The sequence below is a fragment of the Dasypus novemcinctus genome, chromosome 16 (genome assembly GCF_030445035.2).
Source record: "Dasypus novemcinctus isolate mDasNov1 chromosome 16, mDasNov1.1.hap2, whole genome shotgun sequence".
Classification (NCBI taxonomy): Eukaryota; Metazoa; Chordata; class Mammalia; order Cingulata; family Dasypodidae; genus Dasypus; species Dasypus novemcinctus.
In genome coordinates, this window is record NC_080688.1 from 82830394 (window position 1) to 82902482 (window position 72089).

Below are 72089 nucleotides of genomic sequence, written 5' to 3' on the forward strand. Positions count from 1 at the left end.
CATAGGCTGGTATAGGGCTTATCTCTCTGATGCTTTAGCGGTTTGAACATTTTCCTTTCTGTCACATGAAAGGACTGAACTGACCAAGTTCTCTCCTCTTCTGTACCATCTTCTGTGTCTCTTCTTGAGTGACTATCCATTTATATAGCCTACTAAAGGGGTGGGGAATCAACCCTGAGTTACACCTTACTGATGTGGTTGAATAAAAGCCCTACTCTTAACAGAAGTTAATCAAATACATCTCAGCTGAATCTAGTACAATCCAAGGGTATCATGCCCAGAGAAACAGACCAGTTTACAAACATAATCCTTATCTTTTTGGGGGTTAATAAATAATCTCAAATAGCCACATGGGTTATTGCTAATGTTAAAGGGTTTCTTCTACCTTCTGGCTATTGTGAATAATGCTGCTAAGAACCTTAGTATACAAATACCTGTTTGAGTCTTTGCTTTTAATTCTTTTAATTTTTATTTCTATTGTTTTCCATTATATGAATATAAAGCAACTTATTTATTTGGATTATTTGTGTCTCTTATCCCCTCCAAATTTCATGAAGCTGAAGAGACTGTTCCTGTTGACTTGTCCTTGAGCCTAACATAGCACTTGGCATAGAGTAGGAAGCCTGGAATTTTTGTTAAGTGGTAGAATACTTATGTGTTATTGGTGTTGTTGCTAATCCTTTTATTTTTATTTTTAGCAATTTATTGAGATATATTCATATACCATACAATCCATCTGAAGTGAATATTCAATGGGCTGTGGTATAATCACAGAATTGATTGAATACTTGAATACAGAGTATTCATCACCACATTCAATATTAGAACATTTTCCTTAATCCAGAAAGAAACCCAGACAGCAGTTACCTTTCATTCTCTCTTTCCATCCCCTGCCATACCTATCTGCTACTCTAATACCATTTCCATAAATTTATTTATATATCATTTTACAGAAACAGTCAAACAATATGCAATTGTGTCTGGTTTCTGTCACTTGTGAGAATTCTCTTCCCCTTATTTTTACAATAGATGAAAATATTAATATATTACTATTCACTACCATAGTTAGGTACATTTTAGCTCAGATACCATCCTATTTATCAACATCTTACAATATGAACAGATATTTGTTCTCCTTCATTGTAGAACATTCTTAAATTTGTACTATTAACCACACTCATCATCTGCAACAGGGTTCACTATGCTGTATAGTCCCATGTTTCATCCTTTAGTTTTCCTTCTAGTGATATACACAACCCTAAACTTTCAACTATAACCATACCCCTATATCAGTGCTGCTAATTACATTCACCCTAATGTACTGTCATCACCTTTACCTAATTCTAAACATTTGCAATCAACCTATTACCTATTCTGCACCAGTTAAGCCACTGCTTTCCAATCTTCTGGACATAGAGCCAGAAATAGGTTTGCCAGAGAATATGGTGCTTTGAAGATATCACATTGAATGAAATAAATCAGACACAGAAGGACAAGTATCATATGACCTCACTTATATTAAATAACTAGAATTTATAAATTTATATAGACTGTACATTATAGTTTACCAGGAGGATGGGGAGTTGATGCTTAATGGGTACAGTGTTCCTGTTTGGGTTGATGGACAATTTTGTAATGAATTGTGGTGATGGAACATCACCGTGTATATAATTAAAACCACTGAATTGTGCACTTAAAAGTGGTTAAAATTGGAAAATTTATTTTGTGTGTGTATTACAACAATAACATTTAAAAATGAAATCATCATTTGGCAGAGATCAAATCTAGGATAATGCTAGGTCAATAATGAAAAGTTCAGTTAAGTACTAGAATTGATCTAAGACTCCGGAGTCAGCGTCCTTGCAAAGAGGAGGGTCCTTGGGTGGGCGTATTAATTTTGTTTTGTCCAAACTTCATTTCCTGATCATACAGCTATATTGAATATGCCCATTGTTTTTTTTTCCTCAAGCTAAAATTGAACATGAAAATATATTTTAAAAATCAGTATAAACCCATCCATCCCTTGGTATAATGTTTTAAAGTATAAGTCATGCTGATAACAAGTCCCTTTTCTCATCTCAGTGGATGAAGGAGGGCATTTGCATAAATGCATACAATTGCATTCGATTTCTGGTAGAGCTTAGAATTTTTGGAATTTGAACCTGAATTGCAAACACATTTTATTCTTGCTCATTTGGTAAAAGAAGCACAAGCTATGTGTAATTTTCTATGTTTATTTTTTTCCTCACTGTTCCATTTTTTGATGCTATTTCATATGATCTTTGCAGAGTTCTGATTTCCCATGGGGTAAAAATATCACTGAAATAGATTATTATTATTATTGTAGATTGGTGAATAAAATAAGATCCTTCTTTCTTTGAGAATGGAATGTGGTATAAGTATGTGTGTGTATGTGTTTGTGATTGAGCATGCAACATACATGTTAAATATAAAATAATTTTTAAGTCTAGGAAAAAAGTCCTGTTTTAAAATAAACATTAGGATAATAGAAAGTAAAAAAATTAATTCATGGCATTTTTCCCATATTGAACCCTAAGTATTAGCAGTTATAACTTAAGAATGTTGACCACTCTTGTAAAAATCAATTAACTTGAAGCATGTAAGGATAAATGAACAGTTCCCTACTGAATTTGATTTTTCTGTCTTCAATTAGCTATTTTATAAGCTTGCTGGCAATAATACAATTATACTGTTCCTTACTTTCATGGTTTGTAGACTTGGGCATAGAGGAAATTCCTTTATTATTTATTTCATACTTTCCAACTTTACAGATACTCTACATGTAATATTTTCATTTTTTTAAAAAGTACATGGTTTATTATTGAATTTCTTTTTCCCCCCTGCAGCCTGCCAATATCCCTTGCTTCTTCCCTTTCCTCTCTCAGTCTTTCCTTTTTTCCTATGAAAGTAGTAAAAATATTAAAAAATTTTAAAACAGTATAGCAGCATCTAATGTAAAAATGAACTCCCTACCACGTCACAGATAAAATAGTCAATTTTATGCTAAAGGCCTATAAAATCAAGCCATTAAAAAACTGGTTAAATTTTGTTTAGCTTGACTATGTGCTTCTTATTGACCACAGTTTCATGTGCTTCAGTAATTTCTAGTGTTTTATTGTGGGGCCACCTCCTTTGGAGACCACTCTTTGGCCAATATACCTTACATAAGCACAATTTATGTTACAGACATACATGAAACAAGTGTACAGCACACTGGATCTATCTCTCAAATAGTCATCTCTGCCCTTTTATTTGGGTTCAGATGACATTAACACAAGCTGCATGGGATGTTCTCACCCACTGTTGTTGAAACATTGACCCTTCTGTCACAGGCACAGAAAACTCAGCAATTTTATTAACAGCAGTAGCTTTAGCAAAGCTATTCTCCTGATTAGCACATCAATAGCTCTGTATTTTCCTCATTTAAGGACCACATCATTTGCTGTAGAGAGAGCCTAAGTACCTTAAGCATAGGTCCCAATCACTTTAAGTATCTGTTGCCCTATCATTTCCCATAGAGATTTCTTTTCTACCTTGAGAATTAAGATCCAGAATATATTCTCTTAAAAGTATGATAAAGTAGAAATGGGTCTGTCATGGGAAATATGATCAAAGATGTTCCTTTTGCATTGTAATGGTCATAAAAATTTATAATGCCTAGATGTAATTTGAATATGTGTTGGTAGTTCGAATTAGTTTTAGTATGCTATTTAAGCCATAATATTTCCTATTGCAAAACATATTTAAGCCATGAGCCTTGTCTAAATTTATTTTTGTTTTTCCCTCATTTAAATGGCACTTCTCAAAAATAACAGTCAACAGAAAAATAAAATGTATTTGCCATTTGGCTGATGTCTGTAGCAGCAAGACAACAAAGTAATTATGCTGCAGCCATAATTTTGAACAATTTGCAGTGTCTTCTATAATTATTCTGAGATTCAAGCACTATTTTACTTAGTCATGTATAAAGTGGAAGAATCTAGTTTATTGGAGATTAATATAAAGTCTCCGAGAACATTAAAAAGTTGCTGAACCCTTAAAAATAGATTATAGGTCAAAGTGTGATACTATTTATTTTGTTCGTACCTTAAGGAACAGGGAATAAAACATACTTACTAATAAATAAACCCTAGACTGAAATGTTACATGATACTTTAAAAATCATGTACTTTTTTTAAGAATAAGCAATTTATAGAGAGGCTGGTGACTTTCAATTCATATTTGAGTTAATATTACAAATATGTCTTAGTAATCAAGTCAGCATAGAATCTCCAAACAGGGATCATCTTGAGTATTGATTTTGCAGGCAGTAGCCTTTTAAAAGTCACTAAATGGAAAAAACTAACTAAAATCACTTATTTCCACATCTCTGTAGGAACCGATGGATACGTGTGTGCTCAGGGATGTTGACTATGGAATTGTCTTTGTTAAAGCAGTCAACAATTCTATATCTTTTAAGTCAGGAAGCACTAGATTGAGAGTAAACTAAATGTTGTTTATTATAATTGTTTATAGTTATTTACTTTGTTCCTATTCTTGCTGAAAATTGGTGACATCTGGTTGTATTTAAGTCCCTTGTGATCTTTATTCCTCTGGGAATAAATTTTCCATATTTTTCATATATTTTAGTCACTTCAATCTCTCTCCTTTCGACCATTCCCAAATTTTCTACATCTCTCCAAGAAAATCAAACAAATTTTGCACAAAAGAAGATTATCTCATCTTGCAAAATGTCCTTAACTTGGTTGCTGGACCTCTGACTCATGTTTAAGAGCTGGCCCACTCTGATTCCCAAATATATGCAGATGCATTTAGATCTAAGATGTTCTCCTTACCATGTGAATATGGAGGTTTGGAGCTATGTACTCTTCTTAAAAACATCTTCTTAAACATAACCCTTTCCTGTGAGTGTGAACCTATGTTATGTACACCTTTTTTTTGTTTAATATATATTTTTTATTTTTTTTAAAAGACACTGAGATTACATAAATGTTACATAAAAAATAGAGGAGATTCCAATATGTCCTGTTCCCTATACCTCCCACCCACATTTTCCCACATTAACGACTTCTTTCATTGGTGTGGTACATTCATTACAATTGATGAACTCATTTTGGAACATTGCCACTAAACATGGATTATAGTTGACCTTGTAGTTTACACTTTCTCCCATGCAATTTTGTAGGTTATGGCAAGATATATAATGGCCTGTATCTGTCATTGCAATGTCATTCAGGACAATTCTCAAGTAAGTAGGCCCTTTTGATGAGGTTATTTCAATTAAGATGTGGTCAACTCTATTAGCAAGAGTCTTAATCCTGTTACTGGAGTACTTTATAATTGGATTGAAATTCAGACAGATGGAGAGAAAGCCATGTGAAATATGAAGCTGAGGGTCAATAGAAAAGAAGGGCAAGGCCAGGAGAGGCTGCCCTGTGCATTGCTAGGTGACAGAAGAACCAGGGACCAAGGATCACTGGCAGCCAGCCTCAAAGTGCCAGTCTTCAGGAAGAAAGCATTGGCTTGATGATGACTTGAATTGGATTTCTCCTACTCTCAAAACCATGAGTCAATAAATTCCCATTGTTTAAGCTAACCCATTGCATGGTATTTGCTTCAGCAATGAGGAAACAGTTTTCTTCCTTAATGAAGTAATATACATCATATATATATATTTAAAAATTCCTTGCTTTTCATTTAAGAGGTAAATTAATACTCTAAGAGATTATATGGAAAATGGGCCAGTCTAGAAAAATCAGGGCCCACAATCTAGGATTACTGGTGGAACTGGATGGCATCAAGAAGTTTAAACATAGATGACTAATCTAAACATTCAACTTCTGTTTTTGAATATATGGAGAAAAGCACAAGAGTAAGGAAATATGGTATACAAACATCTTCAGAAAAAATGGGAAAGAGGGACATCAATATCACTGTAATTACGATTGGTAGAAATACTGACACACAGGCCCTGGACTGGCTGTTGCAACTATGTGGAAGAAGGAAATATCATTTTTTTTCAGCAGGAACCATTAATATGATATGTTCACAGATCCTTGTTTTTATAACTAGGCAAACTGTCAGAACCCAGCACTAAGAGGCTGGGACAGTGGATACAGACACGAACTTCATCGAGGTCAGTATGGGACTGTGCAATCAGTGGGTAGTTGGATTAGATGCACTTTAACACCCTTTCCAATGCCAAGATTTTGTTCTTCTAAATCCTGTTGTACAGACACCTGTACTTAAGGACCAGAACTTTTGTATGACCAAGGTCATGTACCTGGCTGGAAACTGAAAGGTAGAGGTTAGGGAGGTTTACTTGTTGTGATAAGAGACCCAGGTGACTTTGGTCAAGGTCTTTGGGGGAAATTAAAGAAGAAATGATGGTGAATACTGAGGGACAGATTGGTATTACTGGGAATGTTAGTTACAGGCAAATATGATGGAAGCAGATGGCATTTTTTTCTTACTGTTTTTTTATTTTCTGTGAAATAAACTAATTTTTTTTTTTGCTACATCCCACAAGGCTTTAGTTTAAATATCATTTGTAAGAAAATGTTATTTAAAAGAAGTTGTTGACATAATTTTTTAAAGGGCAGTAAGACCCTCACAACAACTTTCTTTTAACTTTGCTTCTGTGGGCTCTTGTGGAATATGACCTGAGAAAATCATTAGTACTATTTCCTCTAGGGAAATATATTTCTCTAAATCAAATTACATCAGCAATTATTTTTTGACCAGGGAACTTCTATATATGAATGGGCACATAAAGGTTCACCCTTCCCTGTGCCTCCCTTCATTAGTCCATCTACTGCTGTGTGATCCAACATCCTGCAAGTTACACTGGAAAGGGATATGCTGCTATTTGCATAAACCTCTTCATGCACAAAACCAAGTGACAACATTCCTCATTAGAATTATCTCACAACCACACAGATTTTAAAGGAGGTTGAGAGACTGTTTGGAGTTAGTCTAGTTAAATCCATCTGTCAGACTCCTTTTGATGGCTAGGAGTCTCCAGAGTAATCCAATTCCATCCTCACAGGTCATGGTGTTTATTTAAATATTGTGAAAGATATGTTAATTTGCCCATGATCTTGAAAACCTACAACAAACAAAACCACTAGTGGCTTATCATTTTGATGAGACTGGTTTTACTCAAGCTATTTATGCCTTCTCCTTGCTGCTGCAGGGTAATGGCTTGGCTTGGTAAAGGAGGAAATGCATTAAATAGGAGAGCAGCATCAAGGAAAATTTGAGTCTATCACACTGAGCTCATTTTTAACTACTACACTCTCCCTCTGCTTGAGTAAGTTACTTTTCACCTGAGGAACCCCCAAAGCCCACTTACTAATTGCCTTGACATATACACATTCCACCATTTACCTCTGCATGTGACCACTATCTCGAAACCAAAAGGAGCTATTTTGGACTGAAAGAAGTATGGGACCATTCCATCAAGAAGAATATAGCAAATTTTCTCCCTGTAAGAAAGGGGTTATTACTCCAGGCCTGCTTTTAGCAGCTGTGGCTGCAGACATTAGTTTCAAGAGAGTGCTTGGTTTCAGCTGGATGTGACCAAAGGAAAATGATTTTTAAATCAAATAACAACAGGGCATAGAAAATCTTGCTATCTGATAGGTCTTGAAGCACTGTAATTTTAGAACATAGTAACATCTTCAGTGCTGATGAGAATAGTCTCTTATAATTAAGTGCCAGACAGAATTTCATATACCAGGTTTAAAAATTTAAGAGGTCAATTAAAGTGTCACAGATATGAAGAGATACAAAATTTGTTCATCCAAGTTATTAGGAAATCTAATCAATTTAGATCATTCATGAATGATAATTTATCCTTAATTATTCATGGAGTAAGACTTAGAATTATGAGTAAACCCTGTTTTTCTTCCATCCTGCTGCTTGCCTTACTACATACCCAAATCCATGGATGGAATAATGAATGATGAAAAAAAATTATATATAGATTGGTTATTTTGCTTTATTAACAATTCTTGTCAATATGTATTTTTGATTGACTTTTGTGTCAGTGAAAACGACACTGAGCACTACAATATGTTAGGCTCATTGTCAGGTCTGTTTCACATCACTCTTATCTTAGGACACCAGTTAAAGTGAATTCCTTCTGGAATTTCTCTGCTTCATGGCCCTTATTCCCATGCAGTCTAAGCTCGTGTCCCATTGCTATCCTCATTCATTTATTGTTCATTTCACAAACAGAGTGTTGTAATTGCCCTGCAGATATTCATGAATGAGTTGATTCATAAATTAATCATCTCTATCCTAAGGGCAGTAAGGTTGCTTGTGCCATGTATCCTGATCACTGCATCCTCCCTCAGGAGATGGGGAGAATTGTTCCACTCAGGAGCCGGAAATGGGTCCACATTTCAGCCTCCTATGATATGCTGTTCCCCAATTTATAGTAACTCTTCCCACAACCAGGTCAGACCTAGCAGTGTCTTTATCAATTGAGCTCTATCACTACAGCAGTAAAGGCAAGAGAGGGATATGTGAAAAACGAATGCGACTGCAAATGTTAGTAACTCCTAACCCTTTATTTCAGTGCACATCAGATTCCTAATAAGTAGATACTATCTTTTCTCAGACAAGGGAAAAATGCAGAGGCAGAGGGTGTTAATACTGATCCCACTCTAAAATTCGTTAGTGGTTTTTAGACTTTTTATCTGCCAGTTAAACCACTGTATGAAAAGGTAGACATTTTCAAAGATTGCATCAGATAACATTGGATATATTTACACCACATATGCCAACATAAAATTGCATATTTAAATGGAAAAAAACATGAATTTTTTTCCCACTAAACTACCCGTCAGCTGAAGTTCTCAGATTATTTATAGTACATTTGGATGAGACAGCAGTAAAAGTAACCACAATATGTTACTTTTCTAGCTGTTTCTGTGATCATTAACTCTCAGTGAGTTAGGAAATGGGGTGATTCATCTGACCTATTAAGCTCTAATTGCAGCTGGTTTGTGGAGCTTTCATGACCCTCATCTTCTTAGACCTGCTTTCTGTCTCTTCTTTCTTTCAAGTGATTTAGAATGTAATCAGAACTAGTGAGCTGTGATAACAGATGCAATAGAAAATACTGAGTCTTATATAACAAATGTATATCCTGAGCTATTTCATACAATTTGACTGAACATGCATGGAGAATGGAGGCTGTGTGACACAAAGGATGGGCTGTGGTATCCTGAGCACTGAGCCTCTTAGAGGTCCTTCAGGAGAATTGGCTTCAGGGAGCAGAGGGGACTGACAGCCCCTGAGTATTCACACCAAGTTGAGATCATCTCCCTGGTCTGCTCCCAACCAATGACTGCATACTGCCTGGCCCACCAGTGCTGGCCCATTCTTGCAGGATGCAAGACTTTTAGAGGGAATTTTTGTTGTGGGTATTCCACATCAGCCTGGCAAAATTTTTCTTAGAATAGTGCTGAAGGCTGAGATTCTCCTGCCTCTTTCTTGCTCCCTCTCCTCCCACAAGCACTGACTGCATACTTGAGAAAGGTGCTCCAAGTCTGCCTCTGATCTCTTCCTCTTTACTCTTTGCACATGTTTTTCTCAGTAAATCTCCTGTATGCTTAATTCCATTTTGGCATCTGCTTATTAGAAGTCCAGAACTAACAGAGTACCTTTGACCTATACACCATCCTAGTTTGAGTCTTTATGCACCCCAGAAAATCCTCTTCTTAAAGTGAACCCACTCCTGTGCCTATAAACACATGATGAATGGGAGCTTTGGATTAGATTCAGTTAAGAGCCTTTTTGATTAGATCACTTCAGTTAAGAACCTTTGATTTGATTGTGGAACCCAGGTAGATCTTAATCCTTTATTGGAGTCTTATATAAATGGATGAGAGGGTCAAGGAAGAGCTGCCATTTTACCCTGCCATGTGATAGAGGACTTCAGCATTCATGCCACCACAGAAACACAGGGAAAAAAATCCTCAAAGGACAGAAGGAGAGGTCTTAGAAACTGGAATCAGTGGAGCACAGAGGCTTCAGATAGGGAATGAGGCCCCCTCTGGTGAGGCCCCCTCCTGGCCCATGGAGCAGCTTGAGGCTGAAGAGATGGGCCTGGAGGGGAGAGGGGAGAGGTTAAGGTGAGGAGTGGGCCAGCACTTTGCCCTGCCATGTGTCTGATTGCTTACAGCTCCAACTTGATGAGGCAGCCTCTCTTGATGATGTCTTGATTTGGACATTTTCACTGCCTTGGAACTATAAGCTTTTATCTTAATCAATCCCCATTATAAAAGCCAACCCATTTCTGGTATATTGCTCCCAGCAGCTTTTAGCAAACTAAAACAGTCACTAATAGCCTAAAACATTAAAAAAAAAAAAAAGCTTGCAACCCTCTGGCTCTCTGTTCTTCTATTGTAACTAAGAAGTCTAAGATTATGGATTGTACTTTTTTAGAGGACTTGAGGCCTTCAACATAGGTCTATGAGCAGCTATAGGGAGCTTCTCCTTTGTCAACCATGGTGGAGGCATCTGCTTCTCTTCCAAGTTTTGTTTCTTCAGCTTCTGACTGCTCTGTCTGTGGCTTCCTCTCTTCCAGTTTCCTCTCAGAGCTCCAGGGTTCCTTCTCTCTGTCTGTTTTTTTTTCCATGTGTCTCTGTTTTCAATCCTCCATTTATAAAGGATTCAGCAAGAGGACCAAGACCTATACTGGGTCATACCTTACTGATGCAAGCCAATTGAAGTCCCCAGCTGAATCCAATCCAATCAAAGGATCCACACCCACAGGAATGGAGTAGCTTCAATAACATGATCATTTCTGGGATCCACAAAAAAATTACAAACTGTTACAGTCTCATGTCAATTTGTCTCAGATTATTGAATAAAATGAGTCACTTGGCCATGACTAATTGCAAGAATACTTGTAAAGGTGGTGAGGAGGTGGAACATTTGGCGCATACCAGCCTCTCTTTTGGGAACTTGATATATTATGGAACTGATACTGTTGGAATAGAAAACCTTTTTCTTTACTTTTCTGCTGTTAATAAGACTTTCCTGATGGAAAATATGCTTAGCCACATGAATCACAGAAAGGGTAAAGTATATAAAAAATTTAATGAGAAAAATATTCAGTTAAATCTCAACATAGTAAACTAATATATATATATATATATATATATATATATATATATAAAATAGGATGTTATTTTGGAATTTATGACTGAGGCACTAAGAAATAAGTGATATCAGACAACAATGTGTGTGTAAAATAAGTTAAAGTACCCTGCAGAACTTGAAAAAGAAAATAAAATTAAATCTGGTCATGATTTCATATACTTCGCTTATTAATATATTAAGAGTAAAATGTTTGCAAGTAAATATCCTTAGAGATAGATATGCTGCAAATCTCAAAAGCCCCCCGTGTAGGGAGATGTCAGTTTGAAGGGGGTGTGTTTTCACTTCAACTCAAATGATGGGAAAAAATCTTCAGTCTGTAGAATTTACTATAATTTCTCTTTATTTATACAATTGGGTAGGTAGCTCCATGATTCATGACCAGTAATACAGAGAGTAAGAACTAAGTTTCTAACTGCTTGGCAATAGAGTGATATAAGCTAGATGCAGTAAGTGGATAGGAATTTAGATTCAATTCAGCTCTGAGGTGCCTGTAGTCTCTAAGTGGCCTATTTGGATGGCCAGAAGGGTAAACTACTTGTTGTTCTCCAATGTCATTCTCCCTTCTTTCTATAACATTAGATATTTCATCTAGGCACATCGCCACCCCAAATAAATAAAGACTATAGTTCCAAGCCCACTTTGTGGCTGGGCATGGCCATGTGACCATATTCTGGCCAATGGGATATAAGTAGAAGTATTACGTGGCAGCATCACAAAAACCTCCATGAAAGTGTGTATATAATCTTTGACATCTTTTCTTCCTATTCACCATCAGGTTGCTAGAGTAGTGAGAACAAGCATCAATTTTACATCAATAGTACCCTCTTTGTCTCTTATGCCTAATTATTGGTATGGAACCAGTAATTTAGATAGCTGTATGTTGTACCAAGGATAGCGAGCACTGAAGCATTCCTGAAGTTTTTCCCTGACTCTAAGTGTCATGGGTCAACATCTTCATTTTTCCATGACTCAATATGGGTACTGAAGTCAAGCGAATGAATCCACTGAGGAATGGCGTGGTGTGACAAGCACTTGCCATAGAAAAAGTGACATGTAAATAGAAGGAATGGAGAAACTTCATCAGCAATATATGACAATGACTGAAGACTAGGTGAGTGATATACTTCATAGTACTTGCCACTAAGTTGTGGAGGTAGCTCCTGCTCCAAAGCCTTGATGCTACACACACCTATAGGGATAAGGTAAAAGCAAACAAACAAACGTATTGATGAAAGGAGATTCTGAAGTTACTAAATATCATTAGAAACTGAGGCAAAACTAAGTTCTACAGCAGATAAATGAAATTCTTTTTTAAAATCTGACCCTTTGGTCCATGATTTTATTGGTTTTATCATTCTAGGAAAACTAGAATTGCCCATTGACAGAATAATCAAATTCAGGCTCCTGTTCAGATTGACCTCATATAGGAAATCTTTTCTTACAATAGCAAATATAAAATTGAAAAATGATCTTGATTAGATTGTGGATCTTTCAGTGAGTCACCAAAGTTACCTACATTTAAAGTTCAAGCAGAAAGCAGGAAACAACTTCTCATACAATGAAAAATGGTATGGGATTGGCTGTGATCTTCCAATATGTAAAAGTAATGTAGAAAGTGATATCTTTTTGTGAAGCACACAATAAATTGAACTTTTAAAGAAACCAAGTCAATGAACTTCTAATACTGTCTATTTTAAATATCCTTTTTTGGGGATGGGTATGTGTCTGGGGCTGTTCTTTTTGTAGGGAGACAAGATTTTTTTCAGGACGTTTTTACTTTCTGAATTATATTTATCCAGTAAGTCTTTTTTCTCTCCTAAATAATGACTGAGGTGACATATGCCCATGTATTGAATTTTTAAGCTTAACACCATGTTGGATATTTTTGTCTTGACTTTTGCCCTTTTGCTACTAAATTCAATTGTAAGCTTGATTTTTAGAGATCTTTATGACTATATTGTTGCTGTTGTCTTTCCTTCCAGAGATTTAAAATTTACCAATGAAAAATTACTTGTCCTAAATTTTAAGTTAAATCAAATTAAAACTCACTGCATCCAAAAATTATCATTTGCTGTTAATACAGTACTTATTCTGTTTGATTTTTAGGCAGAACATTTGAACTAACAGCCTCTTGAAAAGAAAGCAACTTGTGAAGAATGATATCTAAATTAAAATGTTTATACATGTAATTTGATCATTAATAATTGCACAAAATTTTCCTGGTTAAATCATTTTAATTGTATTCCCACCCAAGCACAGTTTGTGTCAGATACAAGCTTATTCACACTTGAAACTGGTATAAATTTCTTTCATCAAATGCATTTGTGAAACAAGCAACACAAAGGCCATTGGACTGTAGTTGCATGCGTTTTCCTAAAAATTGATTAAAGACTGCTGCCATCATGATGACTGACAGGAGAAAAGTATATCCCCTGCTTTAATGAACTTCAGGAGAAGACTTTATTAATTTTGTATATTAACACTAAGGAAATATGTTTTATTTCTGTTTTATCAGTAGACTTTGAATCATGCATTCACTTTGTGTAATCAGAAATATTTAATGAATACCCTTTTTAGAAATATCACTTTTCATCTTAAATATTCTATGTTCATTTCTAACATAAAGTGAAGAAATTTGGGGTGTTAAAGTATGCCTTAAACTATATGGTTTTAAAAAGAACTGTAATTGCAGCTGACTAATAGATAGAAATAGACATGTACATCTGTGTTCTATAAAAGCCATAATTCTACATATATTTTCAAAACAAAATGTGTTATACAGTCTTTTACTGCAATTAAAAAAAAGATATTTTAAAGTCCTTTAAAAATGTTTCAAAATGTCATCTTTTTTGGCAAGGGGGAGGGTGACAAATATCTGAGGAGAGTGAATGAAAATTATTGTGCCAGGTTTCTTGTTAAAAAATTCTGATATTTTTCCTGTCATATCCATGAATACTTATTAAATATATAGAATTTTTATTTCACCTTCCATTGTAAGTTTAAAAGCAAAGTACCTTATTCAAAGTACAAAATACATGAAATAATTTCCACAATGATTATGAAAAATTTGAAATCCATCAGTAAAGCTTAAAAACAATTTGATTACAAAAGGATTTAGATAAATAACATTGTCAGTAGACTCTAAAGATCTCAGGTACAGGATCATTTCCTTTGTTCATGCCACTGGCATGTCCTGAACATTTGCTTCAAGCTGTAGATCTTGAGGTCACACAGATCAGAGGCTAGACCAGTACTTCCATACTATCCATACTATCTTCTCCCTGGGATTAGTTTAGTGGGCAGGGATGTGGGATTCTATGTGTAATATTGTTTCTCTTCTCATAGTTTTATGAGGTAAAATCTAACCCAGGCCATAACACAGCAGGTTATTATCAGCTTGGTAGAAATCCTTCATAGTGGATTTTGGCCATGTAGTTGATTGGGTTCTCTAGGAAGCAAATATAAGGAAGAGCCCTTGGAATTAGTACCTTTGGAAGGGAAGAGGGAAAGCATGAGAGGGAAGAGTAAGAATTTAGGCCTGGGAAGCTGGCCCATATACTGCCTCAGTTGATCCCCCACTGAGTGTTCTACAGCTAAAATGATTCTTCAGAGTTATCCAGAGTTGGGCTAAGATTCAGTCTTTAAGACAACGCTGCACACAACATCTTGATACATAAGATCAGCCATGGGATGTGGGATGCTTGGAGAAGGGGTGTGAATTTGAATAACTGGGGTTTGCAGCTGAGGTTGGCATGGATGGGGCTGAGAACTGAAGACTCTAAAGTTGGGGCAACAAGAACTTCACTGAAGAAGGATCTCGGCATATCAGAGCATTCTCCATTGGCCATAATTGGTAAAAGAACTCTGTGAGGATTGAAAACCTTTGAAGAATGATATTTCTCAAAGTCACCCTATCCCTCTTTCTTATATACTGGAAGATCAGAGCCTATCCAATAATGTTCTTCATTGTCTGATTCTTTCCAGCTTTTTCTTGCAAATTGTAAGTGCACATGACCCAGCTGACTCTTATATGATCCACAATCCAATCAAGATCCTTTCATTTTATTCTATAATCTTACCAAATACTATTGCAGCATTATATACTATTCCAAAGAAAACTAAAGAATTATAAATCAAAGTTGTTTTTCAGATCCAAAGTAATTAAGGAGACTTTTAGTTAAGCCATGTTATTATTCTTATCAGAAAATACTGAAGAAAAGGTGTGTGATTTTGCTGTGTGAAAGTATATGTATGTGATATGCTGTTCCAATTAATGTTCAAATTAATTGTTTCCCTATAAGGGGCTAAAATTAAATAAAAGACATGGCTGCATGCTCAATCTCATCATTAAGAGCCTTTTTTCATTTCCAGGTCCAGGTAATCTATTTCTCTATCAAACAATTGCTCTTTACCAAACTGTTTATCAGTCTTGAAAGTAACACTAACTTGAGTTCTTTGTTAAATACTTTTACCAGTTACGATAAGTATATGTATTAATGAACATATACTTAATTCTAATCTATACATATAAAAACATCTCTATAGAAATGTTTCCATGTAGAGTTTTAAAAAAGAGGTTAAGGTATTGACAATAAATTGCATAACAGGTATATATTTCTGAATTTTTTTTTTCAGTCAAACTACTCCTAGGAGAAATATTTTATGTGTTTGTGATCCTCATGTTTTTGTTAGTCAACTTATTAATAAATCACGATTTCCCTGTTTGGGAGGTGTAACAGTTTGATATGGTTATGAATTCAAAAAATAGATATTGGATTATGTTTGTAAGCTGATCTGTAACCTGGGCATGATGGAGTTATGATTAGGGTGTTGAGTCTCCACCCCTTGGTGTGCGGGGACTCACAGATAAAAGGTCTGGCAAAGAACAGAGTTGAGGGCCTTTAATGTTGGAGTTTTGATGTTGGAGTTTGATGCTGAAGCCTTAAGCTGGAGCCCTGGGAAATAAGCACAACACAGAGGAAACAGAAACAAGTCCCAGGAAGAGAGAAATCCTGAGCCTAGGAAAAGAAGCCTGAGGAAGGGAGGAACCCAGAAAGCCTGAACCCTCATAGACATTGGCAGCCATCTTGCTCCAACATGTGGAAATAGATTTTGGTGAGGGAAGTAACTTATACTTTATGGCCTGGTATCTGTAAGCTCACCCCCAAATAAATACCCTTTATGAAAACCAACCAATTTCTGGTATTTTGCATCAGCACCCCTTTGGCTGACTAATACAGGAGGATTGCCAAAATATTGAGGTATCTATTTATGGAAATTAAAAATTGTTGGCTAGTTAGAATAATATTCTATCATTTATTTTTAGTAATGCTAGAGAATTTATTTTTCCTAATTTACTTTCATTTTCTTTTTGTCTTTATTGTAATTTTGTCTTATATATTTTCCCTGAGCAGGCCTGTTAGTACACTTTGATAAACTTGTTCTGCAGGAAATGTTTCTCTCTAGAGATGTGTATACTATTAAATGATTCCACCTTCTCCAACTAAAAACTGTAACTGAGTATAATCTTCTAGTGTGGGTCATTCTCTTTTGAAAAGCACACTGTTTATATCTTGTGCATAAATATCGAGTGAGGGCATCTTGGTTTTCAAAATTCAGGGCAGCTATTTGCTCAAAGTGCTTTGCAATCTAAGAGAAAGTTTAAAAATAAAATATACTGGTTCTGGTCTTTTACATGGGAATGATTTACTTAGTTTAAAACTATCATATTATTCACAATAGAGTTTTCACATTCCAGAATTTTAAAACATGTTCATCTTATATCTTGAGACTATAAAATTCTTTTTCAAATAACTTGTTTCCCTTTTCCTTCTGAGGACTTCTATAACTCTGTTTATAATCCCTTTTCTGAATTATCCTATTTTAGACATTTTATAGATAATACTTCGCGGTTTTAGTAAGTATAATTAACACATGAATACTTTAATGGAAAAAAAAGTTCTAACAATACAGAAGTAAAGAAGTAAAATTCTTTTTCATCTTTCTTCTAGCCATCCCATTGTTAATAATTTGAAATTTTAGGATTCCTTTTTCATTCTTTTCTTATATATTTACTTTTGCTTATACAAATTGACTCATTTACAGTTAGAATACAGCAAAAACTGTGAATGATTCATCTACTAATGAATATTAATGCTGTTTTCTAGTTTTTGCCATTATAAAAAATGTTTGAATTCATACTTGTACAACAATCCTTGTCTTCTTGAACAGGTATTTCTATAGAACTGATTCATAAAAATAAAATTGCTGGGTCAATTGGTATGCCATTTCCCCCATAGCTCCCCAAATGATTAAAGCTATTTGTAGATCAGATGCAAATACATCTTTTTCCTTAAACCTTTAATTGAATTGATTGTGGTTCAGTATTTTACATTTTAAATTTATGTGTTTTTTTTGTCATTTGAAAAACCCTCATTTTAGTGGTTTTGGCATTTTTTACATTTTCAGTGGCCATTTGTATTTCTTGTGTGAATTGCCTGTTTATATAATGTGACCATTTAAAAATTGAGTTGTTTATCTCTTAATAGTTTATATGAATTCTTTCTTTATTCTGTCCATTAATGTAACATTATTCATATAGCAAACATTTGCAATAGCTTCTCATTTATCAGCTTACTTCTTCTTCAAATATTTGTTGTTTCTATAAATATTTATGCATTTACATCTGTCAGTGTTGTGCGCTATGGTTTCCAGTTTATTTTGTGTTAAAAAGACTTGCCCAATACTAGTTTCATCACAATGATTTTAAATAACACAATGTTATAATTTTCTAAATATATTTTTCATGCCTTTTTTCTTGACTAGTTTGCTTTAATGTTTTATTGGTTGATTCTTATCCTAATAAAATGTCATCTAAATTATTTGTGCTTGATAATATTTTGCTTCATTTAAAGCATAAAATATCAATTTATAACTATATAATAAGTAAAGAGAGTGAAGAGATATTATGTTTACATAAATAAAAAGACTAAGTGAAATCTAATAGTATGTGGTCAACAGACTTACTAAAACTAGCCTTATAAGTTCTCAATATCAAATTTTTCAGAGTATAGATAAGAATTTTGTACTGTCCCATCCAAATTCAACTTTAGTGGGCTTAAAAATATTATCTGAGTTAATTACACTCACATTGCTGCACTACTAACACCTCTGTCCATTTCCTAATCATTATGGTCAACTTAATTATAAATTCTGCACAGATTGCATGGGCTCCCAGAAATTAAAAAAAAAAAGGGAAAAATAACTGTGTAAATTAGTAAAAGTAGTATGAGGTTTTTGTTTTGTTTTTTTTTTTTTTGAAGTACCGGGACTGGGGAGGCGGGACTCAACCACTTAACCATATTAGCTCCCCTGAGTTGGCACCTCATCTGTTTTTCCCTTTGTTTTTTTCTTTCTTTCTTCTTTTTTGCTCATTGTTTTACTTGTTTTTATGTTTGTTGTCTTGTTCATTTGTTTTCTTCAGTGTTTGTTTATTGTTTTTACTCATTGTTTGCTTGTTCATTTGTTGTTTTGCTTGTTTTCTTTAGGAGGTACCAGGAACCAAACCCAGCACCTCCCATGTAGAGGGTGGGTGCTCAACTACTTGAGACACATCTGCTCCCATCTTTTAAAATCTATACCTGTTGATCTGATTTTCCTTGGTTAGCAAATCATTATTTTCCAAATAATCAATTGCCTGGCCAATATTTGACTATAAGCAAAATTCTGGAATTTTCCAATGACTGTGTCAAATATACATCTTTATTTTGTTTTACAATCATTTACATAAAGTTTTTTCCTTATTTACATTGACTTGATAATGAACTTCATTATAATTTGATTAATGATATTGTTGCAACTTTAAGTAAATATTCATTTTTATAATAATAGGAAAAAAAGAGAAGATATCCTGGGATTTTAAGCTGAAAACTATTAACAAAACAACTTCTAAAATTCTCATCATACACAATTTTAAACTCATGATGAAATAAAATGAAAAACTGAAGAAAGAAAATCCAGGTACATTAAAAAATGGATCAAATATAACACAAAAATTTAAATGAAGGTGTGGACTACTTTAATTTATATTTTGATTTTTTGAATCAGGGTTGAACTAACAGAAGCCAGTGTAATGAACTTTAAAATTTAATCAAATTTTAAATTTAAAACCCTCGTCATGTTGTAATGGATATGGAAATAAGCTTGTAATACAATGGTGAGGAGTGGGGCAAATGTAAGCAATCAACTATAAAAATAAAGTAGATACTTAAATAATGGTACAAGTAAAGGTTGTAAGATATGCTATTTCACCAAAAATTAATCATGTGTCTTGTCAATGAAGTTGATAATTATTTAATTCTTATAGCCAAGAAGATCATCCAATCAGTTCAGTCAGCCATAAGTATACTTTAATGATGAATTATTGTAATTGATAGATGGTGGTATGGTGGATAGAATATTTTTTTTTAAGATTTTCTTTCTTTCTTTCTCTCCCCTTCCCCCCCCCCCCCAGTTGTCTGTTCTCCTACCTGATCTAAAATCATTGCCTTACACTTTGCTAGTTGCATGTCCTAGGGGAGCATTTAAAAAAAATTTAACCTTAGTTACCTTTCAGAAAAAGGAAATGTTATTAAGCCATATAATTGTTGTAGGGATTAAATAATATTTTTATATGCATGGTATCTAGCAGACAGAGAGTAAATATTAATTTCTTTTTCTTTTTAAATTTTATATTAAATAGTATTTTTTTCAAAATTAATAATTGTACCTTAACTCAGTAAGGATGGATGAAAGATGACTAGGTCAGTACAAATTAGTGTGTCCTGTGAGATGTTCTTTTTTTTCCCTTTATTTTAAAGAAGCTTTAGATTATTTGGATGTTCCATTGAAAATATAGGGTATTCTCATATACACTTTTCCTATTAACAACAAACACACACTTTTCGTATTACAACATCTTTCACTAGTGTGGTACCTTTGTTACAATTGATGAACACATATTGAAGCATTGCTACTAATCATGATCTATAGTTTATATTATGGTTTACACTTTGTACTGTGCAATTTCATAGGTTTTGACAAAATGTATAATGGCTTGTATCCCTCATTGCAATGTCATGCAGGGCAATTCCAATGTCCTCAAAATGCCCCATGTTACACCTATTCTTCACTCTCCCTCCCCTTCTTGTGATATATTCTTAAAAGGAACTGGACAACTAAGAAGGATGATTTTCCAAACCTGACTCAGACACATGACAATCAAAATCCCAAAAATGTGAATTCAAATCAGTCAAGATAAAATTATGCTGTTGGTCTGCATAAAGTATGACTTCAACATTTTCTCATGTTAGAAAAAATGCATATGTACTCTTTATATGCTGAATTATTTCATTTAAAATGTGATAGACATTTGGAACAATTTGCCAAAGCACAAACATTAAAACAATAACCCACTGAATGTACTGGGGGAGAGTGTAAACTACAATGTAAATTATAATCCATGCAGTGCAGCAGTGCTCCAAATGCAATGAATGTGCCACAATGATGAAAGAGGTTGTTGATGTGGGAGGAGAGGGGTGGGCTGTGGGGTATATGGGAACCTTTTATTTATTTTTTCTTAATGTAATGTTTTTTTGTGATCTATGTATATTTTTTTAAAAAGGCAATTAAATAAATAATATAATGCAGTTTCTGAGATAGATGCAACTTTAAAGAATAAAAATTAAAGGATGCAGAGATGAAGTAGGGGGACTTGCATTGTTTAAACTTAATTTTCAGGCTTTGGTAACTTTTTTCTTGAAGTACTTTTTAATCAAGTAAATTCTCAGATTCTATGAGTGAGTAAGCTATTTCCCAGTGTGTTTTTAGTGTAGCAACTGGGAAATATATAAATTATTTCTGACCATTTTGGCATCAAAGACAGGCCTATACCAGACTCTAATACATTATTTCAAGACACAGTACTCTCCTGGGGTATGTTTCAGCAAACCATTGTATTTTGTCTATAGTGGCCAAGCATTAAACACATAACAGTTATGATCTATTACCAAGAAAGTCAGTGATAAGTTTAGATTCCAACTATTCAACTGTATAAAGATCTTAAATATCAAAGCCAGATATAATTGAATATCAACTTTCAGCAATGGTCTGATAAATGGTCAGATAGATATAAATATGTAGCTGTATGTAGAAATAAATATACTGTACTGTATAATTTCATAATTGCCTTGTTATGCCAGGTTTAATTTAAAATTATATAAATTCAAATCTTTAGGAATGCAGTTTAATGCCTAGAATCATTGTCATGGTAGAGCCAATGAATATAAATATATACAATGCTTTTATATTGGTATAATTCCCAGTTTTGCATAATAAGATTGAAATCAATCAATAAAATACATATTGCAATATAGTGAAAACATTGCACAACATTGGTCACAAATGGAAAGTTCAGCCTGAAATCTGTAGATCAAAAATGAAAATAAGGAAAAGTCGATGAAGAATGAACAACAAAATGACTGATAAGTTATTAAACTCTAATCGATAACAATAATCACGTGAATATTCCATCAGAAAAAGTAAATCAACTAAAATGCATCCAAAGATTTATTCAAAGCAAAAGGGTACAAATATGTATATCTCAGTCTGATCTTGATAAGCCTTCTTGGACAAAGGATCATGGACCATATTTAGCTCAGTCAAAAAGTGTGAATCAATTATGCACTGGCAATATTTACTTCACATACAAAGATCATAACAGAATTTCTCAAGCTCATAAACTTCAGAGAATATAACATCTCTATAATATTACTGACAAAGAAAATTCTTAAGGTAATATTTCTACCAATTATAAAGTTATAGAAGTCATAGTAGAAAGGACCAGTGGTGGTCCTTTAATCAATTTAACTATAGTGAAATAACTTAAGATGATGTATAAAGGAATGGTGTAGCTGTGATCCAATATAATTTAATTTACTTAAACAGGCATCAGACCAGATTGGTCCTGATGGCCATATTCTAGTTTTTCACCTCCCCCATCAAAGGTCTTGTATTTGATAGCATAAGTAAAAAATCTAGCATGCCTATCCTAGAGAATTTTTTGAAAGGTCCTAGATCTTTTACTATTATTATATTTGGTCATAAAGGTATCTAAGAATAAGCAAACATGAATGAATTGTGAAAATATTTGGCTAATATGATAAAATAAAACTTAAGAAATTAGGGAGATAGGGAACTAAAGAGTGTAAGTATATTTTTTTTAATGGAGTTAAATGTGTCCTTCACTTGACTCTGGTAATTATTGTTCCACTACGTATGTCTTTCACAAGCCAGCATGCTGCAGAACCATTGATTCTAGAGAAGATAGGAGGTTAGCTTCTAGTGTTTCACTGACCTGGTGCATAATGTCCTTCAGCACCATGAAACAGAGCCAGTCTGGAACCAATCTGGAGGCAATGCCCATTGTATATCTGGCCATCGAGCCATTGTCAGATGCTGCAGGAGTCCAAAACTGCAGTGTATTCTCCATCCACTTCAGGAACACAACAAGAGATGTGGTAGATACAATCATTCATTTAAAGGTCAGTGACAACCTAGTCAATAACTCAAATGAAGAGGCACAATGCAGGGTACTGAAGGTCTCGGTTGAATGCACAATAGAGTTTGACTGTTACTGAAGTCTACCTCTTTTAATTTTCATACGCTTTCTAAATATTTCCAATGCAATGTATAACACAGCAAATGAACTTAACTACTTTAGTACTTTGCTTTTTACTTTTACTCCTTTACTATGATTACATTAATTAACAGATATTTACTAATGCTACTTATTAGTCAGCCAAAGGGGTGCTGATGCAAAGTACCAGATGTCGGTTGGCTGTTATAAAGGGTGTGTATTTGGGGTTGAAGCTTAGAGTTACAAGGCCCTAAAAGTCAAACTCAAGGTTATTTCCACACCCAAAGTCTGTTGCCACATGTTGAAGCAAGATGGTGGGTGATCTCTGAGAGGTTCAACCTTCCTCTTCCTCTTAAGGCTCCATGGGCCCAGCTTCTTCTGATCTCATCTGTAGGCTGGGGGGCTCATTTCTTTCCAGGTCATCTCAGCTGTTCTGGTCTCTTTATGCTATAAATTATCAGGTGAATGGCTCATTTTTCCCTGGGGCTCCTGCATCTAAAATAAATTCTCTCCTTTGCCATGTCTTTTCCTGTGTTCTTCTGTGTATCTATTTCTGTGTGTATTCTTGATTGAGTGTCTGTTTATATTAGCTTACCAAAGGGGTGGAAACTCAAACTGAATCACCCTAATGATGCAGTCAAGTCAAAGCCCTAATCTTAACATAATCAAGTAAATGTAAAACGTTTAAATTTAATACAACAAAGGGTACTATGCCCAGAGGAATAGACAAGTTTACAAACATAATCAGTATCTCCTTAGTGAAATTTGTAAATAATATCAAACTGCCACAACTTACAATTTTCATTCTCTTACAAAATAAGTTTACCTGTAAAATAACATTATATTCAAAAGACCTCTTTGAAGGCTATTTCTAATTAAGCTGTACTGTGACCATGCAATTTTGCACAAAAATTTCACTATTTAGCTATTGGTTTATAACCAAATTGTTCCCAATGCTTGAAAATACAGTTTACACCATTTTCCTTTACTTCAGAGCTTTGCTTATTTCCTATTTTGACTTTGACAGACCTTGGATGAACAACTCTAACTCCAGTATATAATCACTGAGGTCACTGAAGTATCAGAGAAAACTGGTTTCTTCTCATGACTTGCTGCTTTTAGGAACATCAGCACTCGAGGTGGGAAGTTCCCCACTCCCAATCCTTGGAGATAACAGGACTCTGGCAGCTGCTGGACTGGAAGAGTGGATGTTCTACCACAAGGATCAAGAATCCCGCCAGGCAGCAATGTAGCCCACACCTGGAGTCATGAGAGAAAGCAGGGTTATTAACACCAGTGGAAGGACAGGAGACAGGGGTATCTCAAATTTGCCTTATCCTGAGCCATAGGGGGCAGAAGTTACCATGTTACAAACAGGGGAGAATAGAATAGTTACCATCACAAAGTTGAGGCTAGCCCTGAAAACAGATACCTGATGCAGACTGGCTGGGTTTCTAGGTTCTGCCTCTGAAGTAATTTCCCTGAGCATGTAACTGACTGTTTTGATAGTGCATCTCCTCATCCCTTTAAGGAGATCTGACCACATGGTCTCTGGCCCTCAGATCTGCCTGTCCTCTCTCCTTCTCTCTTATACAGGTTTAACTGGAATTCAAGGTCCCATGCAGGGGTCCTCTCAGCCATACTGCAGCCATGTGGTGTGGCAGGAAAAAAATAGTTGCTACATTTTTAGATCAGCAGTAGGCAGGTTGTTCTGATACCTGAGAAGACACCCCTGTAGGGAGTCTGCTGGAATGTTTGAGACTGTGCCTATTACTCTAGGAAAAATGGAGAAGAGTTTGTCAGCTGATCTGGCATGGCAGAGTCCAAGTCTGACTAAACTTTTACCCTCTAAACCGAGGTCCCCTAAATACTTGTTCCTCTAAGAAGTGAGGGGATGCTGGCTGCATGGGGATTCTTCAGGCCTTGGGGGATATTTGGAGTGCTGCTCTGGTCTCAGCATCCTGATAACTCAAAGCCATGCCATTGGGCATTCTCTTGGCAAAACTAGGACTTGGGAGATATCCAGACCTGGGTTCCAGACCAAAGCTGCCAAGCTGTACATGTGATTCTTTCCAGAAAAGAAGCTGGCTTGCCTATTAAGCAGTCACATTTTATGGTCACTGCCAGGCAGTTTCACAGTTAAACCAGACATTAAATATCCATTAAGAGATTAGAGATTTCCAAAGCATCTCACAGACCCAAAATGAGGACAGCAGTAGTTGGAAGATTAAAAGTGGGTAGAAGCTGAAGCATGGACACAGCTCACTGGCCTACGAGTCCCTGGGAAAGGAAACATGAACCACCCCATGGTACTCGCCTCAGCGGCCCTGACTGCCACCATTCACCCACTCCATCCCAGACCGGGAGGGCCCTGGTGGGGTGGGAAGGAAGGTGGACCAGTGAGCTCCGGATGCTGGGGAGGCATGTGCTTGCTCTCATAAGAAGCCCTTGGGCAGGATGGGCCCCTCCTGACTACTGTGTGCCCTCCCCACCTTCTCCCTGGAGGGGGCTTTGAGGAAGGCCAGCAGTGGGCAGGCCAGGTGTGTAAGACCAACCACCACTCTGATGCTGGAGTGGGGGACATGCAAGGCTGAGCTCCCCAGGCAGAAGGCAAGTCCCAGCTCTCTGCCACCATATTAATGTGGGTTATGGGTGGAAGGCTCTTTGTCTCTTCAGAGATAACTAAGTTGTTTGACTTGTGGGTGTGGAACGGTAAGAGACTGCAGTCCCTGCCCTTAGGGACAGCGGCAGCGGCTCCAGTCCCAGGAAATGTTTAACAATGCAAGGACTATAAACTTTAAGTATTTAGGGGAAATGCAAAAAGTAAATATGCTAAAAGCTTATCTAAAATATCTGGAGTCCATGCTAAAAGCTTACCTAAAATGTGGAAGAGATATATGCTAATTGAAGCCTATTGAGAACTGAAACAAAGGAACCATTTGACCTTTCCTCTCTGTATAAAAGACGTTTGAAAATCTTGTTCGGGGCTCGGGATTCAAACAGAAGTTCCCGAGTCAGGCCGGCCATCAATAAACCATTTTTCTTTCTCAAAATCATTCCTGAGTCCTGGCCTCTCTATACTCAAATAATTGAACTTCTCTTAAATTCTACAACATTTTTGACGACTCTGGTGGGACAACAAACGAAGGCCAGAGACGGTAGCATTTTGCTGCCCCTTCCAAATCCCCGAGGAAGCCGGGAGGACTCGGGTGAACCCCAAATCTGGGCGCCCCTTGGTTAAATTTAATCCAGAAAAGATGTGGGCTCCACCAGAATCTTCCTGACAAAAATCGAGGGCAATGGAAGGTCTGAAGAGAAAGATTCTGGGAACAAAAAAGAACTCCGAACATGGAAGAAGGTAAGACTCCCCGGGTGAGCACAGTCTGGAAGGCCCTAGCTTTAATTGCTAGGAAGGGGAGGCTGATCACCTCCCGAGAGAATCCTAGTAGCCCCAGAAGGCTGGGGGGAAGCCGTTCTCTCTAGGCTTGGGAAAAGGAGAAAAACCGGGGAAAAGCCCTGGTGTTTTGGGTTTGTCTAACTGCATGTTAGAATCTGGTACTGGTCTTATATCCACTAAGGAGTGGAGTCTCAATTTTAATAGGAAGGGCTATTTATAGGTTCAAGTCCTAATGTCCTGGAAATTGGTCTAGATTAAGGGAAACAAAACTTGGTTACAGGAAAATGGATCGGCTTTTCTGGTGGAGCTTGGTCTGGGTGTAAAGTTTAAACAGTGGAAAAGTCTAGCTGAAATCTTTTGTTATGTTGCTAATTTGTGAATGAATTCGCTTTATACCAAATGTTAAGTGTTCTGAGGTTTGTGATGGCTGTGGGGGCAGCCATGGTGAAAATAAATATATAACTTGTGGGTCAGATTAGTGACCTTTGTGCTTCTGTCTGTGTCAGCTCAATGCTAGTGTTGGAGTTGTGTCCTATGTAAAGTGGAATTACAGCTGAGCTGGAGCCCTCCCTTGCCATTGGCAAGGGAGTGAAATGATTCTGGGGCAAAAGCTGAGGAGTCTGGATGTTTGCGGAGTCTAGATGTTTGTGCATGCTCTGCTGTCTCTGTCTTGTCTCTGGTCTGGCCCTTTGCCGGGGCTTGGAGGCCATCTGTGTCCACGCCAAGCACCCAAGTTTGTTGGGAATGTCCCAGTCAGGGTGGCTGGGTTCCTGGGAGAGTTGCCAAATTTGAGTAGGTTCTGTCTGCCCATTTTGGCTGAAAGCTGGAAAACGGGAAGCGGCTTGCCCCTTTCCAGTGAGTCCACCCTTCTATTCATAAGCCGCATTCCTGTTTGTTGTGCACCCGACTGCCTGGAAGGGGGGGAAGTGAAGGGGGTTAAAAGCAGAATCAGAATGCAGTAAAGTTCCCTCCTTAGGGTGTCAAAGCCAAAATACATTTGCATTCTGCTCAGGTTCTTAGAAGGTATTGTAGTAACCTTAAGTAAGAGAATGTGTTCTGTGAAGGTAAAATTTGTCTTAAGGGTATAAATAATTATAAAAGTTTTACAAAGCATTGTTTAAATTAAGGTATTTAAGTGGCTAATTGCAGAAAGTCATTATTTAACAAAACTGAATTGATAATAATAATAATAAAAGGCAATTTTGTAACAAACTTATTCGGCAGCCAATCTCCCCTGCCAACTTGCTTCCAAAAAAACTGTTTCTGGTATTACATGCTACTAAGTATTTAAAGTAAAAAAAAGTTCATTATTTTAACAAGCTTGTTTAGTATTAATGGCAATTATATGTTGTAAGAAGTTTGCCTGGTAACTTAGTATGTGGGATATATGGAGTGTGTTTTTATTGTTAAAGAAACAGAAAATGATTTTGTCCTAAGATAAAATAATTAATTATTAGAAAGAGTAGAGTGTGGGACAGAACCTGAATGAATACTAAAAGTGTAAAAGGTTTGTGGAAGGAAAATTTTTATGATTAAAATTGAAATAGATCAATATACAAAGAAAATCTTTTATCAATAGCTTCTTGTGCTTTAACCTCATCATTTCCTCAGTGTTTAAAGAAGAGTCTTACCTCTTTTAAAAGAACATTTATGTTCTAGAAATCAAATCCTGAAAAGTAGCTTTTTATTTCAAACTAACTGCAAGAGATTTATTCTTTTACTTTAAAGGAAAAATTAAGGTAATGGTTAAGTTCATTTAATATGTTATAAGTCGAAAGAAAGGTATTTAAAGGTGTTATAAAATTAATAAGTTTTTTAAAAAAAATTAATAAAAACTGTAACTAAGTTAAAATCATTTATAAATGCATTTATGTTATAAAACAGTGGAAAGGTAATAACTGAAATTATAGCTGGGTGAATTTAGCTTGAAATTATTAAGGGTAAACTCTAAACTTTACCTTTCCTTAGTTTATGGTTACTTCAAGTCTAACCTCACCCCTTGTCTTTGCCTATGGTTATTTCATAATAGCTTCTGCCCCTATAGGCCAGAGAAGAGCTGGGACATCACTGTCTCCTCTCCTGGTATTAGTAACCCTTTCTCTCATGAATTCAAGTGTAAACTAAATAAATTGCTGCCTGATAGAATAAGGTTAAATGACCACTGGAGTTTTATTATCTCCAAAACCAAAAAGGGGGGTGGAGGGGGAGAAGTCTCCTGCCTTAACAGTCAGTGTTCCTAAGAGTGGCAATTCATGAGAGAAAGCAGTCTGTCTCCCTGAGGCTTCAAATAGCCTCAGTAAATATATATAAAATTAATCTTGTTGCTTATCCAAAATTCTGCTAATTTCAAGGTAAAATATAAAGTTCTAAAACAAAATAGTGCTAAGGCATTGAGAACATTTTGGTTATTACAGTCCATTAAGTAAGAAAGAAAATTCTTGTGGTAAACTGCATGGTCATAGTGCAAATTAAAAAGATTTTCAAAAGTCTTTGAAAAGTTTAAAGTAACTAAAGTCATGTTGTTGTGTCAAACTATTCATGTCTGCCTATTTGCTCAAATTGTTGAAGTTAAATATGCAGTTATATAAGTAATATGTATTTCTGGACCCCTAATTAATTAAGCTAAACAGTATATAAAATAATGCAAATTATAAGTAATATCAATGAGTTTTGTTTGTGTCTAACTCTTTGTGTCTGCCCATTTTAAAAAAATGCTCAATGTATGTCTTCATACATCAGGATAATATCAAATTAACAAATAAAAATTTTTAAAAGAAGTCTATTCAAATTGTTAAAAATTAAATATGCAGTTATATTTATAAATATTCTTAAAGCCCAAAATAAACTAAGCAGGATGAAAAAGTCATAGAAATCTGATTATGGAAACGATTGGGAAAGGGCCTCCTTTGCAAGAGCTTTTAAGGCAAGACTAGGTATGGCAGATTAAACCTATCTACTAGGCTAGGGAATTAAGAATCAGTTTGCCTGGTAATTTCCCAGTTTAAACCTTTGTCAGCCATAAAATGCAAAAAAAAAAAAAAGCAAAGATTAGGTTAATTTTCACATAAGAAAAATGTTGATGTAACCTGGTGGCCTGCTGCCTCAGTCTCCCACTCCTGGGTTGGACAGCAGTGGAGGAGACCAGTTTAGGCCAGTCCTATGGGCAGTGGAAGGATGCCCAAGAAGGAGCTAACTAAGTCGGTGCCATTTCAGCACTAAATTCTATTCCTTATTTAACAAAGGGGGGAGCAGGTAAAAACTAAAATGGTTGAAATGTAATAGAAGAAGCAGTTAAATCAAACTTTTGCATGGGAAAGTTAAATCTCAGATAAGCTGTAACTTCTGAAGTATCCAATCTATGGAAAAACAGGAAGAGCTTGCATGCTAGGCTTAGGAGTATAAATTGTGTCATTTTTCTTTGTTCGTGGCACCAGCCATATCTGGCTCTGCACCCCTTCTTGCAAGATTAAGAATAAATTATTTTCTTCTCCACAATCTGGTGAGCCTTATTTTCTTCCAGAACATTTCTTTCCAACAAAATAAAGGTAATTAGTGGCTCTATTAACAAATTTCAGTAAGTAAAGGAAAGTCCATAAAAACTATGGAAAGATCTTTCCTGGGTTATGATTTTAAAAAAATTAAGTAATTGTGTAATATGTTTTAAAACCTGGTAGTCAGTATGCATGTGTTTTAAAACCTAGTAGTCAGTATGCTTTTAAATTAATAACTTTCATAACTTAAAGAAAAGAAGTTTTTAGCTTCCTGTAAGGAAAAAAGAGAACATTCCTTGCATAAACTATTATGGTTTCAATTTTATTTAACTTGAGTGTAATCTCCAATAGTTAATTTATAAACTAAATTAACATTATGTATGAAATCTTTAATGAGTGAAATTAGGCTAAAGGAAAAAGATTGCAGATATGCTCTCTTAAATAAGGAGTAAATTTCTTTCATTGGTAATTGTAATTTAGTAAGTTTATTTAAACATGAGGTGGCTAGTCAATGTGGTTATAGTCAATTATAAAGAGTTTGTAAAACATCCTCCAACTGAAAATGTTTAAATAGTTCTAGTTCTAGAAAAGTCATTGTTAACTAAAACTTAGATTGGTTATTGTAGCAGAAATAACTTCATGATAATAAACCTGTCTGAAGGCCACTGCAAAGTACACATTTAAGTAAATGGTAATAAAAAGTTATCTTGATTATATTGGAAGTCTTCTGTTTTCATTTTAACAATGAAAAATAATATTTTTCCTCTATTACTAAAGTAAAGTACCTACTGTTATCTTCATAATAAAATTGTGTAAGTAGACAGTCATTTAATATATGATGTGTTGCATTAAATTGTTTAAAATATATATATATAAACAAAGAATAAATGTTAACATTATCAAACTCTTGTGCATTCGAACCAGGCCTTGTATACATTACAGGTAGCCTCTCCATGTGAGTTATTGGCTAGGCTGGTCACTGACCCCTCAATTAAAAATATGTGCTATATCAGTCTCTGGTTCTGCTCCTGAAGTCGATGGAAACTATATTGCAGTTTCAAGCTCCTGCAGCCAATAATGACTCGGTACAGCCAAGTGTACAATGGATATCCCCTCCAGACTGGCACTGTTCCATGGTGCCAGAGAGCACTATGCACCAGGCTAGTAGAATACTGGAAAATCTCTCTAAGATGAAGGATGCTGCAACTTGCTCACTGCGTTGAAGAACATGCTAAGTGGAGCCATGATACCAGGATACTGTAAGTGAAACTTAAACACAATTGGCATTATGGCCTGCTCTCATGGAGAGATAACATGTAAGGTATTACAAACCTGAAACTCAAAACTAATAATTGCAACTCTGAATCCTTATGCATTAAGTAATACATTAGTTAATATTAAGTGCTGTACTTTTATCCTGTACTAAATATATGCCTAATAATTGTAATGTTATCTTTTCTATTTTGGATCAAGTGCAGAAGTATATTAGACATGTTAAATTCCTGGAAAAATCATTTTCTAAACAGTTAATAACATGTCTATAGAATAAGGTGGCAGTCTCAGCCAGTCTCAGTCAACTTCTATATTCTGCTGTACTCTGCTGTGTAGCAAAAGTGAGGCTTGCTTGCTGATAGTGAGTCACCTATTGAACAAGTCAAAATTGCTAGAAATTGTACAATGAAACCAAAGTGTAAAAATCTTTATTCTGTAGTTCTGATCACTCCCACAGGTGAAAACTAAGAATATTTCCAATTAGTGTTCTAATCCTGAGTGAAGCCAGTTGCCCAAGGAGTGCCAGTTACCCTGGAGCATCTGACAGAGCGAATGAGTGTCAGTCTTTGAACAGCTTGGAATGTGTCTTCAGACAAAGCTAAGTGTCTGTTGCAATTTCTCTCTAAAGATGGATAACTTAAAAAAGAATATATATGCTGTTCCCACCAGCTTTTAAGGAATGCCATCTTTATAGGCACCTAACCTTGTCTACCTCTGTAATCCAATGTGTCCTCTTTTAAAAACAGGTATTCCAAATTTTTAATTAAGTTTGTTTCTTTCAGAGTGAACATCTTATTAACCATATGAAAACTTCATCCAACTTCGTATGGAATGCCAGATCCATCTTCCTCCAGTTATAATAAATTAAAGAGTTTTACACCTTATTAGGCAATGAATGACTACAGCCCATGGCCAGCTGGAAGCAGTTACAGAAAAGAAATCGTTTCCCTTCAGCACCCCTTTTAAATTAAAGGTGTAAACTCTTTAAAAGTAAAATAAAAGTAATAGATGGATCTGGAACCTGACTGGAAATCCACGTGAGTGCCAGTGGCAGCAGAATAAATGCAGGAGGCCCCTGCCCAAGATTCTGCTGTCCAGAATAAAAGTTTCTAAACTTCTAAAAACAGTCCTGGATGCTGTACTAAAGACTGATAAATAATCAATCAAAACAACAAACAGCCATCCACCTCATAGCTCCAACAATTAATTATGCCAAAGCTTAACAAGTTAAACTTTGGCAAAAAGGGGGGAATAATGTGGGCTATGGGTGGAAGGCTCTTTGTCTCTTCAGAGATAACTAAGTTGTTTGACTTGTGGGTGTGGAACGGTAAGAGGCTGCAGTCCTGCCCTTAGGGACAGCGGCAGCGGCTCCAGTCCCAGGAAATGTTTAACAATGCAAGGACTATAAACTTTAAGTATTTAGGGAAATGCAAAAAGTAAATATGCTAAAAGCTTATCTAAAATATCTGGAGTACATGCTAAAAGCTTACCTAAAATGTGGAAGAGATATATGCTAATTGAAGCCTATTGAGAACTGAAACAAAGGAACCATTTGGCCTTTCCTCTCTGTATAAAAGACGTTTGAAAATCTTGTTCGGGGCTCGGGATTCAAACAGAAGTTCCCGAGTCAGGCCGGCCGTCAATAAACCATTTTTCCTTCTCAAAATCATTCCTGAGTCCTGGCCTCTCTATACTCAAATAATTGAACTTCTCTTAAATTCTACAACAATATGACATGGAGGGACAACAGTGGATGGGGGTGGGCTTCCAGTGGACTCCTGATTATGTCCTGTCATGTCCTTCCCATCTGGGAAACAACCAAAAGAGGACACAGTCAGGCTATAGTTCATAGTTTAGCCTCATCAGTCCTCTCAGTAGCTGGGGAGCATGACTTGCATCTTTATCTCCTGACTAAACTTACCAAAAATGATGGCAGAGGCCTCTGGGTTCTGGGCTTATTGGTTCTTTGCTTATGTGAAATAAAAGTATATGCCACAGGGTAGGGCAAGGAAACAGTTGGTTAAGAAACAGGAAAAGGAGAAAGTACACAGTCCACTGCATGGTCATAGGCTGCTACAGGTTGAGACATGCAGGTGGGGACTCAGGTTAGACCTCTTAAGACTTTTCCTCTTCCCTATACATAATGTTGGGGAGGGGCCCCAGCTGTTTGCTGTTCTGATTGGTTACCCCCCCTGCTAATTCTTAGGAGGGTAATGAGGAGGTCTGTTGTTTGGAAGTATCCTTGGTTTCCCCTTGACCCAACATGATCTCAAGGGTCAAACAGGATCTTTTTTTTCCAAATGGGGTCTTGAGGCCAGGATCTCGAGGGTCCAACAGTCTTCTTGTCAGTGGTCTTTCCCTCAGAGGGTTTCCAGGCAGGGTTTCATGGCCATGTGTCTTGTGGCCATGTTTTCTGCCAGGTCTCAGCTGCGACTCATTTTTCCTCTCCCTAAACCAACCTGCCTCATGACCTTGCCTAAGGAGGTAGGTTCTGATTTTGTAAGATGAAAACCATCTGTCTTTCTTATCACATTCCTCTTTTTGTTGTTGTTGCATTTCTTTTTTTTTTTTTTTTAATTCTTTATTTTCTTTTAAATGTTACATTAAAAAAATACGAAGTCTCCATATACCATCCACCGCACCCATCCCACCCCTCCCACATCAACAACCTCTTCCAACATTGTGGCACATCCACTGCACCTGGCGAACACATTCTGGAGCACGGCTGCACCACATGGGCAGTGGTCCACATTGTAGTCCACACTCTCCCCCAGTCCACCCAGTGGGCCACAACAGGACACACAACATCCAACATCCATCCCTGCAGCACCACCTAGGACAACTCCAAATCCTAAGGATGCCACCACACCATGTCTCTTCCGTCTCCCTACCATCAGCAGTCACCATGGCCACCCTCTCCACATCACTACTACAATTTCTTCCCTTACTAATCACAATCTAATGAGATTTAAAAAGCAACTAATGCAATTAACACCTGATTGTTTCTTTGCAACCACCCCATTTTAGATTTAAGTATTAAATACAAGAGTATTCAAATAATACATTTCATTCATTCTAATGCATATATGTTGTATAAAATAAAAAGGAAAGGGTAGTATATAATACAATGAAAGTGGAGCTATTTACCAGAAAAGACCTCCCCCAAATTGAACAAAACCTATAAACAACTTATAATATTTTGGTAAGTAGAAAATGCATTGGGAAAATTGAATGCATTCTGTACCAACTCTGTATTTCATTTGTGATTTCTTTTTAGGGAGCAGAAAATAAGTGTCTGAAAGATGCACACTACTATCAATAACCTATCTCCTAAAATCTATTTTCATACAAATATGGTATGATCAAACTGCTTACTTATAGGGCATATAATTCCTTATTTAAACAGAGTAAATTAAGGAATAACAAATCTCATCTATATAATTGCGAAAAAACTCATCTTTCAACATAGATCATTCTAACAACATTAAACACATATGGCAAACTTCCTTTGACAGATTTTTTGCTTAATTTTATTCACAATTCCTTGAGAATACTGTTTCCTTGGACATTTTTGCTGAAGTTGTCAAACCTTTATTTTATGATAAAACTTTCACCTCTTTGTTGTAGTATACAAAGGGATTTAAAATGCAATGTTTTATTCATTTCTCAAAGTCCAAAGTCCTTAGAATTTCTGAGATTTTAATTTTTTTCTTCTTCTAGCAGTTGATAACAGTGGAGGCATCTCCCTCCTCTTTACCCCCTACTTCACGTCCACCACTCCTCCAAATTCTCTCCCACCATTTTCCTTTCAGAGAATCTAACTTCCAAATGGGATTTTTAACTGACAAGGGGAAAAGGAAAATGTATTGCTTGAACTTGTTTTGCACTTTAAAGACTTCTCCAGTGACAACCTTTCTTCTTTTAGAAAGGAGAAAAGGGCAAAGGTGAAAGGTTGTGACTATACATTTGAAAGCATTCTTTTCTGTTAGGAATTAATTGAATCTCACCCATTTTTACATTCGAACTAGACAATACTGAGCAGTGCTTGGTCCTTGTGCATACCATTCATTATCATTTTAATATGAAAATAGCTTAGTTAGAACAATTAATTCTATGTAATTCTGTAAAAGATATAAATTGGGATTTAGATTTTAACTTACTATAACTGGCATATTCTGAAACTCACTGATATTCGCTAGGTGAGTTGTATATTCTTTTTAACTTGAAATTATAGAAAAATAGCTTTGGGTGGTTGGATTCTGCAGAGCTGGGAACACTAGTGCCGGGTATATGGTCTTGCCATTCTCTTTATATAGAGAGGATACAAGGATACAAAAGTCTCTCAGGCTTTTCATTTCTTGTATTTTGGTGAACTATTGTGATAACCAAAATTTAGTATGTAAGAAAAGCCTAGAGAAACAGATTTATAGAGCTACAGTACTCAGATTTAGTTGTGTGATAAATTTACGAATCATTCATTTTATTTTTCATTATCTGAAATATTGCAGAGTTGATATTTTTTATTTTTCTCCCTCCCTCTGTCTGTCTCTTCCTCCCTGCCTTGCTTCTTTCCTTTTTACTTACCTGCCCTTCAAGTAGCCATAAGTTGAATGCAAGTCTGTGGTTATTTGAGGTTATGACAATGTAAGACAAAAAGCCCCAAAGGAGACATGTTGGAACTGACTGTATTTGAAAGAAACTATTGTATTGCCTGCAAAACCTATTGTTAGGAGCTTTTAACATTTTTTCCCACTCCATAAGGACCTGGGGGGTTGCATATTCAGGGTTGCATTTTTTGCCTCTGTTTGTTCCCACAGTACCCAGCAGGAATTTCAGAACACTGTAGGGTTTCAGTTATTCTGGAATGATTAATCATTGACTTCAATCGAAGTGTTACACAGGTGAGAGTGCAATTAAATTGTTATTCTAATCCACTGCTTATAGTGATGGCAATGCAATTCAATACAGTCTACTTAGAAAGTAGAAGCCATTAAGATGAGATACCCTTTGACATATATAATCATTTACTTAAGCATTATTCCTATAGGAATAAGTCAGAAAACTTAAATCATTTAACACAGTCTAATCTTTTTTAACTTAAAAGAAAGAAAAACTGAAATATTAAACATCCAAGGAATAGTTATATTAACATAATTAATTATGCAACCTCAAAGTTATATTTTTGAAATGTCAGTTATTTAAGAAGTATGAAGGAACAACATACTGAAAATAAAAGTCGAGTATGTTATTATTATAGTTATAAATATATAGTCCAGAAGACAATTTTAAAAATGAAAACTTTTATGAGGAGAAAAGTACATATTTTAAAATATGTTCATTAAAAATATTGTAAATTTCATAATAAGAACATTTGAGAAAAAGGTAATATTTATTTCAAAGCCAGCTATTATTATCATTTGTTTATGAAAGTTTTGTGTGTATTCATTGTATGTGTGGATTATTTTGAATGCAGGAGTTTACTATTATTATTCAAAATTGGTAAAGGATCTATGATAGTTAGGCTCACTTGTCAACTTGGCCGGTTAATGGTGCAGTTGTTTGGTAAGCAAGCACTGGCCAAATTGTTCTGTGAGGACATTTCATGGACTTAAGTCATCAGTGCATTGATTGAATCTATGGCTGATTACATCTACAATCAACAGAGGAGATTACCTTCAACAGTGAGAGAAGTCTCATCCAATCAGTTGAAGGCCTTGACAGAAGTGTTTTTATGTAGTCAGAGAGAAAATTCTCATCTCTACTTCAGATGGCCAGCCTCTCCTAGGGAACTCATCAAGGACCTTCATCAGAGTTCTTACATAATTTGGATCGAAGCATCCCCACAGTTGTGTGAGACAATTTTATAAAATTTCATATTTATAGGTATCTCCTGTTGGTTCTGTTTCCCTAAGAGCATCCTAACGTATAAAAGGTCCTAGAAGGCCATTTGCTTCCCGATAGTTATTCTGGCTTTTGAGACAAATATGCCATTGGAAACGTATGTTTTAGAGAATATGTAACCATAAACATATGTGGGAGGTATTGAATGACACACCAAGAACATAGCATTCTACGGTAAGATTCTGATCTGCTTTCTTTTGGTTGTTGTTACTAGGAAAAACATCTGCCTTGATAAAGCAGGCAATAATTAGAATTAAACTGATATGAAGAAATGGGGACTAAAGTGGACACAATTATTACAGCCTTCTGAATAAAGAACTAGATAATTTAGATTGAATGCTTACATTAATCAGATTAAGTAAATGATTTCTTCTCTAGTTTCAGAATTCTGGCTTGGTTACAAATAAATTACCTAAATAAAATAGGGAGTACTTGGAACTCTGCTAGGGTATTACATTGAATTTGGAAGGTATTTAGATGTTTTTACCATCATTGTCAAAATTACTTATTAAGCTCCATAATTTGAATAATTCCGTGGAAGGCATTTTTGTAAGAGGTGACGTGGATATTGTCACTTTGTTTTTAAGAAGGGAGAGTCCTATGAACTCTTTTTATTGGCATCATTATTTTTTCATTTTAATAAAGACTGAGAATTAAAATTGACCATTTCTATGTCCTGATCATTTGTCAATATTGTCTTTTGAATATTAAAGAATGGGATGGCCTGAAATAAAACGTATTTCTATCCCAAACCCCACCTCAAGATTCCAACACATGGATGGATCACCCAGTTATGAAGCAGAAATAGACAAAGGGATTTGTAAAGTAGAGGTTCACACTATCAAAATGCATAGAGGGGAGCGGATGTGGCTCAAGTGGTTGAACACCAGCTTCCCACATGGGAGGTCCTGGGTTCGGATTCCATTGCCTCCTAAAATAAATAAAAACAAAACAAAACAAGCAAACAAATGAAAAAAACCAATTCAGGGAGCCAACGTGGCCCAGTGGTTGAACGCAAGCTTCCCACATACAGGTGGTCCTGGGTTGAATCCCCAGCTTTGGTACCTCAAAAATCAAAACAACAGAAACAACAAAAACCTTACAGAGGCATTAAATGCTAGGCATTTTGGGGGAATTGTTAGGAATTTAGCTTGGGTAGTCCAGAGAACATAAGGAGGAATGGTAAAAATTAAGTTAGGAGATATAGAGATAAGGTAAATATGACCTTTGAGACCACAAGTAACATTTTCACATTATTATGTAGGTCCTTGCTTCCAGGATTTATGAATTTCACAAATAATATAAAATTCAAATGACAAAAACAACCACAAAAATAAGAACCAATATGGGGTTCCTATTATAACCATGTTATTTTTGTTTCCATGAAATAAAAATGACATTGCAAAATATAGGATGTGCTTAGCTTCATTTGGAAAACTCATGATGTTTTCCACATTTCTCTCATTCTACCAATGAGACAGCTGGCAGTATTCTCAGAGAGAAATTTGGCCTGTGGATTTGCAATTTGAGACCACTGCTAATGAAATACTCTTACAGAAGAGAGAGAGAGAGGGTTATAAGATGAGGGTCAGAACTAAGATTTAGAATGGCTAAATAATTTGCTCAAATCCTATAGTTAGTAAGCGATGGAACTGATATTACTCTTGACAAACAGTGCAGTCTATGCAAATATTCTGTGTTACATGATGGTGTGTCAACTGACGTTCTTTCATGGATCCTGAGAAGAAAAAGATTATGTTCTTGAACTAATCCATTCCTGTGGGTATGGGGTCCTTTTGGTTGGACTAAGTCAGTGAGGCATGACTCTGGTTGGCTGCCTGCCCTCTTCCTGAGTCAGGAAGAGAAAGGAAGGTGCCATTTTTGATCCTGCCATGTGAGAGAGGACTAGAGGATCCCTAGAAGCCAAAGCTTAAGCACAAAGCTGCCAAGAAGCTGGGCCCACAGAGCAGTTCAGGAGGGAAGCCCTTGAGAGGCCCAAAGAACTGACACCCGGAAAGAGACAAACAATATGCCTGGTTGTTCAGAGCTGGGCCCTGAGACACAGTGGGCCCAGAGGGGAAGACAGATCTTGGCAGAGATCGGTAGTCATCATGCTTCAATACATGACAGCTGTCTTTGTTGAGAAAGCACCTCTTATGGTACCTGGATTTGAACTTTTCATGGCCTTGGAACTGTTAGTTTTTACCCCAATTGATTCCCCTTTATGAAAGCCAGCCCATTTCTGGTACTTTGCATTGGCAGCCATTTGGCAAACAATAACAGGTATATATTAATTTTATGAACTTTATGGGTTTTTTTTTTTGTTTGTTTGTTTTTTAAGGAGGTACCAGGTATTGAACCTGGGACTTCATGCAAAGCAGGTGCCTAAGCACTGAGCTACACTTGCTCCCCTAACTTCATGAACTTTAACTCAAACATTTTTATTTCCAAAAAGTGAAAGGTCAGGTAAAAAATCAATATGCTCTGAAAATGATCTGTTAGTGTTCTTGGTAAATTTATTTTCAATATGCCAACATAGGTCCATATACCTGGGCTTGCAATGTGTGAAGAAGGTAGTGTTCACATGATTTATATAAAATGTTGAAAAAATTAAAATGTTTGCCTTTTGGGCTGGGGGAATATTGGGTTTATATATTTAATGTTGTATATATTTTAAGACTAAAATATTCTGCAGTGTTAATAAAATTGCGTAAGTGAATACAACAAAGAGATATTCCTGAAAAGCCATATTTTCTCTATAAGTCGTATTTACCTCCATTTTCTTCTCAGTAGTATAGAATGATACTGTTTTATAAGATTCCAGTCAGAAAAAAATAAACAAGAAAAAGAACTTTGACTAACAAAAATCAAAATAATTTTTCTTAATTTAGGAAGCTGAGAACATTAAGCATTCTCAAAGTAGGATAGGAATGCATACATTTATTACTCAATATATATAGATGCTATATTAATAATAATAATTTTTATGGGAAAGGTAAAATGTTTTGAAGCTTAAGATATCCCAAATGAGGAGAGGGAAATGAATGCTTATTAGTTCAATCACTGAGCTCCAGTAGGACCTACAGAAATAGAATAAGCCTCAGAGAAGGAATTTATAACTCACCTTTTATGGTGGCAAAATTAAATCTGCGTTGGTCTCTTCATAGTGGCACAATAAAACCTAGATATATTTAATATCTTCAATGACAATAGAACAGGGTAATTAAATAAAAATTTCTATTTATGAACAGAGATACATCTAAGTTTACATAGTATTACTACTTGTAATACTATTTGTAATATCTAAGTTTACATAGTATTTTCTATTTGGAATCAATATTTGTCTCAATCAACTTTCACTAGGCTTTGCTGCAGAAATAAGCAATCGCAGATCTCAAGGGATTCAAACAAAAAGATTTGTTTATTGTTCACATCTTATGTTGGTGGGTCAGTTGAGGCATTTTCCCCACCGTTTTCTCAGTTTTGGGTCTCAGACTGAAGAAGTGGGCTCAATGGGATGGGCTGGCCCTGGGCAAATGGTAGAAAGAGCAGTGGCAAAACCATAGCTCTTCAAGTGTTTCTTTTGGAAACCACATTTTACATTTTCCCATTGCCAAAGAAAAGCACAAGGCCAAGCCTAACATTACTGGTATACAAAATGTTTGCCTCCAAAAGGGATGTGAGCACTTATAGTCACATGGTATTGGGTTGATATAAATATAATCCTCTTACAGGATGAGCAGGAAATTGGCCCCTGTTATTCAGTCTACCAAGGCCTATCCTCTTGTCCATAAATACTTCTGGAGCACATGCCAATCCACACATCTCCTCCCTAGTCCTAGCATCAGGATCAAAGTCTAGGAAGTGATGATAATTTCCATCACATCCATATATGGCTTTGGGCAATTACTATCCCTATTTGAGATCAGTAGGTTTTAGAGTAATTTAACAAAGTCCTTTCTTAGTATAAGTACCTTAAAAGGTAAGAAGTTAATATTTTTTCTAAAAATTGTTTTTTAAATAATATTCTAGCTTCCTGCTAATCAATAAATACATACATTCATATCCTGCTTTAAGAAAACTTACTCTTCCCAGCTTTCTAACCTATTATAAATTATTCTCATTTTTATAAGTGCCAAGTTTTCTTCTGACTGGAGACCAGTAAAGTTTTCGTATTCTAAACCAGAGATACAATTCACTTGAGAAAACCACAGACGTTGTGAAGAGCTATGTAGACAAGTTGTCTGACACCAAGACCCCCCATTGTCAAAGAATGATAAGATATCCTAACGATACTCCCACTTGGAAACTGAACTGGACTGAATGTTGCAATGGAAAAGTCCACTTTGAAATCTCACGAGGAATCCTAACCCTTGTTGAGGCCCCTGCCTCACCTTTCTGGGTGCAGATTGCTAATCCATTTCTCTTTATGACTCTTGGTTCTGTTCTTTGTGAAGTCCTTCCTTTCCATTAGCCTCATTGGTCACATCTAAGGAAGGCTTTGGATAATATACCTTCCTTACATGATAAAATTTCTCAGCCCACTTTCTGCCTCTAGATTTGCCCCAAAGGTAATTTTAAGTCTCTCCCCTTCACAGTCTCTTTTAATCTGGTGGGTAATGCTTTCATACAATCTACAATCAGTTAGGTTCCTTTTCATTATGTGTTTCTCTTACCATGTGACCTGGGTAATCTTTTTAATCATGACCTAACATATCCACAAAGGTAGTAGCTCTCTCTGTAGTGCCATTGAAAGACTTTACATATCTCTAGAAAATATTGTTCTGAAAAATGCCTTTATTTGGCTTTTAGCTTTTAGTTTATTTGCACAAGTAATACATGATCACACATTCATTGTTAAAAAATAATATTACAACCCTTTGAAAAGGAAAAGGAAGGGAGACTCCATTTCCTTCCCCTTTTGTAGCCAATCAAATTACTCTCTCTAGGAGTAATCAGTTATGGTTAACAATTCAGTGTATATTAGTTAAAATAAGAAACATGTTATATATTTGGGGAAATAATCACAATTTCTCCAATTGAAATTTCTGATCCAACAGGAACACCTAATTATTTTTATTAATGCATATAGCATACTCTATTCCTGAACTATCTTATTCCAATGATAAAAAAATGCAGACGTTACTATTTAATGACACTGAAATCCACTGTGTTAACAGCATACCTGATATAGACAGTTCTCAACCATTTTGGTGTTTTAAATTTCCTTGAAAACTTAATGAAATGGACACTTTCACCAGAAACTTGTCAAAAAGTTTGCATTGCACTGTAGGGGTTGCAATGGCCATCCCCTAGAATCTTGCACATTGGTCACAATAAAAAGTCAAAAACTCCCTCTTATGACATATTATAAATCAATATACTTATGTCTCTTTTCAACATACTTAAATGTTAGGTGGATTTGTTACATCGATACATAGATTACATATCAGTTCCAGTGCTCATTGAGCCATTCCTATAATTGTGAACTTCAGCCAGCCTACTAAAGTGAATATAATTGCCTATACTGCACATAAATTAAGCCATTATTAAAGAGTTGAAATATGTCCTCTTTCTATTAGAACTGCAGATTTTTTTTTCTATTGTAGCAGAGCTTTTGTACATGTAATTGAGAGTACAGTTTAGTTTCAGAATTCTGTCTTGAAGTGACAAACTCACCCAAAATATTTTCTTGTTTTTTTTTTTTTTTAAAGGTTTATTTATTTATTTAAATCCCCCACCCACCCACCCCAGTTGTCTGTTGTCTATTCTCCTTGTTTATTTGCTGCGTCTTGTTTCTTTGTCCGCTTCTATTGTCATCAGCAGCACAGGAAGTATGGGCGGCGCCATTCCTGGGCAGGCTGCACTTTCTTTTGCACTGGGCATCTCCCCCTAGGGGTGCACTCCCTGCGCATGGGGGACACCCCTGTATGGCAGGGCACTCCCTGCGCGCATCAGCACTGCGCATGGGCTAGCTCCACACGGGTCAAGGAGGCCCGGGGTTTGAACCATGGACCTCCCGTGTGGTAGACGGACACCCTAACCACTGGGCCAAGTCCGTTTCCCTCTTGGTTTTTAACTTTCCTAACTTTTTCAGAGTTCATAATGAGAACACCTCTTATCAAAAATGTAATCTACTGTGACAGTCAATTAAATGTTAGTAAGATATAATTGATATTATAATCTGGAAATTCCTTATATATAATCCTGTTTTGACAAAGTGAAAATTCCTTTTTCAGTTCTTTCATGTAAATACTTACAATGCTCTTTGATATAAAAGATTCTTTAGAGGAAGTAAGATCTACACCAAGACTAAAGTTTATGGCCACATAACCAGAACAGGAGAGGATGAAAATGTCACAAGGAGTTCACGGCCACTTCATGGGGGATGATAGAAGCATTCTTTGTGGTAGAGTTTATATAAGATTTTTGAAGCATCTTAAGGAATCAAATGGTTTTGATGCCTACAAGTTGATGGTGCTGAACAGTAGAAAACATAGAAGTACAGATTGTTTTCAGGATCTGATGAAAAATATACTCATTTGCCAGGGAGGAGCAAACCTTTAGTCAGAGGAGAAACATAATCAAGGATGTTCGTAAAAAGAACTCTTTGGAAGTATTCATAGCATGTTTAAGGAACAATTATTATTATTATCAATAAAAGTAAAGGATTTATTATCATAAAACTTAAATTATGATTGAGGAGTTTAGTTAGGATGGTGAGGCTATGAAAACATGTTTTCATGGTGGTGATAGAATTTAAAGATATTGAATACTGATTATAAAAGTTTGATTCAAAGGAGGAAGATTTGAATTATTTTAAAGTTTTTTTAAATTTAATTTTTAAAAGATACTTAGATTATACAAAGTCACATAAAAAATATAGGGAATTTCCATATGCCCTATTCCTCACACCTCCCACATTTTCCCACATTAACAAAATCCTTCATTAGTCAGGTACATTAATTGCAATTAATGAACATATTTTGGAGCATTGCCACAAAGCATGGATTAAGGTTTACATTGTAGTCTATACTCTCTTTCACCCAATTCTCTAGGTTATGGCAAGATATATAATGGCCTGCATCTGTTGTTGCAATGTCATTCAGGATGACTCCCAAGTCCCAAAAATGCCCCTGTATTACACCTATTTTTCCTTCTCTCTGCCTTCAGACCCTCTTAAGCCACTGCCACCACATCAGTGATATAATTTCTTCCCTTGCTAGAATCACAATGAGTCTATAGCAGTATACCAGTAAGTCTACTTTAGTCCTTAGTTGTTCTGAAGTTTTGAAATTTCAAGGTGAGATAATAGCACAGGTGCTTAGTCCTTAGACTCATATAAATGAATGAACAAGTTAATGAAACTGTGATTCAGAAACCAGTTGACTTCAGAGGTAAAGAAGTCTTGAAAGGTAAAAATATAAGAAAATGAAAAGTTTAAATACAATGATGTATGTGATAAATAAGATGTCATTGATTACCTTTTTCGAAATAGCAGTTCCAAAGAAGTGGCTGTAGTGAACGCCTGGTGAGAAGTAATTAAATTTGAATGCTCAATTTCATATCTTTCAATATTTAAATGGAATGGAAATCGAAAGACAAATCATCAGATATAGATATATTTATTTTACTTAATAAGGATTTATCCTCTGTTTTTAAAAAGCTCCTGCCTCTTTTGACCATATCCCACTTTTTGAAACAATCTTCTCTTCCTTTCAAGGTTACCTATGATGCTTGCAAATTTTCTTTCTCCCTTTCTTCCTTCCTCCTTTCCTCCCCTTCTCATTCCCTTTATTTCTCCCTTCTTCTTGCTTGCCTGCTTCCCTCCCTTTCTTCTTACTGAGGATGCTGTTGCTTTCATCTTGGGAGCAAGAAGTGTGTATATTTTGCACTTAGAATAGATGTTCTAAGTCATGCTAAATGTAGTCCTTCTACCCGGTGTAGTCCTCAGCTTGTTTGCAACAATAAATGGATTCAGAAAGTTAAGGTAGAATAAAAATCTTTATTCAACAAAGGAAGTAATGATTATTGAGCACCTAACAAGTGCCAGGCCTAGTATGAGATGCTAAGGGATCCACTATTCCTTGAAGGACAACAGGTAATTGATGGACTAACTCCAATATTATCCTTCCTTGAATGGGCAAATATCATCTTCCCACCTGCACATAGACAGTTATTTTCAGTTTAAAGAGCAGCGCCTGGGTAAATTAGCATTCAAAATTACTTCATAATGTATTATTCTATTATCACTGTATATATATATAAATAAATACTGATCATATGCTATTGTCAAGATATAGATCATACATTCCCCACATTAATTAGGCAGTTGCTCCCTGCGTGGATTCTCTCTTCTTTTTTTTTAGTGTATTTTAATACTGTACTTTCATAATGTAGCAATCTGATATGGTTATGAATTCCAAAATATAGATGCTCGATTATGTTTGTAATCTGATCTGTACCTGGGCATGATTAAGTTATGATTAGGGCTTTTGATTGGTCAATGTCATTAGGGCATTGAGTCCCCACACTTTAGTGGGTGGGGATTCACAGATAAAAGGCATGGCAAAGGATAGAGTTGAAGGTTTCTGATATTGTAGTTTTGATGTTGGAATTTGATGCTGAAGCCTTAAGCTGGAGCCCCAGGAAGTCAGCACACAGAGGAAAGAGAAGCAAGCCCTGGGAAGAGAGAACCTGAGCCAGGAGAAGAGCTCAGAGGAATAGAGATGGCTCCTTAGACATGGCAGAAACCCCAGGGACAGAGACGGAGCTGTTCACCTCATAGTCTACAGCTGACCTTGTGGAGAAAGCAGAGGAGCTGAGCCCAGAGGAACCCAGGAAACCTGAACCCTCACAGATGTTGGCAGCCATCTTGCTCCAACACATGGAAATAGACTTTGTTGAGGGAAGTAACTTATGCTTTATGGCCTGGTATCTGTGAGCTCCTACCCCAAATAAACACCCTGTATAAAAACCAACCAATTTCTGATATTTTGCATCAGCACCACTTTGGCTGACTAATACACATAACAAGCTGTAGTCTTTTGTTGATGAAGTCTTTCTTCTTAGTGCATATAATGTACATTGGAAAATTTTTTCTATGAACTCATAGCTGTGTCTTTATAAGAAACACTTAGGGATAAATTCTTAACAAGGTGAGTAATTTGTAGACTTCATTCTTATTTCCATGAACTGATTATATGCTTCTTTAGAATAATATTCTTACATTTGAAGCTCTCAGGAAATAAAAAATAGAGATTAGTGCTTAATTAACATTTGAAGCTTCAGCAATTGATGGCCATTACTTGAAATATAATTATTTTAAAAATGTTAATAAATACTTAAATATATATTTGACTCATCTTTAGTGGTGACTGTACATTTTCCTGAATGTTGTATTTTACTTTGAAAAAAGATGCTATACAAATAAGACCAGAGCTTATGAATTAAAATTGATAATTTGTTTAATTTAATAAATATGTATTTCTCAGCCATATGAAAATCACCAACATGTCTGATTGCATAATTAAATATATAAAAATTTGGGAGGCGGACTTGGCCCAGTGGTTGGGGCGTCCGTCTGCCACATGGGAGGTCCACGGTTCGAACCCCGGGCCTCCTTGACCCATGTGCAGCTGGCCCATGTGCAGTGCTGATGCGCGCAAGGAGTGCCCTGCCACGTAGGGGTGTCCCCCGTGCAAGGAGTGCGCCCATGGGGAGAGCCGCCCAGCGCGAAGGAGGGTGCAGCCTGCCCAGGAATGGCACTGCCCACACTTCCCTTGCCGCTGACGACAACAGAAGCGGAGGAGGAGACAGGACGCAGCGAGTGGACACGGAGGACAGACAGCCGGGGAGGGGGGGGAATTGAATAAATAAATAAATCTTTAAAAAAAAAAAAAATTCTTCAAACCAATTTTATTATATAACCAAGCATATATATTTTCTGATGCAGCAACCAATCTGTTTAAATTATATTAAAGTGCACAGCAGTGGTTGCCAGTGTAGCCGGTAGTGATAATGACTGTGCTTCCTTACTTGCTGTTCCTCCTGTATGTGGACCAAATCCCTTGTTGAAGTTTGAGCAAATTTTATTTTAATTGAAGTCGTATATATATATATATGTACATTTAAGTACATATATGTATATGCATAAAGACATAATATATATATTCAGAGATTAAATATTCCAGTAATATGTACCAGGACTTTTTGTTGTCTCTCCAGATTTCCTTTTCCAACTTTGGAACTTATGTTCTGCTGATCAGATATTTATTTGTGGCTCCCACTGTAACTCAGGACTTTAACACCCACTCTTACTGGAGATGCAATATAGCCGAGAAAAGTTTAAAGTCTTGTTTCATTTCAGAGAAGTATCCTGACTGGTACTGCTTATTCAATTGCATCTCACCTACTCAAACCCTTTGAGTTTTTGAAATAGAGCTGAGAATTTTAGGAGAAAATGCAAGCTTTACAGCAAGATTTAATCTCCCTGCAAGCATCTAACCCAGAAATACCATAACAACAGCTGTTCTATTGGAATATTAGCATTTCTGCTTCTGTCCTCAGCTGCTTCTCAAAAGCGCAAATGCAAATGCCCATGAAAAATGTTCATTTTTAACATTAGCTTGAGTGAGGGAATCAGGGGACATTCATTGGACCCCCAAAGTAATGGATACACATTTCTGCAAATTATTCTATTCCTGAAGTAGAAAATAACATATACACCCCTCCTAGAATATGCTTTTTTAACTATATAAGAGTGAAAAAGACACATTCATGATTTGGCAGCATGATTTTCATAGTGTGGGGGTGGTCTTTGCATGTGAGAACAAAAATGCTGAGGGATTTTCATCATTTTAGTTGAGCCACATGTACATTTCATTTCTTTATGTTCTTATAGTCATGTTTAAAAATATAGACACTTTGAAAATGTAACGACTGGGATAATATCATAAGCGAGTAAACTCTCTTTTCTAGTTCTGAATAATTGTATTATGGGCCAGTTCCAAGGTGGGGTACAGGGGCCGGGGAGGTGGTTAGTGCCATAGGTGAAGTTCTGTTTTATCCATTGTTTAATCTATTTTTTCTGGGTACATTTAGCCTTTATTATTGTTTAGCTCTACAAATAACATGATTTCCCATTATTACATCAAATTAAGCTACCCATTTTGAGGCAGTAAGCCTCATGCCTTCTTTCTTCCGTTGTTATCAAAATTTGCTTTGCTAAGTGTTAAGTTTCTTAAAGACTTTTGATAAATAATTGATAAATAGTTCATAGCCTAACATTTCTAAGGATATGTTTAATCTCAGAGATGTGAACATGTGGTTGGTTAAGATAAACATAAAAATGTTAATTCTGTGTGATTTAGGCAAATAGTTTTTTGCCTGGCTTCAATACCATTATTAATTGTTTCACTTTCCCAAAAGACTCTACAATCTTGAAGCCTATGTAGTCTTGCTTTTCTCCTTTTCAGAAATTATTTTAAATAATATCTAGAGAGAATAACTTATTATGGAACGTTATAAAGAAACCAAATATTCAGAAAAGAATTTACATATGCAATTAATGACATAGAACTAATTCAAGAGTCATCTTATACACAAATACGCAAGCACACTGCAAACCCCAGCAAAGTCTGCTATATGGTGGAATTTTTGAAACCATGACAGGTATGATTTAGACACGGTCAGTCTTTTCATTTAGCTTAAATCCTAATGTGCTCTCCCTACTCCCATTTTGATTACTTTTATCGGGATCAATATATTATGGAAAGTTCTTTTTAAATTTTTGCATAAGAAATTCATATAATTCATATATTAATTGGCTTTGCCCAATAAATGTTTATGACTTTACCTATGACTGCCCCTAATACATATCACATATATCCATGCAAACACTACAAGATCAGCAATTAGAGTTCTTCCCCTTTGCTTTAAAACATCCTTTTTCTCATTTTTCTCCTTATATCCAACAATGTTTTCTTTTTTCTTTTTCCTTTCAGGACAATAGCAAAAGAGTAGTTGGCAGATGAGTTTTATGAATTGTCTGGGTTTTATAGGAAAATAAGTTAATCTATCATGAGCACTATTTCTATACACATTATATTTCCATGTGAATATTACACTTATTATAGATGAATCTGGAAACTGAGGTTTTAGAATTTAATCATAACTTTTCAATTTATGTGCATGAAACACTTTGTTCCAAGATTTGTATTTTAAATAATATAACTCAGGCAATTGGACCGACTGTGGATAGTCATTTGAGAAAGTTTGCAAATTCACATTGTTTATGAAAACCATTTTCATACAGTTTGTTTACATTTAATTAAATACAATGGAAAAATACAGATTTATGTAATCAGAGAGAAAGAATGCTGAGCTGAGAGAGACAGAGTCAGAGAGTCAGAAAGAGAGAGTGATTGAAAAAATCAGTGTTTGAAAGCTTGAGAATATACTCAGTAAAAAGGATCAAGAAAGATTACACAGAGGATCTCATTGGAAATGGGTTTTGAATAATTGGTAAGATTTTCACAAAAAGAAATTGAACATGAAAGGAAAATATTCAGAATAAAGAAAATAAAGTAAAAGAGTAGAAGAATTCAGAAATACAAAAAGTGAGAAATTTAGTTTGATGAATTTTGAGGAAAATAATAAAATATAATGTAAAAAGCTTTCAAGGCAGCTTGAAAGGTCATGGACATCAGCCTGCTGTGTTAGCCCTTGATTTGGAAGGCCCAGGAGAGCCATTGCTTGTGCTTTCAGAGGAAGCTGCTCCATACATTAGGAAACTGATCCCTATAGGCACAAATTCCTAATCATTTTCTGTAGAATGTTCCACAACAGGAAATCCCCTGGGCTAGAACTGAAGCAACAGTTTGGCTATAGTGGGGTCTCTTGTCTTGTCTTGTCTTGTCTTGTCTTGTCTTGTCTTGTCTTGTCTTGTCTTGTCTTGTCTTGTCTTCTCTTCTCTTCTCTTCTCTTCCCTTCTCTTCTCTTCTCTTCCCCAGAGAAACTAACCATTACCCACTGCTGATAGTTTCCCTCTTCTTGCCACAAGATAGAAAGAAGCAATAGCTGAGCAAAATGGTAGACTTCTCAAGTCAAGAGACTGTAGAGATCATGAATGGAAGGAAATCTTGAAGATTTTCGATCAGAAAGGGAGTCATGTAAGAATGGATAGTGGAGAATTTACTGACATGGTGTACTTTCTTGTGATGTGAAACTGAACATCCTAGCCTTGATATATGGAGCTAATTCTAATATGCTGCTGAGATAGCTTTGTGGTGAACTCAATAATGTCTATTGTATATGATTTTTTATAAAGGTATCAGAAATTTCAGAGATATGGAGGTGGGAATGTTAGAATCAATTTCCTATGTGAGACCTGGGAGCCCATTACCTGACTGTGTTCTCCAGATATGAAACAAAACATAAGTAAAGTAACTAAGTAGGTGTGGGGCAGCAACACCTTTTAGGAGCAATGACTACCTTCTCTATACCGGAGTTGACAGTAGGAGATGCTGCCATGGAGCTAGTCTCACTAGGACTGTAGACTCTCAGAAGCTAGGTGGTGGTTATTAACTGATGAAAGCAAGGTGAAGGTAATTACTATAATGGACAGCAAGACTGGAGAGACAAACTTGGTACTTTGACCTGCAGGTATCTGGGACAATGATAAAGGGATGATAATCATTTTAGGGATGAGACAGATGACAAGCCAATTGGGATTTTACGTGAGTTTTATAATCGGAAAAGAAATAATGAGAATTGATAGCGTTCTAAGATCAGCTATAACAACTGTCAATAATGATACATCAGTCATTTCCAAGAACTAAGCCAATTTCAGATTCAGAATATTCAATCTGAAAAAAAAGGAGGAGGTCAAGTCCTCTAAATATATACAATACTTATGGACATATTAATGAGGAAAGTGGAATACTAACACCATGAAAATCTGTTGGGTACCAGATCTGAAATGATCCCTATAGTAGAAGCACCAAAACAGCATGAAGACTTTTGGTCAGGATGGAAATTTGTAGAGACCAGGGTTTAAATGAAATTTTGGGGTAAATGACTCAGGGACTTAAAAGTGTCCATGTTGGGGAGTGGGTGGAGCTCAGTGGTTCAACACCTACTTCATATGTAGGAGTTCCTGGGTTCAATCCCCAGTACCTCTTGTTATTTTCTTGAGCCATGATAATTATTATGATTATTTAATTGGGATAAATAAAATGGTAACTGGAAAAACTGTCATAAATGTTTCCTTACCTGTGAATTAAGAGAGTTTAAGATGGGTAAGGCTGGCGGCAGACTTGGCCCAGTGGTGAGGGTGTCCGTTTACCACATGGGAAGTCTGTGATTCAAACCCTGGGCCTCCTTGACCCGTGTGCAGCTGGCCCATGCGCAGTGCTGATGAGTGCAAGGAGTGCCCTGCCATGCAGGGGTGTTCCCCGAGTAGGGGAGCCCCATGCTCAAAGAGTGCACCATCAAAGGAGAGCCGCCCAGCGTGAAAGAAAGTGCAGTCAGCCCAGGAATGGTGCCGTCCACACGGAGAGGGTACACAACAAGAGGATGCAACAAAAAGAAACACAGATTCCCATGCTGCTGACAACAACAGAAGCAGACAAAGAAGACGCAGCAAACAGACACAGCGAACAGACAACCAGGGTGGGAGAGAAAGGGGAGAGAAATAAATAAATAAATAAATCTTAAAAAAAAAAAATGGGTAAGGCCAAGTAGAAGTCCCTGCACTGCCCTCCAGACCCCACAGACACACACATTCATACTAGGATGAATACAAGAGATTATGACCACCATCAAAGAATTAAAGGACCCAGGAGTGATGTTCCCTAAAAATCTATATTTGGTTCCCACTGTAGCCACTGTAAAAATCAAACAAATAGTGACAGATGATTGTGAAACAACACAAATTTAACCAAATTGTACTTTAATTGCAAGTGGTGTGTCACACATGGCCTTGTTAGTCCAACAATGTAATGTAGCTTCTGTTACTCAATATGTGACTATTGATCAGAATTAGGAATTATAAAAGATACTAATGAGGGAGTTAAAAGGCAAGCCACAGAGAAGAGATAATACGTGAAATAATTATAGTGAACACATTCTTCATATTCAAATATTTAAAAAACTAGGTCTCAATAAAAAAATCAGACAATACACTAAAAAAACAAACAAACAAATTAGCCAGCTTCTTAAAGAGATAAGATAACTAACTGCCTGATAAACATGCAAAGTTGCTCCAATTCATTATTTGTAAGGGAAATAGAAATTAAAATAACACTGTGATACCTCTAAATACCCACTACAATTGCTGAAATGAAAAAAGAAAGACAATAGTGTTGGGGGGATGTGTAGCAAATTAAATCTCACATATATTAGTGAGGTATAAACTGGGACTGCCACAATCCACAATTCAAAACCTCTTGTCTGTGCAGATATATACTATAGCTATATAGCTGCATAGCTTATCACCTAAAGATTTCTTTCCTAAGAAAAATGCATATAAATGTTCAACAAAAGACGTGTACAAGACTCTTTACAGAAGCACTATTTATAGTAGTCCAAATTGAAGACCTAAATGTGCATGAAGAGTTGTCTGAGTAAACTGCGCTATATTCATAAATAGAATCCTATGGAGCAATGAGAACAAGTAATTTGCAATTACATATAATAATATGGTTGGATCTCAAAAATATTATGTTGAGCAAAAGAAGACAAACACAAAGATTATTCACAAGGGAGGACCAAAGAAAGGCAAAACCAATCTAACCATAGGTTAGATGTCAGGAGAGTGATTATCCTTAAGGAAGGGATGATGAGTGGAAGGTAGCCAGTAATGTTCTGTGTCTTGACATGCTGCTTGCTACCAGCATGCATTCACGCTGTGCAAATTTGCCAGTGTCCAAACTGGTGATTGGTACCATTTTCTGTATAGATTTTATACTTTAATAAAAATTCCCTTAAAATTGTAGTAAACATTCATGTAGGAAGGACTATAGTGTACCTTCCCTGACTTGTCCTAGGGCTGTGTTAATTCTTCCATTCTCTGGTACAATATATTCTGCAGGGAGTTTTATCATTCAGTCAATTTGCAGAATATCATGCTGGCCCAGTGTATTAATGCAGTCATGCTCATTGCAGTAACACTAATTAGGAAGTAATACTCTGAGCACCTTAGTAAGATATATGCATTCCAGAGCTGGGGATTTATGCTCCACAAAGGTTAAGGTTCTTGCCAAATCAGTGACAGTTTTTAAGTTTCCCATAGTATGAGTCATGCCTATGTATCAGCTCTATGGTACAGATCATTTCTTGCATATCATTTCTAACATCATCTTACTTTAGCCTTGCTAAGCCTCTTTGATTTCTGGAGGTGGCATAGAGCTGTGAATACTATTCAAATGAATTTATCAGGTGACTCAGAAGTCACTAAACATGGAAGTGCTGTGCAGCATGTCTAGGCCTCTCTTCTTCTCCTGCCATATGATTCAAGCTGTCTGACATTGCTAGAGATAGCTGAGTAGATAAAGATAAAAAGTTTCTAGCAAGCCACAAAGAAAAGACACAGTGCAGAATACCTAGAACAGAAACTAAGCTTTTCTTCTCAGGCAGAGAATTACTCTCCATTTTAAAAGCAGGTGTGGATATGGATCTGTGGGAATAGGCATAAAGAGTATGATGGACGGCCACAAATAGTTTGAGTATGACAAATATATAGCTATTAATACTCAGTAATTCCAGATATAAGTGGCTCAAGGTCATCACACAAAACAGAGTTTATCTCACCAATAAGAAATAATTTTAATAATTACTTGTTTGAACAAAAGGTGGAAATGGCTGAATTGAGAAAGTTAAATGACTTGCAGTGTGCAAGTCAATAAACTGACTCCAATCCAAAAGCATTCCTGTGCCCATACTTCCCTGTCTAAAGTCCCTCAGAACTTAATTATTTTTTAAGATTTATTTATTTTTATTTATTTTTCTCCCCTTCCTTGCCCTTCCCCCCAGTTGTCTGCTTTCTGTGTCCACTCGCTGTGTGTTCTTCTGTGTCCACTTGTATTCTTGTCAGCGGCATCCTGAATTTGTGTCTCTTTTTGTTTCATCATCTTGCTGTGTCAGCTCTCCATGAGTGCAGCACCATTCCTGGGCAGGCTGTACTTTTTTCACTCTGGGTGGCCCTCCTTATGGGGCACACTCCCTGTGTGTGGGGCTCCCCTATGCAGGGGACACCCCTGCATGGCACAGCACTCCTTGGGCCCATCAGCACTGCACATGGGCCAGCTCATCACATGGGTCAGGAGGCCCTGGACCTCCCAGGTGGTAGGCGGATTTCCTATCCGTTGGGCCAAATCTACTTTCCAGAACTTAATATTATCTTGGTTTCTTCCTCAAAACATATCCTGAAACAATGATTTGAATGTAGATACTTTACTTTGGGGATTGATTTCAGGAATCAGGATTTGGAGGCTTGAAATAGAAACAGATGAAGAAAACGTCATTATAGAGTTGATCACCATTTTGGCCACCTGAAGTAGGGTCCCCTGAAGGGACCTAAGAAGAAAGTACTTACTTACTGGCTACATACATCATCAGTCAAAAGGTTTATGCCCTTTCACTTTGCAGTTGGTTCTTGCGTCAAAATGGCTATTAGGTGTGTGTGGCAGACAGGGAGAGAAGTGCAGTACACTTGTGTCCAGAGGTGGCGTTCAAAGACACTTGTTGAGTTCAAAGGACAGCTAAGAGGACATAAGATGGACAGAGAGCTGCCCAATACACATCACTCTCTGCTCCACTCAGAAAACTCATATTCTAGAAAAAGCCCAACCCATCACAAAGCCATCAAGTTGCTGGTCAGCTGCAAGCTCTAGTCCCTGCAACTAGGGCTTATAATGCACCAGAGTGTAGAATTAAGTGTTTGAGAAGAAAATTTTCCAAAAGTGCATCTTCTGGATTGACAGTGATAGAGCCAATGCTACTTTTATCACTGGTTCTTACCCACCTATTCTAGTTATTGGGAACACAATATCATGTAAACACTGTTGGTAAAATGAAAATATTGCATTCTGTAAGGTATTGCCCCTGAGTTTTCATCTTAATCAACCATATAATAAACCATCCAACTTGACTATAGAGCCCCAGCTTCTGTCTACCATTTGTATACTTACTTGCAAACTCACTAACTATTAGGCTGTTGAAAAACCTTTAGCAAACTAATTCACTTTCATATAGACTTTCTTTTTTTCTACTGAGTGTGAGGTACATTAAGTGTACACTCAGGTGCAAGCTGTCCTGACCCCAGATTTCTGAAAATCAAGAAACTTGGCTAAGGGCAGAGGGACAGAGTCAACAGAAGTTATGAGCATATTTCTCCTCAGTGATTTAGGTATACAGACAACTAGATTTAGACAAGCAGAAAAATCATCCTTTAAAAGAAAAGTTTATTTTTTTAAATTATTGAACCCTAATCTAGATTCATTTCCCCTCCACATATAGTTAAACAGAACTTTCAACATAGTAGACACTCTTATAATTGTCAAATTCTACCTAAGTGTTTAAAAAAAGAGGAAGGAGATTATATAAATTATTTTGAAATGATAGGGGTATCATTTGTGAGTCAGCTAAAGGAGAATTGAAACCTTGATGTATTTTTTAAATGTAACTTCCAACGTAAGAGGTGTTTGCTGACTTTGGTTGTCTCTAGTTTAGATTTAACTCTAGGTAGTGATATTTACAAATGTTTATTTAGGAAGCAAAAATAATCCTGCCTAGAGCCTCTGCCAAGGTGCCAGAAAGAAAGAGGGACATGGAGAAGTAGACGGTACGATAGCGGAATGGGACCCTGGAGGTAATTATTACTCACTGCTGTACCTTTTGGCATGTGATGAGCCTCAGTGCCCCTGAATAGAAGGAATCTCTTTCTGTTACAAGGAAAGAATGACTCATGGTCAGGATACAGGCTCTTTTTTCTTCCTGTACAAAGGAGACCATGTAATTTGGAAGTCAGGGTAAGGGGTGCTTATCACCATAGAAGCAGAAATAATTGTACAACCTTGAGGATAATGGCATTCTTCACCCGCTTCTTCCCTTTCTTTGTTATTGACTAGAATAGTGTCCTCTTTGGCTTTGTGTGTGTGTATGTGTCCTTGTATTGTGTTGTGTTTGTAGTCATAATAGAAAGACTCCTTTATTCCATTTCCAATCTTGTTAGAAACATGTTTTATATAGGAATTTCTTGTGTCCATCAGGCAACGTATATCAGAAAACAGGCAAAAGAAGAAATAATCAATTTACTGACAGATTACGTTTCGGATGTCTGAAAGGCAATCATTCGAATATACCATACATTGTCAGACACTCTTCATAGGTAATAGTGGTAAGGCAACCTGGATCAATGAAAAAATTAACTCATAATATTCTTGAACAATTATATTAGTAGCAAGTCTCATTCATGGAGGACAGGGAAGGAGATGAGTTGATGGAGAGAAAGAAAACTAACTTTAATTGTGAAGCTTCTATGAGCCAGACACTTTAGACAAAGTATCCCTTTACATAATATAAGTATTATTATTTTATAAATGTGAATGCTGAGATTTAGAGAAGTTGATAACTTGCTCAAGGTCACTTAAAGTCTGTGAGCATTCAAGTTAATATACATACATTCAGGAATCTTTATTTTTATCAACTGGATTTACTCAAGATGCCCAGCAATTGGTTGTGTCCTGAGAACATTTACAGCATCACAACACCAGTCCATGGAAGGAAACATCCACAAAGGATGAGAACATCCCCACTTGAGATCAGAGACATTCCTCTTTTAAACGTCATAAAATCTTAAAACCCAAATATTATTATGATGACCCAGACCTCTTCCTGAGGCATTGGAGGGTTGGGTGGTGGTAGGAAGGCAGGTGAGAAGCTAAGAGGAACCTGAGTTCCTCTAAGGATTGAAAACCAGTGCCTGCTATGTTTTACATACAAAATAGAAATGTTAGAATTGGTTTCTTGAGTCACTAAGGACTTTAACAAACAGTCAATTTAGGCCAGTTTACTTACAATGCATTCAGTTGAAATTTCACTGAATCAATCAGACATCAGAAACTGTTTTCCTCTGGATAATTATTTTAGCAACAGAAAAATAATATTACAAAAAAATTTTCTGTGGGAGAGGAAAATAAACTAGTTTCTTTCTTTCATATAGTCTCCCCTAATTGTGAATTGCAGTCTCACAAAAAGTATGAAAAGTACTAAAGTATATTTTGAACAGGAAAAAAGCAGAGTTGATTTCTTGCCTCAATCTCCTTTTTACCACTTCTTCCAGTTGTACATTGTAATTGATTATTTACTCAGAGATCATAATGGGTTTATCTATCTCATTCTATTTTTCCATGAATGTTAATCAAAACCCAAAAGCATATGGAAAATATGTCCTTCCAAGCACAATCTCACAGTCTACTATGTGTGACTGGCATCAGAGATACCTGGGAGGCTATTCTTATCCTTTGTCTCATGGGAGAGTGAAAGGAATGTATAACTCACTTTCATGAACTGGCAGGTACTAAAAAAAAGATATCTGGATGTTCATGCTGTCCCTGAAGAAGAAATAGATAGCTTACTACCCCTGTAAGTAGCTAAGTAATTTTTGCTCTATTTGCTGTAGCCACAGGTTTTTGGAAATGAAGGAAATTATCCATTTTAAAAGCATAACAGGATCATATATTTATTTCACAATTTTTCTTTAAAGATGGAAATTTCCTTAAGGTGAAATCTGATACTGAAAGTACTGCCAGAAAGAAAACTTATTTTATATTTTCTCCAATGTGAACCATAAGGACACTGCCATTTTACATATATTAAAATTATTAATAGATAACTAAAATTTCCACCAGAGACTCTAAGCATTCCATTGATATAATTGGCTACACATTTTATATGCCACAATTTTGAGGGGGTTGTTATAAATCAGAGAGGTGTTGATTAGATGTTTAGTGCGCAGGAGAGAAATTCTGGCTGTGAATTTCATGTATGAAAAATAAAAACAAATATTATTTAAATAACTTCAATAATTTATTTTTCTATTTGAATTTTAATACAAATTTTAACTGCTCCACTTGAGGCTTTACATAAGGGCACGATTTAACTATTAAAGCATGTAAGGACTGAGCAAATTATGACTTTTTCCTCTGATCTATTTAGTAATTGTGCTTGCTGCTATGCATTAAACCAAGTTATTTCATGTTGGAAGGAAGAAGGAAGAGGTTTTTCCTCCCAATAAGAGTAGCCTAATTTTTTTTTACATGGTCCCAAATTTGAATGCAAGAGAAATACTCTGTGTGATAGTTCTCAATCTAAGAGGAAAAAAAAGCAATTAGTACTAATTCAATGCTATATCCTTTCTGTTTTCTCATAGGAAGAGAATTTCAGAAGTTAAAGAATTTGTTGGAAAAATTAATTCTTATAATGATATACATTTAATACATTTAAATTATAAACTTTGATTTGTCTAACATTTTGTTGATTATGTCATTGCCAAATTTATATTCATTTAAAATAACCATAAATATATTTTGCATACGTGTGTGTTCATTCTCTCTCACACATACATTGTCTAGGTCTCAATCTTGCATTGTGCTAATAAAATAAGATCTTTGGTAGATATTTTTGTTTTTTGTTAATTCAATCTTTGTATTTTACATCTCTCATAATCAAAGAATGCTTCCCATTATAAATTCTAAAACTTTCTGAGACCTGGATGTATGTTTATCTTAAATTCAAAAAAGACTAATGACAATTATCTTAGCATTTATATAGGTGCCCCTTTAGTAAATTTGGGAAAGAAACATTTGCTTTCTCCTTGAAGATGAAACAATTGTACAGAGGACACACTTTGGGGATTCATATTTTATGTCATTGTGAAAGCACTGGATAAAAGTGATAGGTGTTTTTTATACCACCTGGCAGGGCAACCATCCCACGTGGGAAATCTACATTAGTACCACCTGATGCTACGTGTTTACAAAGAGAGACAGCAAATATAGTTGACCTCCTTAATTCTATTTATCTGAAAGCCAAAAGGGATTACAAATAGGCATATATTTCCAATGACAACCTAATTATAGCTGTAAGGGAGAATAAGCTTATAAATAAATCAATTGATGTAAGACAAAATATTAAAATTTAGGTTTTAAATTATTCAGATTAATAACACACCTTTTTCAACTAGTGTAATTTTCTCACATATATAAGTTTTATATAGTCAATTATGCAAAATCTTTTACAAGGCAGCTTAAGTTCCAAGAGTGTATTAAGTACTAGGCAGGCAAATATGTGTAAGACATGGACATTTCCTAAGGAAGTCTAAAGGTTAATAGGGAAACATATGCATGTGTAAATAAGTCTGTTTTAGTGCCCGGTCTGTCACCCTCACCTGATGGTACGTTGGCATAATTCTTTGTGGTGGAGTCTGTCCTGTGAATTGTAGGGTGTTTAACAGGATCCTTGGCCTCTGCCCAATAGATTGTTGTATCCACTCTTCCCTCCCTGTTGTGACCATCACAAATTTCTCCAAACATTGCCAAATGTCCCCTAGTTGAGAACCACTGTTTCAGTGCGCTAAATGAAAACATAGAGGTGATCGAAATTAAAAATTTAACTAGATAACTGAGTGTCTTATCCTAGTGAGCATGACGCATAGAGAAAATGAATGGTCAGGGTATTCTTCAAAGTGATATTTTTGGAACAGCCTCTGGAGCCATAACTAGGAGTTTGCACAAGACAGCCAGGGTGAGGTGAAGCCATTAGAGGAAGGGGGGTGACATATGTAAACATGAAGACCTGAAACAGCATGGGAATTACTGATTCATTGTTGCACATAGTCTGGGGGAGCATTGGGAAAGAAACCAGCTGATCATGCAGGTGATTGATTACTGTATACAGTGAAGAATTTTTAGGAAGCTGGGTGGGTTAGTGATGGGGAGATGATGATCATTTTTTAGTTGGCAAGTTATTTGATCAGATTTGTGGTTGAGAAATGAAAATCTGACTGCAGACTAGAGAATAAACTAGAAGCAGAGGCCTGTAGGCAAGGTTAGGGCTTGTTAATTTATAGGTAAGAGAAAGGAGGCCCTCAATTATGGCTTTGCTAAAGGGGAAGGAAAGGACTGTCAGCATTTGAGTGGAATTGGGAGAACACATTAAAGTGACTATTTGGATACTGAATATAAAGAGTTAAATAAAAGTGAAGGTGAATGGCCCACTGGATGGAACGTGGAAAGTGTGGGCTATGGTGTGGAACACGGGACATGGGGTGCAACGATGTCCGGAGATGTACTCATCAGACGCAACGGGTGTGACATGATGATGGGGGAGAGTGTTATTGTGGGGCGAGTGGCGGGGTGGGGGCGAATGGGGACCTCATATTTTTTTAATGTAATATCTTTTAAAAAAATGAATAAACTGAGCAGAATTTGGAAAAAAAAAAGTGAAGGTGAGAATGAAGAGTTTCAAGCTGCGTTCTGTAACAGCTGCTTTCAGTAATCTGTTCATCTGCTCTTGGATCTCTTACACTTTTGAGCACTCACGCTTTCGAACAGCCAGCAGCTGTGTGCCTTTTCAAGGACCTCCCTTCAGATTGGAAACACCTTTGCTGGCACTCATGAATAGTCAGATTGCCTGGAAATTTACATTTGCCTTGTGGTGGCCACCAGCCAATGACCAGAAGGTGCAAGAGTATAAATTCTTTACTCCTTTGTTCTTGAGGAGTGCAATTTTGAGATCTGACCTACAATGGCTCTAAAAGTCTCTTGCAGGATTAAGGCAAAGTTACTACCTAACATACCTTGGATACTTCCCTTTTTCTTAGGCTCCATCACTTCCGTGTATTTCAGTTTTTCTGAAGTTGCTAGTCTTTCCTAAACACAGTTGTTAGTCTTCCCTAAACACGGTTGCCAATAAGTAACATTAGCACAAAGCCTTATCTCAAGATCTGCTCTTTGCCAACTCAACCCAAGACAGACGAAAAGGAAAAAGGTGATTTGTTTTTCAACAGAGATACAGAATAAGGAAGCAAAGCCATTCTCAGTAGGATAGAAGGAAGAGCTTCACAGAAATCAAATTGTTTTAGTTCAGATTTTCTATTTGTGTAGGTCAGGTACCTATGGAACATTGAAGATGGTCACTCATCAGCTGGATATCTAGAAAGAGAGATCAGAAAATAGCTGGTTAAAGTTGAAGGTTATTTGGATGTAATAGATTGAATTGTGGCTTCACAAAAATATGTGTTCAAGTCCTAATCCCAGATCCTGTGCAAGGTGATCCTAATTGGAAAAAGGATTTTGAAGATGTTATTAGGTAAAATGAGGACAAACTAGATTACAGAGGGCCCTAACCCATTATGATTGGTGTCCTTAGAAGAAAGGGAGAATTGGAAACACATTCAGGGGAAAGACAGCCATATGACAGTGGCCACAAGCCAAAGAACACTGTGGATGTCAGTAAGCCTCCTACACCCCTGCAGACTTCAGAGTAATTGTGGTCCTGCCGATGATTCGATTTCACACTGCTAACCTCATGAACTGTTAGGCAATTTCTATTTATAAAGCCACCCAGTTTGTGGTGCTTGTTGCAATAGTCGTTGGAAACTCAGGGGGTTTTAAGGAAATGAGAATTATTTTTAGCTCTGTTATTGCCTACTATCATGCATAACATTATACACTTGTGTTTGCTCAAGTCTTTCAACATGTAGATTCAGTCCCTATCAAAATAAAAAATGTTGAAAATATAAATGTGTAATATCTGAGAAGTATAACCTCTTAATAACTTAAAATTAATAATTTAATATATTCTGCCTTGAAATATAAAGATTTAATGCATCAAAGCCATTTTTTTAAAATGGAAAGCATGACCGAAGAATATTAGGCAATCTGATTTTATATTTCAGGTTGAGTAACTTTTCTACATGCAAAAACTGTAGAAAAACTATATACAAAAATGATGGAATTGACCAAGCAAAGTCTGAGTGTTTTTGCAGAAATAGACTACTGGATAGGCACTTGAGTCTCTCAAATGCTTTAGCCAAGACTTCAAGGGAGTGAGAAGTTTGGGCATTCCTAAATTTTACTTAATAGAAAGAACTTCAAGAGTCTGAATAAGAACACTTGTGATTGCTACTGTACCCAGAACTGTAACTCTCATGAGAAATTTCCCACTAAGTGTTCATTTAATTGAATAGCTGAATATAATTAATCAAAATACCGTTCAGAAGGAATGAAATATTTTATTCGCAAATTAAGAACGCAGAAATATGCAAATAACCTTGGGAAACTAAGATTAAATCCTTAGTAAGGCATCTATTTCATAGCATTGTTTCCCTAAAAGTTGTCTTTAACCATGTAAAGTACTAAGGAAATGAAAAGATGGATGTACCTTTGGCTTATTTCAGATTTTGGACGGAGACAGTCCAGGCCTTGCATATTCCATTCTCTGTGTAAGAACATAACCTGGGGACTAAGACTTGAAAAAATTGCTTCTGGGTGGTTCAGACACTCACTGCTTCAACTTTTCTTTGTACAAGTTTTTGAAATGTATTTAAATTCTGTTAGATTATATTTGAATATTTGTAGTAGGGGGAAATGACATTGAAACTTGGCACGGAGTGTCAGAATTTTTAAGGTGTTTTCAATTCCATTATTGCATGTGAAGATAATTTGCAGAACTTGTTTACTTCACCAGGATCCTGTGAAGATCAAACAAAATAACAGATATGAAAAGTATTTTGAACAGTAGAAAGGGTTCTTCAAATATAAATATTTTTTATTTATTAAGAAATCATAACACCAATACTATGGATGTCTGTGAAATTGTTCTAAGGTTATAAAATTTTCAATGAATGGAAAATAGGCAAAAAGTGGGAGTTAAAAGTGCAAGGGCAGTGGTGGAATGGAACACATTTTTGAAGTGTTTTTGATTTTCACATTTTGGCATCTACAGATATTCTGTTTTTGTTGTTGTTCTTGCTTGTTTGTTTTGAATTTTAGGAGGTACTGGGGATTGATGAAGACCTAGTAAATGGGAAGCAGGCAATTAGCAACTGAGTATATCCACTCCCCAGATGTTCTGTTTTTAACAAGTTGTAGCCATAGTTTAGCTGTGGAAAATTACCAAACATTGACATCCAGAACTTCTACTTCATCTGACTGATAATCATTTATTTGCTAAAGGCAAAGAAAATATCTTTGTGCCTGATGTGTCAGCATGCATGATTTGCTGTCTCAATCTATTCCAACCAAGAAAGAATAAAGAATCCTGCTGAAGAAGGGCTATCAGGAGACTCAAGTGTAAATCCTACCTGACAGAACTTCTGCAATGTATTCTTTGGCCATACTTCCAAGGACGCACTCTGCCAGTTGATATTTTATGTGACTGCTTTTGTAAATCATTAAAAAAAAAATTTGTTGCCTTTGAAATCATTTGCCTTTGTATTTTATATTTTGAAATGTTAAAATATGATTTTCAATTCTACAGTTATATACTAGGACATTATAAACCAAAGCATGGCATATATAAAATTTATTTTTGTATAGATAGTGCATATACTTTGGACATTTGTTTACATTTTTTTGTAGTCTCTATCTTACATGTTTTAGTTATGTATCTTGTATAAGATAAGTGATTGAGATCAATAAAAGATAAATAAGAGGAAACTATTTTTTCAAATTAGAACTGAACAGAAGATAGATAAACCAAAATTGGCTGAACAGAAAATGGAATCAGTGACATAGAAGAATGGCTAAATTATCATACAGAAAGCAGAAATGAAAGGCAAAAACCAAACAAAGAAAAACAAAAAAGGAAAGAGCAAAGATGAGGAAATCAGGAAAAACATCATAGATATAAAAGTCGAACAATTGATTTGAATATATACAAAACATTCTTGACTGAGTAATATAGAAGATTCAAGGAAAAAGTGGTATTTAAAGTAATAAAGAAAGGAGTGTATCTAAAATATAGGAGAATCTGAATCACTATGTTAAAAAATTCACTGTAGGCCAATAAATTTCAATATACATTGCAGAGCACCAAGAAAAAGAAAATGTCATATTCAGGTAGAAGTAGGTAACATTGAAAAGGAAAAATAATTAGACTTTCTACATATCCTATATATGTTCAAATTTCAAAAGAAACCAGAGCAGTATGTACAAAAAGTTGCAGTCAAAACATATTTAAGTTTTCTATACCCTGCCAAGGCAGTCTTTTCTTTTAACTACAAAAGACATATTTAGATACTCAAGAAGAATATACATTTCTTTGAAAATTATCAAGGCAGGAAAATTACATTGGTAATTATTAAATTAACACATTTTTGCTGTAATATGTTGTAGAGTTAGTTGCTATATGATGCGTCATGGGACCACCATCTCAGGCACAACAGAAGCTCCCAGCAAATGTCCTCATAGCTTGCACAAGAACAGAGGGGAAGAGCATCCTTTGAGAAGGCCAGCTCCATGGGTCAAGGCCAGTGGATGGCTGCTGTACACACCTTGTTTTCTGTCAGAAATGAGGGACATTTGTGCTGACTGAGTGCAGAGCTTTTATACACTCCAGTGGGAAAGGAGCTCTGCCAATGAACAACCTCTCTGCCCTTGTAAAGCAGCTGGGGCTGGTTAGGTTTTGACTTGTACCCTGCTGCCTACAGTCTCTTGTGAAATAGAAACATACCAAATGCCTGAATAAAAACAAACAAGAGTGAAAACATAACAAACATCTGCAAACAAACAAGCAGGTGAGGAAAAGGAGTGGTATAGGTGAGGGCCGGGAGACTATGCTGAGTATGTCCTTGACTTTCCCAACATATATTGGTAAGACTACTGAGATACAGAAAAACAATACATTCTCGTGGGAGTAATAATCACCATTATTTTTATGGCAGCCGATTTCACAATATCTACTGAAAACCATCCTCATATCCTTTGCCCTAAAAACTCCCTTTCTAGGAGAAAAATATGCCCTACATATATATCGACTTATAAAATTGTGCAAGTACCAAAAGATTTATTACAGTATTGTTTGTAATAGGATATGATTGGAAAATATCCTTATGCAGTTGGCTAGATAAATAAATGTTGCAGTCATTCAAAAAAATTCATGTTACTTATAAATATGAAGAGAAGCTTTATATACTGTTTAAAAGTGATTGCTAAGATATATATAATAATTGGAAAAATATCAAGATAGTGAAAAATATGTTTAGAGTGCTGGTATAAGAATGGAAAATCCTTGGATGAATTTCCAGGAAAAGGTAGCAGTGTTTGCCTCTGGATGGCATGCAGGGAACTTTTCTAGTAATACTCTCTTATAACTTTTGAATTTTCTAATGACCTATTAAAAATTGTGTACTCAAGAAAATAATAATGACAATGCTCCACAAGTCCCACTAATGCTTCTTGCACATGGTATATATGGTTTTTTGCATTAAGAAGCAGTGACACTTAGACCACGGCAAACACCTAGGTCTCTGCAATGAGGTACTGGTGTGTTAAGAAATTACTGCATGGATTAAAATAATAAAAATCAAGAGTGTTTCACAATGATGTCACATTTTTGCACAAAATTTTTTGTTATTGTTTTGTTTCATTTACCTAACCTTTTGAGCAACATTAATTGCCAAGATCTACTTGGTAAAAAGGATGAAATGGACATAGACCTGGACTTTCTGCAGCATACATACTAACCAATAATTATAATATGATGGATTAATACTAAAGCAAAAGACTATGAAGAATCATATGAATTTAATATAAGACATCTCTTTCTTTTCTTCTTTATTTTCTGTTAATGTTACATTAAAAAATATGAGGTCCCCATATACCCCTCACCCCCCTCACCCCACTCCTCCCACACACACAACCTCTTCCATCATCATGGCACATTCACTGCACCTGGTGAATACGTTTTGGAGCACTGCTGCCCACATGGACAGTGGTTTACATTGTAGTCTACACTCTCCCCAGTCCACCCAGTGGGGTCATGACAGAACACACAATGTCCAGCATCTGTCCCTGCAGCACTGCCCAGGGACATCCAAATCCTGAAAATGCCCCCACATCATATCTCTTCTTCCCTCTCCCTATGATAGGCAGCTACCGTGGCCACTTTCTCCACATCAATACTACAATTTCTTCCACTACTAATCACAATAGTTCCCCAGCACAATATCAGTAAGTCCACTCTAATCCATAGGCTATTCCTCCATCCTGTGGCCTCTGGGATGGTTATGTCCAGTCCCCCTCTACATCAAGAGGGGGCTTAGATTCCACATGGATGATGGATGTAATTCTCCTGCTTGCAATTGTAGGCACTCTTGGCTCCCTGGTGTGGTGGTTGACCTTCCTCACCTCCCTGTTAACTAGCCAGGGTAAGTCCAATAAACTAGAGAGTAGGAGTTGCAAGGCTACTGAGGCTCAGGGCTTGGCTGTCACATGGACAGTCCAGAGATTCAGGTCTCCTGAGTACACACCAACCCCAGCGCCAACTACAGGTCCAGTAAAAGTAACAGAAGAGGCATGTGAACAAAGATCACATCTGAGTCCAACTCCATCACACTCAGGAACACAAACTCCAAAGTAGGGCCAACTGACATGGCACTGAACTCCAGAGTCATCTGCCATGACCATAGAATCTGTGGGTCTCTGTAGCCCCCAGGAAAACCAGTACCTGGGTTTCTATCTACTTTGGCTGTCTCTAGTACCCTGCAGAGGTGTGCATAAGCATTACCCCTCTGATGACCTCCTGACTCTTTTTTGGAGACCCATAGCCTTTTAAACTCATTTGTTCTTTCCATTTCCCCCTTTTATCCAAAGTCAAAAAGAAGTTTTTAACACCTGATATTATATGTAGGCTGAAATATTCTGCTGGGCTGAATTGACCCTTTTATTCAAAGTCTTTTTCTAGTTATATCATCAGCTGGTACTTGGTAGTAATCCCTCGGCACCAAGGAGGCTCATTCCTGGAAGTCATGTCCCACATTGGGGGGAAGGTAATGCATTTACATGCTGAATTTGTTTTAGAGAGTGGTCACATTTGAGCAACATGGAGGCTCTCCGGAGGTAACTCTTAGGCACCCTGCAGCTCTAGGCCTAGTTCATATTTCAGGCACACAGGCTCATAATCATAGCCATCAGTATCAAGGGCTCATTGTTGGACCAACAGTCTTTTTTGGTCTTTGCCATTGCACTTGGGGGATTGTTGCTGTTCCATTGGGGAATGTGATAGAGTTCCCCTGGCTAGGAACTCAGCACTCCCTCAGTTGTCATTTTTAACTGAAACCACTATGAAAATATACAAACATTTTTATGTACAATGTATACATACCCTGGAGAACTCACTCCCAACCATGTGCCCCCTATCAATAACATCCCACACCAGCGTTCCTTCCCTGCCATAGTTGAACCTCTCTGTAGTCCAAAACTTCTTTAAAAAGGAAGCCTAATATATTGCCAGGTTCCATTAATAGTAAAATGGAATATAGTGATGGGTTTAAATGTTAGATATAGAATACATATTAATTTGGAAAAATTAAAGGAAAAATAAATTGGGGTATCAAAAAAATGAAAAAATGAAAAAGCTTTGTTTTTGACATTTTGCCTTTCATTACTGCTATAGGTGTTGCCCTGTGTGTACAGTGGCAAGGCAATTTCTTCCATTTCTTCCTCAGTGTCCATATGCTTTCTTCTTTTTTTTTTTTTCTAATTATTAAGTTTGTCTTCACATAAGTTTTAGGTCACAATAATTCACATATACAATATATAGTACACCCACATATCCAACATTAAACCATTTATCCCTTCCCAAACAATGATCTTTTTACATGTTCATGTTATATTTGCTGCAGTTGATGTACAGATATTAAAACAATAGCTTTCAAACATGGTTCTATTTGGGTTTACATTATGGTTTATATTTTAGACTATACAATTTTCTAAATTTTTAGTTATCTTATGTTTTATATTATGGTTTACATTTTAGCCTATAGACTTTCATACATTTTTTGGTGTAATTTAACATGTCCTATATCCATCATTGCATGATCTTGTGGAACACTTCCATTGCTCCACAGTTACACCAATTCCACCTATTCAACACCTCTTTCCCCCTCCCTTCAGGGCCCACCATGACAATAAATCTTCATTACTTGAAGGACCATATTCAGAGATACCTGCAACAATGTTGAGGGCTTGACACACTCGACTGCCCTATCCCATTGGGAGCCACCAATTCTCTTGAGAGATACAATTCCCTCTATTTGAGAACATCAGTCTTCCCCACAACACGCGTATACCTTCACTCTCATTGTATGGGTCTCCACTCAATGATATAACCCACTATGACAAAATAAGCACTCACACACTCCCTAGAAACTTGTCCTGTGTCAGATGCCCCCCCTTAAGCATCTTAAACAGGTAATCTTCTGTATTATATTTTCTAAAGAGTTTTCTCTACATTACAATTTCAACCACATACATGACAATCTCCGATGTTCAAATGGTCCCCCTACTCTCCCCCCCCTGAATTTTCTTGGGCCATCTGACCCATCCTCCCATCCCTGGGCCCCTCAAGCCCACAAAGCCCCACCCAACGTATCACTATGCCCCCATTTTATCCCTTCCCTGTACAAATACTTACCTCCAGTTTATCATATATTTCACCCATTTAGGTGTCAGCTTGCAACCTTCCTCTACCCTCCAACTTCCTTTAAACTTATCATCCAGTCTCTATAGGTCTCTGAGACAGCTTGGTTTACTATGAAATAAGTATCAGAGAGGTCATGTAGTATTTGTCCTTCAATGCCTGGGTTGCTTCACTCAACATAAGGTTCTCAAGTATCATCTATGTTATCACATGTGTTCGTACTGTATTTGTTCTTACATCTGATTGCATGTATGTACCACATTTTATTTATCCATTCATCTGTTGATGGGCATTTGGGTTGATTCCAATTTTTGGCAATAGTGAATAGTGCTGCTATGAACATTGGTGAGCATATATCAGTTTGTGTCTTTGTTTTCTGTTAAAAGATCTCTTTAATTTAAAATTTGTGGAAGTGGATTCCTCTGGTCAACAAAGACTCTATTTATATGGACCAGATTTTGGAAGATATAGTACATATTTCCACATAACTAAGGCTATTAGAATGATTTTTATTTGTTTGACTTGACTAACATCTTAAAAAATATTCAACAATGCAATAGTAGTCCCAATAATAACTTTGGGCAAATTTCTAATTTTTGCTTTGACAGTTTTAGAATTGAAAAATATAACACAAACATATAATATTTAAAAACATAATTCATGTATATTTGGGATAGAAAGAAATGTCTTTTTATTTTCATTCTTATCATAGGGATAAAATTTAAAAACAACTTCATCAGAAAGAGATCCTAAATGTGTATATTTATATATCTCCTCCCTAAACATTAATTTATGTGTATGGCAAAGGAAATATCACATATCAAGATCAATTGGATTATTCAGCAATATTGGTGACATAGTCTATTTTACATTTGGAAAAAAATATTTAATGTGAACACTTATAGGATATAGCCAAATTCTACAAGATAAAATAATATAGACAACAATAAAATAAATCATTAAAAAGCACGGGAGGAAAACAATGTAATATTTATGAAAACTCCAAGAGGATAGGAGACTTCTAAGGGACTAGAAGCACTTCAGGAGTATTAATTACATTCATAATGTTGTGCTACCATCATTAGTACCCATTACCAAGACTTTCTTAGGCCCCAAACAGAGACTCTGTACCTATTAACCAGAAACCCCATTTCCCTCTCCCCATGCTCCTGGTAACCTCTAATTTAATCTGCTTTCTGTTTCTATGAATTTGTTTATTCTAAACATTTCATATAAATGGAATCATACTATATTTGTCCTTTTGTTTCTGGCTTATTTCACTTAACACTTTCATTTCAAGGTTTACCTATGTTGTAGCATGTCAGAACTTCATTCCTTTTTACAGCTGAAATAATCCATTGTATCTAGCTACCACAATTTGTTTATCCCTTTATCTATTGGTGGACACTTAGTTTGTTTATTGGTCAGCCAAAGGGATGTTGATGCAAAATACCAGAAATCTGTTGGCTTTTATAAAGGGTTTATTTGGGATAGAAGCTTATAGTTACCAGACCATAAAGCATAAGTTACTTCCCTTACCAAAGTCTATTGCCATGTGTTGGCATCTTGCCATGAGCAAGATGTCTGCCGATGTCTGCCAAGACTTCAGGTTTCTTGGGTTCCACTCTTCCTGGGGCTCCATTTCTCTCTGGGCTCAGCTGCTTTGCTCTCTCCATAAGGTCAGCTGTAGACTAACAGACGAATGGCTCTGTCTCTCTCCTCAGGACTTTTGCTGTGTCTAAAGAGCCATCTATTCCTCTGTGTGCTAACTTCCTGGGTTCCAGCTAAAAATTCCAACTCCCTTCTCTGGTGCATTTTCTCTGAGTCCCCACCCATGAAGGGGGTGGGAACTCAATGTCCAACTGACATTGCCCAATCAAAGCCTTAATCATTATTTAATCAAGTAAAAGCAAAACCTCTGAATCCAATATACTCTAATATGCCCGGAGGGACAGACTGGTTTACAAATATAATCTAATATCTGTTTTTGGAATTCATAAACCATATCAAGCTGCTACAGGTCGTTTCCAGCTTTTGCCTATTGTCAAATATATTTTGACGACTGTAACATTTCTATTCAGATATACCATCCTTTACAGTACTTGGTAAAGAATTTTTCTTTATGAAATATCTGTACATCACTCAAATTAAAGTACATAAGTTTTTTGGTTCAATACTATGTTTTGTTTGAGGATTATATTTCTGTTTTGTCGATACCACAGTTACACAAATTTTAGACTCACCACAAGCATCTTTTCTACCTACAATTTCATTTTATGAAACAGCTAATGTGTTTATTTAAACTGTATTTTGCTGTTTTTCTTAATTTTAGACATGATAACTTAATTTAAAAATAAAAAAACCTTTAAATCAAACCAAAGCCAATACATTTCAATGACTCAAGACCAAATAAAACAAAATTTTAACTGGTTTTAATTAATAACTCTATAAAATTTCTAAATATAATTATGTACCATATTCAAATATTAACCCTAAACTCTAGGCTATTCAATAAGGAGTCCTTCTCCGTTGGTCATGTATTTTTTTCCTACTAGTTTAATAGCATTTATCTTTATATTATCTCAAACAGTGATTGTCATCTAGTATAATAATATTGAGTAAATATTGATATTGAAATTAGCATACATGCAGAAAAATACATAAACAAAAGGTATAGTTTGTTGAGGTTTTCCATAGTTAAAACCTTAGTGTAACCAGCATCTAGGACAAGCAATTTAACATAAAAAACTCTCTGGAAGGCTCTTTTAGTTATTCCCAATCCTGGTAATGGTAACCACTTTTCTGGTTACCATAGATTATTTAAGCCTTCTTTTAATTTCATATAATCATATGGGTTTTATTCTTTTGTGCTTTTGTGTTTATGCCAGTTTATTCTCTTACATATAATACATGAAAATTCCAGTAGTTCCAGATTCTTGTGACCATTAAGATTGTCTATTTAGTCTTTTTTTTTTAAAACAATCAAGACTTTAGGTGAATGGAGTGTGTAATGCTTTCTCTTTGTTGTTTTAATTCACATTTCAATGGTGAATGATGGGGCTGGGTGTCTTTTAATATGCATATTGCCCATTTAAATATCAAGTTTTAGAAGGGCTTGTTCAAGACACTTCAAGAGAATTTAGTGTTCTGTATTATTTTATAGGAGATTAAAACATATTCTGAATATGATTTCTCTGTTAGATATGTAAGTAATATTTTCTCTACCTCTGTGTCTTGGCTTTTTACTTTCACTTGGCTTGTTCTTTAATCATGGGAGAAAAGAGATGGGCTAAGGATTAATATACATTTTTGGCTTGGATGTTGAAATGAATAGTGGTACTATAAAAGAGCTTATAAGAATTAAGGTATCTCTACCTAGGCAAAAGCTCTATCGAGGGTAACTGTTGGAATTGGAAAATGTCTGTATAGGAGTTAAAATAAAATTGCA